We start from the raw sequence: 72,089 nt of genomic DNA, 5'->3' as shown, positions 1-72,089 counted from the left end.
ATTAAATTCCCTTTTTTAATTATATAAATAATTAACCTTCCTCAAGTTTAAAAATGATATTAAAAATGGTGGATTGAAGAATTAATTATTGTTATGAAATGATATCTGTTTCGGCTCAACTGAAAGCATCTGTATGCATTTATAGACTTTATAGATACTAGAACACACCCGCGAAATCGCGGGGAAATAGAGCGTATGTAAACTGTAAAAAATATTATGACTGGAGAATTCCAGGGAAGGTATCAAAAATCAAAGGTACTTGGGGAATGGGCACATTTATTTTTTTTTTTGCCCTCCCCCTTTTTTCCAAATACCAATTTTTATTCTTTTTGTTTTTCTGTATACTATGATCATACATATATATAAACTATAATTACTATATAAAACGGTCACCAATATATTAAAAGTCACACCAGTAAACTATTTGAATTTATAGTAAATTATAGCAAATTTTTCATAGTATATAGTTAATTTTGTAGTATACCGTGAGAAATATTTCAGTGACCGCCGTGAATAGAAAGTTAAACTATTGGAATTGATAATATATATCAATAGCAAATACACTTTATCTATAGTATATGTATGATTACCATATAATAGAATACAGAAAAACGCAAAAAATAATTGTTCTGTCCCAAGTACTAAGTCTTATGCAAATTATGTTCAATTTCAAAACAGGCTTAAAGAGCAGCGGGAGTCTTATATATATCTCAAAAAGTCAGTCCGATGACGGAAACAATATATTGACGCCTATATTTTCGTTTTCTTCCCAAAATAACCCAAACTGAAATACTTTAAAGTCATAAGAAACCTCAAATTAAAAACAAAATATGCATATGTTTTTTAAAACTAAATGGATAGTTTTCATTATACAACTTATGTACATATACTTTTTTCTGAGGAAAATTCTTTAATTTGTTCACATTTAGAAGAAGTTTACTTATTTTTAATTGCTTGCTTCCAGGAAGCAATTCGCCGACATATTTTCCGTATGCATAGTGACCCGAGCGTAACCCTCCTCGTAAAAATCCGGTATCGCAATACGCATGGATCTGTCATTGAAATAAACAAATATCTGATTATACATGTTAAACACGTGCTCAATACCCATGCTTTTTGTGATTTGTTTACTATAAGGTGACAATCGGTAAAACTCGGCTTCAAAACACGGCTTTTAATGAGCAGCCATATTTTTTAAATCATAACAAACAGAGAGAAAAAAAAATTGACGATTATATGATATATTTGCGAAAATAATGATAAAATCGTGCACAGAGGACTAAGTTTATGATATATACATGCATTGGTTCAAGAATTGGATAAACATTATTTTTCACCACTCACTCGTTTCATATGACTTTAAGCAAGGATGATAAATGCTAGAGCACACCCGCGAAATCGCGGGCATCCAGAGTGTGGTTGAAAGTTTGTAAAGTGTTGTAGGATGAATTTTTGTAAAAAAAATAATGACTGGAAATTTCAGGAAAAGTAATAAAAGTTAGAGGTACTTGGGGAAAGGACAATTGTTTTTCAAACCCGTCTCTTTTCCCCCAAAAATTTCCATTTTTTTTTTTCTATTTATCTCAATATGAACATACATTTAGTAAATTATCAACATACCTTACTAAAAAAAATTCTAGCCCGGCTCCTAATTTTTTTTCCTCCAAAACTCCTATAATTTTTTTTTATATTGATTTCAATAATGTTAGCGTTTATCTGTATATTATGAACATACATTACTATTAATAAAGAGTATTTGCTTTTAACTATCAACTCTCAATTTTCTAATCGATCGGTCATTGACATATTATATAGACCCTCTCTAATTTATAAACTCAGTGACCGTCGTGGATAGTAAACTTGAAAATGATAGCAGAAAGCAAATACACGTTATTCATAGTCTTTGGTATGTACAAAGTAAAGAAAAAACGCAAACCGGATGTCGTCTGACTTAAAATTTCGTCCAATGACGGAAAAATATCCGGACGCAGTTTTTTTCGTTTTTCTCCCAAAATAACCCAAACTGAATAGTCAAAATATAGGGCTGTCCGGCATATTTTCAACATTTATATGTCCTGAACTTCTAAGAGCTTAAACTTATACTTAAATTCTATACTACCCCTACCTCCACTGTTGGACCTCCTAAGAATTAAATTGTCAGCGCTACCATTTTTTTCTATACTGGTAACATTCTCATGTTATGTCTCTATGAGATGAAACACAGAGATCATATCTGGGAACCAGTACGTTAACAAATTAACATATCTATGAATATTATATATCTCCCCAAAAGAGGCGTGGCTTGTGAAACAGGTGTATTTACCAAGTACAACCTTTACCAGGAGTATTTATCCTCATGTTTTGTGCAACGACATAATACATTTAAATTTTCGGAACTAACGTCGAGTACACGAAAACCAGTCCTGAAGAAACTTTGTTTATTTATAAAAAAAATATTAATACTTGTGTTTGTCCTCCTGGCTAGTGACTTCTGTAACCTCTCTCCTTCTTTTATATATATTGTAAATAGTTATTGTTGTTATCTCTGTACTGATGTAATGCATTGGCTTTGTGAGAATAAAGATATATACCATATGTTATTGAAAAGCATGAACATGCATGGTATCCAATTTCATTTGACGACAACTTGGTGTAAGTGTAAATATAGTCGAATTGGTCCATTATAAATTGTTTTTGCTTTAAACGTTCCTATATATAAATATATATATTTAAGAAATGACTGTAATATTTTTTCTGTTTATTCAAAATAACATAAAACATTTGGTGCACACTGAATAACGCGCATAGCGGGTTATTTAACAGTGTGCACCACCTTTTGCATGTTATTTCGAATAGACAGAAAAAATGTTACAGTCATTTCTTATAATTTAATTCCAAATTCCATTTTAAACCGTAGAAAAACATGAAAAAACGTTGATGACGTCAGGGTCACATGACTAATTTATGTCTATGGGCTGATAACAAAATAATGTCAGCCAATCAGAAGACGCGTTACATCCAAAATTAAATTATATATATATATATAAAATACATGTATTTTCATAAAAAAAGACACGAAGAGCCAAATTTGAAAAAAGAAATTATCCAACAGGAAGATCTTCTTCTTATTGTAATATCGAACGACGTTAATGTTTACTTAATGTTGAATTTATCACATTTGGAATGTTTTGAAAGTTTTTCGGACATTATAATCAATATTTTTGTGTACTGACGTAAACTTATTTTTTATTTTTTATTTCACCTTTGTACAATAAAAATGTTTATCATTCCAAATCTTGATAGCTTTCCTTTAAATGTCACGCCAAAGGACATTCCATTGAAACGTAATACTTAAACATTTATTGAAAGTTGAACTTCAAACTCCAATTTGAACTTTTTAAAGATATCCTTATCAACTGGCAATATCACAAATCTTCCTGAAGTTTAAAAATAATATAAAATGGTGGATTGAAGAATTAATTTAACCATAGGATTTTTAACCTTTAGAATCGAAATCATTATTTTAGTTTATTTTAGATTTGAAATTGAAAAAGACAATAAACCTTCTCGTTCTGTCAATCATCATTACAGTAGCAAATGGGAATCTAGCATCGTCATGAAGGTACAAGAGAAATATACAACATAAGCTAATTTTTAACCTTTGGAATCGAAATCATTATTTTAGATTTGAAAATGAAAAAGACAATAAACCTGCTCGTTCTGTCAATCATCATTACAGTAGCCAATGGGAATCTAGCATCGTCTTGTAGGTACAAGAAAAATATACAACATAAGCTAATTGCTCATTGTGAAAATCAAGGATTTACATCTGTGCCAAGGAAACTCAGGCGAGATATCTACGAGTTAATTCTTTCAAATAACTCAATACACATGCTGACAAACAATTCATTCATAAATTATTCGAAAATGGAAAGGCTTATTTTAACTGGAAATAATATATCTGTAATTCACGAGGATGCTTTTGTCGGTCTAGATTCGTTAAAAGTTTTGAAGGTAAATGATAATTTGATTAACATCACAATCATTCCAAAGGATGGGTTCAGACATCTTAGTAATTTAATTGTTCTGGATATCAGTCGAAATAAAAAGCCATTGGATTTAAACATTCCGTTTATTTATCCCGATGTCACATTTTCTACACTAACCCGATTACAAAATCTGTCAATGGATCTATTCATGTTTCCAGTATTTCGATCACGTTTCACTGCACTTCAAGATCTTAAAGTATTGAACTTTGCTACTTGTCATTTGTATAATAGAAGTGGATTTAAGCTTTTGAACTCAACATTTGAAAACTTTTCGCCAGACCTGAAAGAACTTTACATCAGCGATTGTCGCAATTTCTTTCTAATGGAAAATGGACTGTTGGAATATTTTCCAAACTTGAAAATTTTAGATCTGTCAAAATCGTATGTTCATTTGTATCAAGCTTTGCGCATTCTTCATCCATTTCAGAATAAGACCATGTCCGTTATAAACTTTCACCACATAAGTGATAATTCAATCAATGAAAATGATTTTCCGTACTCTGTTATTATAACAGAAGAATTAATGAAATATTTAAGAACTATTTGCATTGAAGCATTGGATTTATCCAAAGCTGGGATAGTGGATTACCAGCAAAAATCCTTGTTTTCGTTCAACCGTCCAGAATGTTTTAAAACATTCATATTATCAGCTAATAGATTACCTTCAACGACAGCAGATCACTACATGCAAGTAATTACATTTTTCAAAAGCGCAATTAACATGAAGGTGTACGATTTTTCCTACCTTACTGTGGATTATTTCCATCCAGTGTATTTGAACGTATACCATCCGGGAGTTTTAAATCATTTTCCAGAAATAACGGAAACACATAAAATTCCTCCGCATATTACGTTTTCGATTCCATCGTCAATAGAATTTCTTAGATTTACGCACATACAAATAGCTTTTACATCAGCGTCTTTCACATGTGCCAACACATCGCTTAAATACCTTGATGTGTCATATGGTGTTTACCAAAATTATCCTGATTTTCCAGACGACTGCGGAAAGCAACTAGAATATTTGGACATATCTGGAATTCCAGTAACAATCATAACATTTCCATCAGTATTCATGCCAAAACTTTCAATACTGAAACTGACGAATGCACGCATAGACCAAGTTATACTAAAAGGGAAACAATGGATGTTTTTCAGAGCTCCAGATTTGAGAAAAATAGACATATCTTTCAATAATCTTTGGACTTTAGAGGACACGACATTTTTAGATCAGCCGAATATAACGCATTTAAATATGTCAAACAACCTTTTCAGGACCATTCCTTCCTTTGTTACCGAGCTACAAAAGTTGGAATCTTTAGATCTATCCAATAATTTAATCATTTCTATTGATGAAACCATCAGGTGTAGTCTTGATAAAGTTGTGAATTCAAATCACAAACTCACCCTAAATTTGAATAACAACGCTCTGGTCTGTTCATGTGACACTTTAGACTTTCTTTTGTGGTTCGCAAAAACAAAAGTAACATTTAAGAACGGGGACACTTATAACTGTACTATGTCAAATGGTAAGCAAGCCTTATTAAGTGAGGTAATACAAAACACGGAGAAGTATTTCTCGGACTGCAAAGCTACTATATGGCTCCACGTTGGAATAATATTGGTTGCTAGTGCCTTTGGTATATTCATACCTCTTTCTCTGCTTTATAACTATAGATGGAAAATAATCCTTTACACGTATAGAAAAGTCCGGCATGTCGTTGAGAAAAATTTACATGAAAACTATATGTACGACGCATATGTTTCTTATGAAGACAGAAGCGTAGCGTGGATACAGAAGTTTCTTCTTCCGAAAATTGAAGAAGAATGGGGACTTAAAGTGTGTTTACATGATCGAGATCTTCTTCCTGGAGATCTTACTGCAGATGCAAAGGCAGAATCAATTCAGCAAAGTAGACATGTTGTATTCATCATTACTGAACATTTTACCGAAGGAAAATGGGGAAGATTCGAAATAGAAAGAGCAAAGTACGAAAAGTATACAACAAACTTTAGAAAAATAATTGTTATTTTACAGAATATTCAAATCAAAGATATTCCAGACGAAATAATTAATATTTCAAATGATGTGTGCTTTATTGAATTACCATTGGACGAAAACGAAGCTGGTGACTATACTGATTATCAAAGCCAATGGCTTAGACTTAAGACTCTTCTTTATTTAAATTAGATATATGACAAATATCAAATATCTACATTAATATCCATACTGCCTTTCAAAGTGAAGAACACAATGATAATATGTATGAAAACAGTTCTGTACATGATTTAAAGTTCCAAATGTGGTAGTTTGGGTTTTTATGAAGATGTTGGAATTTTTCTGTATTTTTTTAATGGCATATCTTAAACACCAGTATTTTCATGTGCTCGTCTTTGATGATTTCAAGGTCTAGAAATTTTATTGAATGATTATTGCATTCCTAAGTAAACTGTAGCAGGTAGTGTTGTTAAATAAATTGTATTTTCAAACGGGAAATCCAATTTCAATGAGTGGTAGGGATGAGCTGGTCACCATGGTCACTATTTGAAGCTTCATTATATGTACATATGTCATGATAAAATCTGGAAATTTATATGGAGGACAAGTTTTCAACTCGCCTGTTTATATACAAGTGTCTGAAACTAATTAGATGTCAGCGTCTTTTGATGTTTGTAAATGTTTCCAATAGTCACGGTGGGTATGGTTGTCCTGCGAGAGAACGTACTGTGCTGGTGATTCGGTCCTGACGGGTGCTGGTGATCAATGAAAAAATGTAAACAAAGACGAAAATGATGATTTTTGACGTTTTCACTCATAAAAAATGGAAGAAAACAGTTGAGATTTTTCAATTTCGTTTCTTATGGGTTCATATATAAACCATTAAAAAAATGACCCTCTAAACTGTTTCAGTAAGCGTAACACAAAAATGCTCATTTTCAGAAAATCTCGAACTGAAAATATAAAACAAAAATGCTCATAGAGTCCGCTTTCTATACCGCAATCCACACGACAAAACAATTTTGTGAAAAAACATTGCAATTTATTAAAATTTAGCATTTTCTCAATTTATTCATGTCCTGATACTGTGCTGGTGGGTCCTGTCATTGTGCTGGTGGGTCCTGATACGGTGCTGGTGATTTTGGATAAGAAGTTGGTCATATTTGAAACAAATGTTACAAAATCAATAAAATTAGCCAGATAATTGTTGCCAACAGGATCTATGACTCCTATTTTAGCTCTTGTGCATCCATTTGGCTGTTTAATATGTGTTTTCAAATGATCTGAACTTGTATTACATAATAACATAAAAGGGCAACATATAAAAGGGCAACATCTTTCGTCCAATATCAGATAACAATATATAGTATCTAAAATAAGTTAAAAATTCCACAATACTATATAATTCATTTTATGTGTCAATTTGTTCGAAAAAAGTCGAAAAGAAGAGACTTTTTTTAATGTCATGATTATATGTCGCTTTCTAGATCTATGCTTAGCATTTATTTCAGATGACATGGACTCCTCACCCTGATGACTCTGCTGCCTTTCACAACTTTATCCGTATACATATATTAATAGATAAACAAAAGGCTGCATGCAACACTTATTTTTGTATTTAAAATGATTCGTTGTAACGAGAATATTTGTGGTGAATGGAAACTGTGAGGGTCACAATCTTAAATTGCTTATAAATGTTGCTGGAACCAGTTTCGTTATCTGATCTGAACTTTCTGAAATGTGCAAGGTAGATAGACATTTTGATTTTTTTTACTCGGTAATGAACCATTGTGTTGATCCCATGCTAAACATAACAAAAATCTCTGTACAAAGGTCTTTGAATTTTTTACAAAAATAGTGATTTTATTTTCACTAAATTCTCTTTTTCTGCTAAATACAATAATGAACTATAAATAATAATGCTTTGCAAGAAGTTTCCCCTTGATATATGTACAAAATTATATCTCTATTATTCATTGCCTGTGCTGTTTTGATACTATTGCAGTTTGCACATTTCGGAATTGACAGGCCACAGGAGGGGTCATAAACCGTACACAAAAAGAAAAAATATTGATATAAGTACTTAATTTGCATCTTTGAACCCCCACCCCGGCTTGTTTTTTTAGGAGCCTGGGGTGTCTAAAAATGGTCGATTACAGACAGCCGAGTACGCATTTTACTTTCCAGGCGTGTTATTGTTGATTGTTAAAGTCCTGAAAACGGATAGATGGAAACAAAAATGTTTGATATATCTGGCTTTAGATTCATTTTTTTTAAAATATAAATTAAGGCTACATTTTAATATAATAATTCTATGAATTCACAATATAAAAAAATGCAGAAAAAAAATGAATGAAGTGAAATATCTTAGTAAGGAGTCATTACTACAGAGATGGTGTGTTTGACACACAAAACTTAAAAGCTTAGTGATATTACCAATATTAAAATAAAAGTGTATTTTAGTTGGGTATTTTTTCCATTTACTCATTTTCAATTATAACCAAGGCACATTTTATTTTTATTCATGAAAAATATTTATATATAGAAAAGAAGGACACATTGTTCACTTCCTCCCCCGTAATTCTTTATCAAAAATATTTATTTTGAAATAAAAAAGCTAAGAAATCTATATTTTATTAGTGTTCTCTAGGTTATCTCGTCTTAATTCTCTGACATATTCAGCCTGCCCTTTCATAAAATAGTGATTTTTTTTTTAGTGTTCTATCGAACTTTCGAAAATAAAAAACCTGATAACCGTTTAGACAAAAAAAAAATTGTTGGAAAAATCTTACAGCAAGTGATTCTTAATAGCTATAAGATACATTTTTCTTTTACAATACAACTTTTAAATCTTACGGGAAACTATTCCAAGCTTTCACTGTAACCTCGCTCTAACTTATCCCCATCCCTCCCCCACCACCCCCTCCCAAACCACACCAAACAAACAAACCCGCAATACTATTGTCATTCTTATAGTCAGCACTCAATTGTTCACAAACAAATGTGTTTTAAGCTGCTAAAGACATGATTCAAACGCTCAGAAAGTCCTGTGTTCTATATTTTTGCTCTCCATTTTTATGCAAAACCTTTCACATTTTTATTTTATGGGTTATTGTTGAAGGTTGTACGATGACGTATGGTTGTTAACACATACTTCCTTTGGTTTCTTATGGAAATTTTTCCATTGCCAACAAACATACCACATCATCTACTTTATATAAGTATTGTATAAATCACAACGTATTTTGGTGATCTTGCAAAATGATCGTAATCCCGAAAATCGTAAACATATTTTCTTATCTTAAAAGGGGGCAAGAAGGGTTCCATTAACAGGCCAATAAATAAGATTACAGTTAGTTTAAAAAAAAAATTAAAAAATAGGGGTATTTTTTTCTCTCATAATAACAGTAAACACATTCACAACAATGTCAATTTCAAGAAAGCAGACAACAGCTAATAAGTCAATAACAGTACAGTCTGAACTGTACAGCATCAATGATCTTGAATATATGCCACTTTTAACTAGCACAGAACCAGGACATAGGAGCACAGAACCAGGACCGTTTTTCTTTTCACCAGCACAGCGTCAGGACAATTCCGTTTAACGAACTTGCACGACTTTTGCAATATAATATTGTTGTAATATACTTTGCATGGTACTTACGACACATCAGAGAAAAATTAAGCAACAAAACAGTCGTTTTATTGCCGTTCTGATACAATGTAAACAAACCCACCAGCACAGAATCAGGACCCACCAGCACCCGTCAGGACCAAATCACCAGCACAGTACGTTCTCTCGCAGGACAACCATACCCACCGTGATAGTGGTCAAATCAATTATCTCTTAATCAATTTTCCCATGTATTCTTTGCTGTTTGTGCTTTTAATCCTATCATTTTGATATTTTCACCTTATTAACATTAAAAATATGTAACAATGAAACGCTACATTACTACAAATGTATCCTAAAAATAAATTCTGATGCGTTTAGAAGAAATGGCAATGTAAATTTCATCTGACAAATACATGTATACTATAGGTGTATTTTATTTTCATAGATACATTTATATGCTTTTATGACAGATAAACATGTTTGATAAATAAAAATATGATATGAAAAGGGTGTGGTACATGCTAGATCCAAATTCTCCTGGAAATAGTATTGTACATCATATATCATTATATAAACCGTAGTCCAAATAATTATGATATCTTGGAAGGCTATTTTAAATTTTGCTTTCACGCCTTTGGTCAATGAAAGGCGCCAAAGAAAAAAATACAATAGCCTTTCAAGAGGTCATAATTATTAGGACTAATATACACGGGCAAACCTACAAAAATGTAGTTTTTAATCAGGAATATGTTAGGGCTAAGCTTTTAGATACCCTTCTCTTGGTTACGGCTGCATATATATACACATTGACCTATATAGTCCGGCGGCTACAAAAGAGGGACGAAAGATACCAAAGGGACAGTCAAACTCATAATCTAAAACAAACTGACAACGCCATGGCTAAAAATGAAAAAAAGACAAACAAACAACAGCACACACGACACAACATAGAAAACTAAAGAATAAACAACACGAACCCCACCAAAAAACTAGGGGTGATCTCAGGTGCTCCGGAAGGGTAAGCAGATCCTGCTCCACATGCGGTACCCGTCGTGTTACTTATGTGATAACAAATCCGGTAAATAGTCTAATTCGGTAGGTCGCATTCAGGAAAGGGAAGGGGATTGTAGTTACGACGTAAGGAACATATCCGATATCATTTGTGATACGGTTATTCCATAACGGTCAACCAACTCGTGATGGCGTCCGTAAAATTTACGAAGGGATGATTTCAACTTCACCATTTGGAACTCTTGGTTTAATAGCTTCCTTGTGAGCAGCAACCCTCTATCAAGAAAATCATGATAGGAAATGCAAGCACGGGAATATCGTATCAATTGGGAGATATATACCCCGTATGCAGGTGCTGCTGGAATGTTGCTACTTAGAAATGGAAAGTTCACAATTGGAAAGCTGAAATCATCTCTTTTGTCGTAAAGTTTTGTTTTCAACCGACCCTCATTGTCAATTTCTAGATGTAAGTCAAGGATATTTCAGACGAATTGTGCACAATCTGCTACAAGCATGAAATTTGGCATAAACCTATTACTCTTGTATTTCAGATAGGGAGGCATTTGAAAAAAATGTCTCACTTCCGGTAAAATTCAAAATGGCGGACATCATACTTAAATTAGCCCAATATCGAAGGCTGGCATGTGAATAGGTGTTATTATCATGCTACTATCATAATTTTTGGTCCAAACCTTTTATTTTTACTACTTTTGGATATATTATATAGATTAGGGGTCTTATCAACCCCTACTTTCGGAAAAATCCAATATGGCGGACATTGTACTAAAATAAGCTTATATTTTTAGGGAGGGTAATTGAAATGTGTTTTAACGTATTGCTACTATCATAACATTGTACAGGAACCTTTCTTTTGTGCTTTCATGGATACAATTTATAAGACACATGTCTTTAAAACCCTTACTTCCGGTAACACCAAAATGGCGGACATAGAAATATCAATTTATTATTTAAATATTCAACTTTTTTCAAATTGTTCTTTGTGCTGGTCATTCAACTTATTGCTTTAAGTTATCCCCGAAACCACTAATTATAACCTGTTGTAAATGTTTAAATACAAAGGAGTAGGTCCGGTAAGGACCGATTTTGGCCTCAAATTTCAGGTTCATCTAACGAAAGATTTTGACCACTTTTTAAACACTTAAGTGTCTATTTCATTTGAATCAATTAGTTTATGTGAAAGATTTTAACTGATTTAGTCATAAAAAACGATCCGATTCGAGCTCAAATATGAAAAATCTACCAAATATGCCAAAAAATGTCACTTTTCAGATGGTTTTTGTTAAAAATGACAGTGGCCACATCCGTGTTCATCCTAAACCTTTATATATGTTATGTATTATTATAAAATACAACTTACATTTCAAAATTAAGGATGAACATGAATGCGGCCACTTTCGTTTTACACGAAAACCATCTAAAATTTAACTAAAATGATAGAATTGTGAAGATTTCAGTCATTTAGCATGACTTAATGGTGCTAGTTCCCAATACATGTGCATTGTGTTGTCAAAAACAGCCCATATTTATGTAGCAGAAGCATTCTACTGTCCAATAAATAACTGAAAGTTTACATTTTGACAATTTTGTTAAACTGCTATATTTTGGGGCCAAAATGGGGTCTTACTGGACCTACTCCTTTGACATTTCCGGTAAAAAATATGGCGTAAATTTCAAAGATGAGTCCTTAATCCATTTCTTTGATATATAGTTTTGGATAGATTGTTTAAAACAAAATAAAATCACTATAATACTTCAACATTTATAAAATGACTACTATTTGTCCCAAAATACATGTTTATTCACGGTCACCCCAACATGCCCACAAAGCGGTGCACGAGAGATCCGATTTTCCACATTAACCTCGACCACGGCATCCTTTATTACATCCACAATGTACAAGCTTCTGACAAAATTTTGACAAAGTTTTTTAAAAAGGGATCCTCTTTGTCCCTTCGCCATCCATTAGCGCGTAGACTGGGTAGCATAAGAGCCAATCCCAAGCTCGTCCCCCGCCTTAGTTTATTGCACGTTTTACATGCTGGAAAAGACTATACCAAGTTGAGGGAATAGCCTCAATTAGCCCTCCACATTTTGCAAATAGTTAGTTTCTTGCTTCGATAACCATGTTAGATCCATCTGATAAGTTTTTGCGATCCTACAGTAAAACCCCGGTGATTTAGGCTGATCAATCATCATTCTATATGTTAAAGTCACATTTTCAAATGCCATCAATGTCTCCCACGCAGTCTTTTTTTTTCCTTTTCAAGCAAACAGAGAATCGTATCACCACCGGTAAAGGCATGGATCACAATAAGTGTGTGAGATCACTCATTGCCTAGTGCATTTGAAAAGCCATATAGATATTAATCCACAGTTAATTGCCCTCTTAAACCCAATCCATTGTTCGTCTACCCCCATGTCACAGAATAGAGAAACAGTAATGACAGCATCATCAGTAACGACTGTTCGAGTCATGACTCAGTTAAGTCTATGCTTCACAGCATCAGACACATGCATCATGATTCTTGTGTCAGCTTCTTAATGTGAAAATGATGCTAAACTTGAAATACATCACGTTGTGGATAACACTGAACATAAATAAAAATTAATAAAATACCTTGAAACTTGAAAGAGTGGATGAAGTCTTGGATGAGTATGATAGTTGTAGCAACAAATGCTCAGGATGTTCAGTGCTATCCACCACATGATGATGTTTCAAGTTTATCACCATGTTAACATGAAGAGACTGACAATAGAATCAAGTAAGATGTCTCTGATGCAGGGAAACACAGACTTAACTGAGTCATGACTCGAACAGTCTTTGCTGATGTCATTGCTGTTTCGCTATACTGTGACATAGGGACAGACGAACTTTGGTTTGCATTCGCAAGTGGGAAAAGCTTTAGATATATATCTATCCATGACCTTACAAATGCACTAGGCATTGAGAGATTACACGTTTGCCGGAAAAGGAACTGCGTTGGTCATATGGATGGCGTTTGGAGATGTGACTTTAGCGTTTAAAATTATGATTGATCAGCTAACAACATCAGCTATGGATTTGGTAATGTCAGTGATAAAACGGTACGTGGTTTTGTTGTAAGATCGAAAAAACTTATCAGATGGGATTAACAAAGCAAGAAAACATGTGTTTTTTGGAAGAGAAAAGACTTATTGAGGCTATTCCCACGACTCGGTCTAGTCCAGACGCTTATGAATGGCGAAGGAAAAAATACGATCCATGGTAACCCTTTTGGACAACTTTTCATCTTATCAGGAGCTTGTACATTATGGATGTAAGAAACAATATCAGAGTCTTTGTAAATCTGGACAATCAGCTCTCCGATTGTGAATAAACATGTATTTGCGGCCTAACGAGTATGCTGATTGGGTATTATGTCCTTACCTTATTAAAATACCTTGAAACTGTAACACGAGTGGATGAAGTCTTGGATGCGTATGGTAGTTGTAGCAACAAATGCTCAGGATACTTTATCTCATCCACCACATGATGTATTTCAAGTTTAGCACTAAGTTCACATTAAGATGCAGACACTAGAATCATGGTGCATGTTTCTGATGCAGTGAAACACGAACTTAAACGAGTCATGATTCGAACAGTCGTTACTGATGATGCTGTCATTACTTTTTTGCTATTCCGTGACATAGGGGTAGACGAACTATGGATAGTGTTTGGGAGGGCAAAGAACTTTGGATTAATATCTATCAATGGCCTTTCAAATGCATTAGGCAATGAGTGATCACACACACTTATTGTGACCCATGCCTTTACCGGTTGTGGTACGGTTCTCTCTTTGCTTGTAAAAGGGCAAAAACGAAGGCTAATTGAGGCTATTCCCTCAAATGAGTCTAGTCATTCCAGCATGTAAAACGTACAACATACTAAGGCGGACGTTTCAGGGGACGAGCCTGGAATTGGCTCTTATGGTACCAAGTCGATGCGCTAATAGATGGCGAAGGGACAAAGAGGATTCCTTTTAAAAAAACTCTGAGGCCTCATCATTTTGTCAGAAGCTTGTACATTGTGGATGAAAGAAAGGATGCCGCGGTCGTTGTTAATGTGGAAAATCGGGTCTCCCGTGCACTGCCGTGTGTGCATGTGGGGTGACCCTGAATAAACATGTATTTTTGGCCAAATAGTAGTAATTTTAAAAATGTTTTAGTACCTAAGTGATTTTATATTGTTTTAATCGGTCTATCCAAAACTCTATATGGAAGATATGGATTGAGGACTCATCTTTGAAATTTACGCCATATTGTTTTTTTTTATTACCAGAAGTGTTAAGTTTTTATTTGACCCTTTACAACAGAATATAATTAGTGGTTTTAGAGATAATCTAAAGCCAAAAATGTAACGACCAGCACATTTAGAAAAAAATTGAATTTTAAAATAAGAAACTAATATTTCTATGTCCGTCATTTTGGATATTACCGGTAGTAAGGGTTTTAGAGACATATGTCTTATACATTGTATCCATAAGAAGCACCAAAGAAAGGTTCCTGCACAATGTTATGATAGTAGCAATACGTTAAAACACATTTCAATTACCCTCCCTAAAAAATAAGCTTATTTTAGTACAATGTCCGCCATGTTGGATTTTACAGGAAGTAGGATTTTTAAAGACCACTTATCTATATAATATATCTAACAGTAGTAAAAATCAAAGGTTTGGACCAAAAATTATGATAGTAGCATGATAATAACACCTATTCACATGCTAGCCTTCCATATTGGGCTGATTTAAGTATGATGTCCGCCATTTAGAATTTTACCGGAAGTGAGACATTTTTTTCAAATGCCTCCCTATCTGAAATACAAGAGTAATAGTTGAGGAAGGTTTATGCCAAATTTCATGCTTGTAGCAGGATGTGCACAATTTTTTACCAAGCCGCCGTACTAATAATGGTTTACTTTTTTTAAATTGTTATTTGGATGGAAGGTTGTCTCATTGGCACTCGCACCACATCTTCCTATATCTATGTATTCCTAACTAAATTCCAGGATTATTTTGGGCATATTTAGACAGAAACATAAATTCCAGAAATAAAAGCTGATGTCTTCCATATGTTTTGGTTCTAACCGTTACACTCAAATTTCCAGACATATTGACAACATCATGAAAAAAAATTCCAGTATTTCTAAGTAGTGTAATGATTGTTAATTCTGGAATTTCGGAAGATTTTGACAATGGCGAAAAACTATTTCCACAGATGTTTTTTTGACAACTGATGTCTTCCATAGGGTGGATGGTTTATTTTTGGAATATCACTGTAAAAAAATGTCTTTTATATCTTCGTATGTTTACATTAGAATAAAAAACAGAATTATATATAAAATGTCTTTTTTATGCTTCAATTGTACTACGAATGTGGCAGAAAGAGGTAATTTTATATCTTTCTTGAATAATGGTTTCTCTATAATAATACAATCACTAATATGTCAATAACCAATCACTAATCCATCAGTAATCGGTCTTAAATCGATCAGTAATCTAATTGATCACTAATCGATCAAACTCTTGATAGAGTTCGATCGTTTACTGATCGATGACTTCAACTCATCAATCGAGTACTGATCAAATATGATCGATTAGTGTTTGATTACCAATCTGATCGATTAGTTAAGTCTGGTTCTGTGAATGTTGCGATTGTAAGTAATTGTTAAGGTTAAAACTAACGGTGCCATTGGGATGAACATAAAACTTTTAAATAAACATACTATAATAATGAGTTATAAACTGTTTCAAATAACAGAATCTCCACAGACTTTTATTATGTGAAAATAAGGATTTTATCCTGTAAAAAAGCTGCTTCATAAAGAGCTTTTTTTGTGGTTTTAGCATGAATATTTGCATTACAGCATTGGATTTGTCCAAAACTAGAAATCGTGGATTACTAGCAAAAACCTTTTTTCTCATACCTGAAATTTGTTTTACATAATGAGCCAATATTTGGACTTCAAGTAGGAAGTTGTATGACTTTTTCATTATTAATTGCATTGGTATACCATGAACAGCAAATAAAGAAAATCAAGGTTAGTTCTCTTTATAAATACCTTGTTATCACATAATTTTCCAAACCAATCTTATTTCAAAACTTCAGTAACAGTTCAATGCTTTGAAATGTTTGTATTACACGATAAGAAACACTATATATATAGCCACATTCAAAATCTATGATTACAAAATGAAACCCCAAAAAAATTAATGACATTGACTTCAAGGAAAGAACAAGCCCTATGTCTCAGAACATTTTTTACATGCCATAACAGGGTGCATATTTTGTTATTGAAATTTTTTATCAGACTTGTCATCCATATGTTAAACAGTGATTGTATAGTAGGAGAAATATGAAATACATTTACATTACATTTATATTTTATGACTTATAGCGATATAAGAGTAGACGTACATATTTGACACATAATATTAAGCGTTACTGTACTTTGAACATGGTCAGACCAAAATTTCTAACGCTAGAAGTTTTTTCAATGGAATGCTATATGTTTCTGAAGGACTAACATTAACGGTTTAATTGTACTGCACAAAATTTGATAATTAAGTTATTTTCAGTGATGCTCGAGGTAAAAGTATTTTAAAACCCAAAAGCTAATACAAACGTTGGGGTACTGATAAACCCCCCAAAAAGGACAAACACTGTAACAATGGAAATTGTATGTGCCCAACACATACAAAGAATCGGAACTATGAATGAAGAAGATACGTTATGGATTCAAAAAGAAGTATACATAGCAGGGATGAAAATTTCGAGAGTGGAATAAAAGTATCTTACTCTTTTGAATAAACCAATGTTTTAGAAGTCAACCGATGTAATGCTCATATGTCGGTAATCAATCTAAGATATTAAAACCAGGCGAAAATAATTAAGGGGATCGCTAGATTTTTCAAAGGATTACGAAATTTTTCTTCTATAGAATAATCGTCTCTTGTTATGAATGCATCAGACAATATGCAAATCTAGGCTCTGTCAAAACATAACGATAAAGAATAGATTCATTTGGTTGGCCCTGTGGAGACACACACATATCGCGGGCAATCGTATAGATGAAATGTGTTTTGTCGATTTCAGTCCTATTGTTTTATAAGCCTTGTATCTTTTATGTGTCTTTACAATTAATGGATCAATGTCACTGCTGGTAAATGTTTCGTCTCCGAGGATATCACCAGCCCAGTAGCCAACTCTTGTGTTGACTAGAGATGTCATTGATATGATATTTGCTTTGGAATTTTTTTGTATTAAATATTGAATTATTGGAAACACTAAGATTTATCTACCCAATGATTTGGCCGTATTCGACACAAATATGAGGAATCTGGATAACCCTGCCGACCTTAGAAGTTTGTTTTTTTTTTTCGTTATAAGCACACACTTTCAATATAATAATATAATGTGAACTTGCACTTATGAATTCAAAGCCTGCTAGTATGAGTGCACAATAAGTCGGGCATTTAAAACAAAACAATTTTGGTCTAGCTGTCATGTTAGTGACCATTAAACATTTTAAGGACCTAAAACAAGAAATTTGTGTCTGGAATTTCCATTGTTATGCAGAAAAAGTATAATCAAGGAGGAGTTATTACAGTAGTTGATCTTTAAATTTAGGATGAGGAATTGAGGTGGCAAGTGAAAACAATGTTTTCATTGTCATTGCAATATTGTAATGATAGTAATATATTTGGAGATTATAATGTTTATTGTTCATTGCTGGGTTTATATACCCAATCACAAAGCTTGGGGAACATCTTTTATTGTACGAAGAAAAATGTTACCATAGTAAGTATTTTATATTCTTTATAAAGCACAAAGGTGTCAGTATTCACCTCAGAAACTTACAAAACCTTTGAATAGACTTATTAAGAAGGGATATAATTACGATACTGTTGTCAAGTCATTAAAGATTGCATATTTTGGCGTTAATATTGAGTCACTGATAAGGTCTTTGCATCGGAACTAAACACATTATTTCTTAAAAACAGTTGTTGGCATGACACGGGTTATGTTCTTCTCATATATGTTATGATGGTATGATACTAAACCCCTAACGGGAAGGATTGTGCCTGATGTTCATATGATGAAATCATAATCTTTCAGTCAGTTTAATTGAAGTCTGGAGCTGGTTACATCTTCTGACATCAGACTCGGATTTCTCTTGAACTGAATTTTAATGTGCGTATTGTTATGCGTTTACTTTACTACATTGGTTAGAGGTATAGGGGGAGGGTTGAGATCTCACAAACATGTTTAACCCCGCCGCATTTTTGCGCCTGTCCCAAGTCAGGAGCCTCTGGCCTTTGTTAGTCTTGTATTATTTTAATTTTAGTTTCTTGTGTACAATTTGGAAATAAGTATGGCGTTCATTATCACTGGACTAGTATATATTTGTTTAGGGGCCAGCTGAAGGACGCCTCCGGGTGCGGGAATTTCTCGCTACATTGGAGACCTGTTGGTGACCCTTTGCTGTTGTTTTTTATTTGGTCGGGTTGTTGTCTCTTTGACACATTCCCCATTTCCATTCTCAATTTTAGTGTGTATAAACTCATCATAGATACCAGGATTGAAACGTTGTATTTGCACCAGTAGCGCTTCACGTATACAAAAGACTCATCAGTGACGCTCGAATAAAAAAACCTTAAAAATGCCAAATAAAGTATGAAGTTGAAGAGCATTAAGAACCAAAAATTTCCTAAACGCTTTGCCAAATACAGCTACGGTAATCAATTCCTGAGGTAGAAAAGCCTTAGTATTTCAAAAGTTTTGTAAACAGTTAATTTATAAATATGACCATATCAATGATAATACATGGCAACACAGAAGTACTGGCTGGTGATACCCTCGTTAAAGGGATATTTTTAGATCAGCTAGTCGAACCTGCTATCGTTTTATATGGACTTCCGTGAAGTTTGATATTCAAAATCCTTTGAATATCGATTGAGACTATTTTTACCGAAGTAGAAAATAATCTGACTGACCGATAAAAAACACATACTTTTCTATTGCCCCTTTGAATATCTTCTCTCCCCTTATCACTACATTAAAATGTTACGTATTGACCCTACTTGAATAAATAAAAAAAAACCAGAAAATGTATAGAAGCCTGATATAGAAGATGGATTTATTTCCATTTATTCATCTTTTATTATAACAGGTAAAACATGCATCTTTGGTGTCCTTTTGAAGCTTAGATATACCAAAAGGCAATAAATTTAACCTGCGGTTTTCTTGGTTTTAAGTTTTTAAATTCATACAGTGTTTTGAATAATTGTTGAAAAATCAATCATGGATCTATTATAAACTTTATGACGATAAAAATTAACACCAGACACAAGTTGGTTCCTTTTTCCTTTTTCCTTTTTCGATATTCAAATTTTGAAAATTTTACAAGTCCAAATTGAATTTTTTTTTTCCTTCAAAATTTTTTTTCCTCAAAATTTTTTTTTCCTCAAAATTTTTTTTCCTCAAATTTTTTTTTTCCTCAAATTTTTTTTCCTCAAAATTTTTTTTCCTCAATTTTTTTTTCCTCAAAATTTTTTTTTCCTCAAAATTTTTTTTCCTCAAATTTTTTTTTCAATTTTTTTTTTCCTCAAAATATTTTTCCTCAAAAAGTTTTTCTTCAAATTTTTTTGTCATTTCCTTATTCGTTTTCTTTTACCTTTTTCGATTATCATCCTTATTTGATTTCCATTTCCTTATTCGATTTTCATTTCCTTATTCGATTTTCATTTCCTTATTCGATTTTCTTTTCCTTATTCGGTTTCTTCTTCCTTTTTCAATATTCATTTCCTTTTTCGGTTTCTACTTCCTTATTCGGTTTCTATTTCCTTATTGGATTTTCATTTCCTTATTCGATTTCCATTTCCTTATTCAATTTTCATTTCCTTATTCGGTTTCTTTTTCCTTTTTCAATATTCATTTCCTTATTCAGTTTCTATTTCCTTATTGGATTTTCATTTCCTTATTCGATTTCCATTTCCTTATTCGAATTTCATTTCCTAATTCGGTTTCTTTTTCCTTTTTCAATATTCATTTCCTTTTTCGGTTTCTAGTTCCTTATTCAGTTTCTGTTTCCTTATTGGATTTTCATTTCCTTATTCAATTTGCATTTCCTTATTCGGTTTCTTTTTCCTTATTCAGTTTCTTTTTCCTTTTTCAATATTCATTTTCTTTTTCTGTTTCGGTTTCCTTATTCGGTTTCTATTTCCTTATTCGGTTTCTATTTCCTTATTTGGTTTCTATTTTATTATTGGATTTTCTTTTCCTTATTCGATTTTCATTTCCTTATACGATTTTCATTTCCTTATTCGGTTTCTTTTTCCTTTTCCAATATTCATTTCCTTTTTCGGTTTCTAGTTCCTTATTCGGTTTCTATTTCCTTATTGGATTTTCATTTCCTTATTCAATTTCCATTTCCTTATTCGGTTTCTTTTTCCTTATTCAGTTTCTTTTTCCTTATTCGGTTTCTTTTTCTTTTTTCAATATTCATTTCCTTTTTCGGTTTCTAGTTCCTTATTCGGTTTCTATTTCTTTTTCGATTTTCATTTCAATATTCAAATTTTGAAAAATATTACAAGTCCAAACTGAATTTTTTTTTTCCTTCAAAATTTTTTTTCCTCAAAATTTTTTTTTCCTCAAAATTTTTTTTCCTCAAATTTTTTTTTTCCTCAAAATTTTTTTTCCTCAAAATTTTCTTTCCTCAATTTTTTTTTCCTCAAAATTTTTTTTTCCTCAAAATTTTTTTTCCTCAAATTTTTTTTTCAATTTTTTTTTTCCTCAAAATATTTTTCCTCAAAAAGTTTTTCTTCAAATTTTTTTGTCATTTCCTTATTCGTTTTCTTTTACCTTTTTCGATTATCATCCTTATTTGATTTCCATTTCCTTATTCGATTTTCATTTCCTTATTCGATTTTCATTTCCTTATTCGATTTTCTTTTCCTTATTCGGTTTCTTCTTCCTTTTTCAATATTCATTTCCTTTTTCGGTTTCTACTTCCTTATTCGGTTTCTATTTCCTTATTGGATTTTCATTTCCTTATTCGATTTCCATTTCCTTATTCAATTTTCATTTCCTTATTCGGTTTCTTTTTCCTTTTTCAATATTCATTTCCTTATTTGGTTTCTATTTCCTTATTCAGTTTCTATTTCCTTATTGGATTTTCATTTCCTTATTCGATTTCCATTTCCTTATTCGAATTTCATTTCCTAATTCGGTTTCTTTTTCCTTTTTCCATATTCATTTCCTTTTTCGGTTTCTAGTTCCTTATTCAGTTTCTGTTTCCTTATTGGATTTTCATTTCCTTATTCAATTTGCATATCCTTATTCGGTTTCTTTTTCCTTATTCAGTTTCTTTTTCCTTTTTCAATATTCATTTCCTTTTTCGGTTTCTGTTTCCTTATTCGGTTTCTATTTCCTTATTCGGTTTCTATTTCTTATTTGGTTTCTATTTTATTATTGGATTTTCGTTTCCTTATTCGATTTTCATTTCCTTATACGATTTTCATTTCCTTATTCGGTTTCTTTTTCCTTTTCCAATATTCATTTCCTTTTTCGGTTTCTATTTCCTTTTTCGATTATCATTTCATTATTCAGTTTCCAGTTCCTTTTTCGATATTCAAATTTTGAAAAATTTTACAAGTCCAAACTGATTTTTTTTTCTCCTTCAAATTTTTTTTCCTCAAATTTTTTTTTTCCTCAAATTTTTTTTTTCCTCAATTTTTTTTCCCTCAAAATATTTTTTTCCTCAAAAAGTTTTTTTCGTTTCCTTTTTCGATTATTTATAGTATAACTAATCGCCGTATTTGTATATCATAAATAAGACAACGCGTGACCGAACGTCGCATGGATTAAACGAGTGCGCAGCACGAGTTTAATCCATAGCGGCGTTCGGTCACAAGTTGTCTTATTTTTGATATTCAAATACGGTGATTAGTTATACTTTTTATTACATTGGCTAATGGCTTTTTTTTTAAGAAATTAATGTTAGAAATGTAAGGAACTATATTTTTTTCCTACGCATTCACAATTTGTTTTGATCCGACGTTATCGACGTCTTGACAACGCCTATTATCGGTCGTCCCACTGTCTATATCACTCTATTCAGCTCTTAATATTATACAAATATAGCCTTTGTATGAGGTCGATACAAGGATATATTGACCTGAAAGAAGTATATTGACTGAGAACGAAGTCCGAGGTCGATATACTTCTTTGGGTCGATATATCCTGTATTGACCTCATACAAAGGCTATATTTGCTATATTATTAATTTCCGACCATATTTGTGTCAAAATCGTCATTTGATTTTGTTGGAATTTTATAGATATCATATTGTCTCCTTAACAATACAAAATATTAGTTGTTATTTCAATTGCTTTTTTGTTTGTTTGTTTGTCATCTTAAGTATTTGAAGATTTTTTCCGTCAAATAATCGATCACAGATATGATCTGTTTCAAAACGTTAAGATCGTTTAACAATATCCTGAAATTCAATACATGACGTCACAAAGTTTATCGGTTTTTATATTTTCTAAAAATAACCGTGCAATATGCTTTTTGCCGTACAATATGCTTTTTGCTATCCGCCGTTTTCTCTCTACCTTCGAAAATATAGTTTAACATGTGACTATCCCTCAACGAATCAAATTTGTTAAAATATACAAATTAATAATATTATTCCGTATCATGTCTTTGTGACGTCAAATACGTTGACCCGGCCTTAATAACTTTGACCCTGACATATCAGCGACGTCATAATGTTTAAACGACGTTAATAACTTTGACCCGAACTTATCAAGTAATCTTTTGTGTGCTGGTGAAACAAAGAAAACACTTCCGAAACACGCAAATATAGCCCGATAAATCGATTATCAGATTATCTGCATATTGATATTGTAAAATATCAGCTGCTTGACATTATATGAAGGCTTGTTGATCTCGTTCGCTACGCTCACTCGACAAAAAGCTTCATATTATGTCTCGCAGCTGATATTTTACGATATGAACATGCAGATAACCTGATAATCGGTACTTATTGTATGACGTCAGAGAGTGAAATAACCACGTTTATTTCACATGTGAAATTATCGGTTTTTATTTAACTGGGAAATCAATGTAATTCATTGCAACCAATGTAATAACATTTCTTATTCGGTTTCTTTTTCCTTATTCGATTTTCATTTCCTTATTCGGTAACTTTTTACTTATTCGGTTTCTATTTCCTTATTTGGTGTCTATTTCCTTATTCAATTTTCATTTCCTTAATTCGGTTTCTATTTCCTAATTCAAGTTTCATTTCCTTATTCGGTAACTTTTTCCTTATTCGATTTTCATTCCTTGTTCGGTTTCTATTTCCTTATTGGGTTTTTATTTCATTGTTATAATATTAGATTTCCATTTCCTTATTGGGTTTCTATTTCTTTATTCAGTTTGTATTTTCTTATTCAATTTTCATTTCCTTATTACTCTTTATCGTTAAAAAAGGGTTCACCAATTCAGAAAAAAATGAGATCTTTCTAGTATACAATGAAAAACGAACTGGAAAGTCTATATGAGACTTCAAAATGTTGTAACAGTGGCGGATCCAGAAGGGGGTTCCGGGGGCTGGAACCTCCCTTTTTCGGCCGATCAATGCATTTGAATAGGGACATATAGTTGGAACCCACTCCCTTTTTAAAATGGCTGGATCTGCCCCTGTATAAGATGTGCATTTATAAGCTGTTTCGTAAGAACAAATGTCCCTACGTAACAATACATGATAGATTATGAAATGCCAGCGTATTCCCGATTTTGATATTACATGCCCCGTTTTTTACTCCTTTTACAGAAGCGACAAATGACAACCTAAGTAGCCAGGTCAATAATTTTCTATATATAGATCGGAATTCCTTCTAGTTATTTAAAAGACTCTGATTAATATCGGTTAGGGAAATTTTTTCCGGAACTTTATATAAATAAAAAAGAATAGGATATAGATAGCAATTATCGTTACTAAGTGATGAAAACATCGGGTTATTCAATGAAATATGACTTATAGTGGAGGGGGCATTAAGTTTTTCCAGCTTTGTCTGTGTGTATGTCCGTACGTCAAGAAATTAGTTTTTGTTCTTTTATCTTGAGTTTGCCTCAACTTGACAAAATGTTAAGAAACTTATACACAATCCGTATTACAACAAAATGCATATCACATTTGAATTTTGGTGGCGTCATTTATACCATTCTAGGGTTATGCGCCTTAACAAATTAAAAAAAAAAATACTGATTTTTGTGTTCCGTTTTCTTTCATAAGTTTGCCCGACATCAAAATCAAGACATATACACAATACATTTGCAGTAAAGAAACATCGTCTTTATTGCTGTTCTCTTGACAAATACATTGAGATCTTTTACACAGAGAAATCATTCTCGTTTCAATGAAAGTTGAAAGACAGTCCCTAGCACCGGTTTGAGCAGAATTGTTTGCTAAAGTCAATATCGTCACAGTTGTATGTGGCATAGAAGACACACATATGCGAGACAATATGAACAATTTAATATGAACAGCTGGCAAAGCTACTTGGCAAAATCTGTCATGGATTGCCCGACTATTTCACTTATACATTAGTATAAAACGAGACACATTTAAAGTGAAATACAGGGTAAGTTACTAGAGGTTGTATGTATATATATTATAATCCCTCAAAAATGAAGTTTTAGGTGGTATGTACATATGATTAACTAAGAGTGTTCCGTCCTGCCTGTCGGTTTGTCCATAGATCTGGGAAGTACTAGAACACTACATTATGTAGGTGGTCTTTTTAACGGGCACAGAAAAAAATCCATGATACTTGTCATTTTTACCGCGCTGAAGTACGTCCATTATTCATTATTCAAAATTCAATAATGAATAATGAACTAGTTCACTATTCACTATTCAATGTTAAGTAATGAATGATGAAATAGTTTAGGTTTCATTATTCAAGTTGGAGCGGTGAATAGTGAAATAAAAATAACTGACACTGTAGCTAAATTCCGTATTTTTAAATTCGTCATTTAAGGGTTATCAAACGATCAATCAAATTATTATAAAAAACACTCTGTAAATCTTTAATTTCATTTATTTATTTAGTTTCGGAGGATATAAACTTATGGCTTTTTCTTAACTATTTTTAAAAGAAATTCCATGTATGGACAACCTGAATACCAAAACATATATATATATATATATCAAAATTAAAATACTCTACGTTGTCTTTTTTTATTTTCTCTGGACCTTTGCTATTCTTCATCCTCTGATTAAAGATATATAACAAGTTGATTGTGCAGCAATGACCATTAGAGGGGTCACGGAGGACCTAAATGACAAAACACGCGTGAAAATTAAGGAATAGCCAATTTTGAATAATGAAATGGATATTTTGAATAATTGAATGGACTGCTGTTATCCTTCAGCCCCGAATAATAGATAAACCTTATAACTCATTCGTAAGCTTATTTAGAGAGGAGCAAAAGGTATATAGTCAATATGTTCCGCAACGCATATAAGAGGAGTACCGACGGACTTAATATCGAAATACGCGTGAACATTGAGAAATAGCTTATTTTGTATAATGGAACGGACTGCTGCAACCCGTCAGCTCCTAATTACGATAAAAATTATACACCAATAAAAAGCTTATTGATAGAGAAATACACTGATAATAAACAATATGTGCGGCAATAACCATTAGAGGGGTTACGGAGGACCTAAATGCCAAAACACACGTGAAAATTAGGAAATAGTCAATTTTGAATAATGAAATGGATATTTTGAATAATTGAATGGACTGCTGTGACCCTTCAGCCCGTATTTACAGATAAACTTTATACCTCATTCGAAAGCGTATTAACAGAGGAACAAAAGGTATATAATCAATATATTTCGCAACGTTCATAACAAACGACATTGTGTGTACTCGATTATGCTTTCAAACAACCGTTGCAAGTAGTAACTGTTGCAACGAACGGTTTGTGATTAAGATTTATTTCCCTTGAAATTGCACAGACATAAACAAGCTAAAAATAAAATATTTTCATATTTTTTTCAAATAATCGCCTGTTATACAGATACAACAGTTTAAATTGAATAAGTTGGCAATTTTTTGGGGTAGGCTTTCAAAACCATGATAGAATAAGAGCTATTTTAACATATAAAATCGGCCTTATTGAAAATGTATATTATGATAAACATAAATACAAAACCTTTTTTAATACAAATGTGTAACAAGGACTGTGAAGGTCTTTTAAATTCACAATTCTAATACAACAATTGGATGTTTTAATAGCCAGTCAAGGTCGTTAAAAACTTCTAGTTGTTGTATTACAACCGTGAAACAAGGACTGTGAAGGTCTATTAAATTAACCAATTGTGAGTTTCATCTTAAACATAGTACAACATATGCGTACTGCATACGCGAAAGCTGAAACTAAACAAATACATATTTAAGATGTATTAAGTCCGATGCCTCGTGTTAAGAGAAAGTCATGCTCTTTGTACGTTAAGAACCCTTACAACAACTCTTTGAGGGGTTCGTAGGTTACCTGATGCAAGGCAAAATTCATGTCCCTATCCAATATACCCTCATCTTCCTGTGGCAGTCAAAATTTCCCTGATCATCATCCCGGATGGCCTCAATTTATTACGAGACCTACCTATTGTATTTATTGTTAAATTGTTCTCGTCCTGAATATTCATGAAATATTTGCCACTGAACGTTGAGAAACCAACAATCAATCAATCAATATATTTTCAGCATTTTCAAAATAAATCGTAATACACACGTATGCGATATTTTACCAATAAAAGTGGAAGGAAAGCTTCAATTAAAAGATCGTTTATAAGATATTTAAAGAATACAATGTCAGTACAATTTAATTAATAATTATTCTAGTCTTTTTAATTCTATGATGATTAATTATTTAGTCTAGGATGCATAATTTCGTTTATTATTTGTTTTTGGCTTTGAACTAGCTGTTAATAACTGGAAAAACTCTCAGATATGTACCAGGCCACGTACACTCTGTGTTTTAGCAAGGTGTATTTCTATTTGTATCTCATGATCTGAGTTAAGTCAGGCTTAAGTCTTTTTCAACTGATTTTTATAGTTCGCTCTTATGTTGTACTGTTACACCACTGTCAAAGTTACATGTTTAACGCCGCCACATTATGTATGTATATGTGCCTATCCCAAGTCAGGAAACTGTAAATTAATTCAGTGGTTCTCGTTTGTTGCTGTGGTACATATTTGTTTTTCGTTCATATTTTGTACATAAATTAGGCCGTCAGTTTTCTTGTTTGAAATTTGTTAGCACTTGACATTTCGGAGACTTTTAAAGCGGACTATGCGGGATGGGCTTTGTTCAATGTTGAAGGCCGTACGGTGATCTATTATAGTTGTTTATTTCTGTGTCATTTGGTCTCATGTGGAGAACACATGCACTTGCCTTAGACAAGTGCCTGTGGTGGAGAGTTGTCTCATTGGCAATTATGTCATATCTTCCTTTTTATATTGGCGTTTTTCATCGACGACAGAATAGGCAAATATGTCTTTTTTATCAATAAATTGTCAGTTACTTTTATTTGGAATCCATTTCAAGAAAAAAAGTCTCAAGTTGTTGATAAAATAAAAACATGAGAAGAGTGTCCTTTTCTCACTGAGTCAATGCAAAATCTCAGATTTCCAATCATCAAAACAAAATCTTTTGACGAAACGACTGAAATTTATTGTTCAATATTTAATGTCTAATTTCAAAATCATGCAAGAAATAATTATACAATGAAATTAACACAAATTTGACACGTTAACGAATATAGATAAGAAACAAAAGAATAATACCAATACCAATCACAAACGCAAATCTATATTTAGAATATCAAAGTCATGTCAACTCAGTTCGTTTAAGGTCTGTTTGATTCATTCTCTTATGTACCACTAAATAATTTCATAGGGAATCCTAAACAAAGTGTTCTAGAAACGTTGAAATCGTTATCAAATAAAACGGGAAGCTAGTTTTTTGGCTGATATGCATTTCAATTCTTTTGATGTTATCATGATGAATGAAATGACCTCATTCATTATATGATTTCTCCAAAACAGCACCAACCGTACCAGATACGTAGCAAATCGGGAAACCTCTAGTAGAAGAGTACCGACGGACTTAAATATCGAGAAATGGCTTATTTTGAATAATTGAACAGACTGCCTTAACCCATCTGCTCATATTATACACCAAATTAAAGCCTATTAGCAGCCGATCAAATGGAAACTGAATAAGGAAATAGAAACCGAATAAGGAAATGAAAATCGAATAAGGAAAAAGAAACCAAATAAGGAATGATAATCGAAAATGGAAAAAGAAAACGAATAAGGAAACGAAAAAAAATTTTGAAGAAAAACTTTTCGAGGAAAAATATTTTGAGGAAAATAAAAATTTGAGGAAAAAAAAATTGAGGAAAAAAAAATTTGAGGAAAAAAAAATTTCAGGAAAAAAAAAATTTGAGGGAAAAAAATTTTGAGGAAAAAAAATTTTTGAGGAAAAAAAAATTTTGAGGAAAAAATTTTGAGCAAAAAAAATTTTGAAGGAAAAAAAAAATTCAGTTTGGACTTTTATTTTATTTTTTTTCAAAATTTGAATATCGTAAAAGGAAATGGAAACCGAATAAGGAAATGAAAATCGAAAAAGGAAATAGAAACCGAATAAGGAACTAGAAACCGAAAAAGGAAATGAATATTGAAAAAGGAAAAAGAAACCGAATTAGGAAATGAAAATCGAATAAGGAAATGGAAATCGAATAAGGAAACGAAAATCCATTTAGGAAATAGAAACTGAATAAGGAAATAGAAACCGAAAAAGGAAAGGAATATTGAAAAAGGAAAAAGAAACCGAATAAGGAAATGAAAATCGAATAAGGAAATTGAAATCGAATAAGGAAATGAAAATCCAATAAGGAAATAGAAGCTGAATAAGGAAATAGAAACCGAATAAGGAAATGAATATTGAAAAAGGAAAAAGAAACTGAATAAGGAAATAGAAACCGAATTAGGAAATAGAAACCGAATAAGGAAACAGAAACCGAAAAAGGAAAAAGGAACCGAATAAGGAAAAAGAAACCGAATAAGGAAATGGAAATTGAATAAGGAAATGAAAATCCAATAAGGAAATAGAAACCGAATAAGGAAATAGAAACCGAAAAAGGAAATGAATATTGAAAAAGGAGGAAGAAACCGAATAGGGAAAAGAAAATTGAATAAGGAAATGGAAATCGAATAAGGATGATAATCGAAAAAGGAAAAAGAAAACGAATAAGGAAATGAAAAAAAACTTTTTGAGGAAAAATATTTTGAGGAAAAAAAAATTTGAGGAAAAAAAAAAATGAGAAAAAAAAAAATTTCAGGAAAAACATTTTTGAGGAAAAAAAAATTTTTAAAGAAAAAAAAAATTTGAGGAAAACAAATTTTGAGGGAAAAAAAATTTTTGAGGAAAAAAAAATTTGAAGGAAAAAAAAAATTCAGTTTGGACTTGTAATATTTTTTAAAATTTGAATATCGAAAAAGGAAATGGAAACCGAATAAGGAAATGAAAATCAAAAAAGAAATAGAAACCGAATAAGGAACTAGAAACCGAAATAGGAAATGAATATTGAAAAAAGAAAAAGAAACTGAATAAGGAAAAAGAAACTGAATAAGGAAAAAGAAACCGAATAAGGAAATGGAAATTGAATAAGGAAATGAAAATCCAATAAGGAAATAGAAACTGAATAAGGAACTAGAAACCGAAAAAGGAAATGAATATTGGAAAAGGAAAAAGAAACCGAATAAGGAAATGAAAATCGTATAAGGAAATGAAAATCGAATAAGGAAACGAAAATCCAATAATAAAATAGAAACCAAATAAGGAAATAGAAACCGAATAAGGAAATAGAAACCGAATAAGGAAATGAATATTGAAAAGGAAAAAGAAACCGAATAAGGAAATGAAAATTGAATAAGGAAATGGAAATCGAATAAGGAAATGAAAATTCAATAAGGAAATAGAAACCGAATTAGGAAATAGAAACCGAAAAAGGAAATGAATATTGAAAAAGGAAGAAGAAACCGAATAAGGAAAAGAAAATCGAATAAGGAAATGAAAATCGAATAAGGAAATGGAAATCGAATAAGGATGATTATCGAAAAAGGAAAAAGAAAACGAATAAGGAAATGAAAAAATACTTCTTGAGTAAAAATATTTTGAGGAAAAAAAAATTTGAGCAAAAAAAAATGAGGAAAAAAAATTTTGATGAAAAAAAATTTTTGAGGAAAAAAAAAATTTGAGGAAAAAAAATTTTGAGGAAAAAAAAATTTTGAGGAAAAAAAAATTTGAAGGAAAAAAAAAATTCAGTTTGGACTTGTAATATTTTTCAAAATTTGAATATCGAAAAAGGAAATGGAAACCGAATAAGGAAATGAAAATCGAAAAAGGAAATAGAAACCGAAATTGAAAAAAGAAAAAGAAACCGAATAAGGAAAAAGAATCTGAATAAGGAAAAAGAAACCGAATAAGGAAATGGAAATTGAATAAGGAAATGAAAATACAATAAGGAAATAGAAACCGAATAAGGAACTAGAAACCGAAAAAGGAAATGAATATTGAAAAAGGAAAAAGAAACGGAATTAGGAAATGATAATCGAATAAGGAAATGGAAATCAAATAAGGAAACGAAAATCCAATTAGGAAATAGAAACCGAATAAGGAAATAGAAACCGAAAAAGGAAATGAATATTGAAAAAGGAAAAAGAAATCGAATAAGGAAATGAAAATCGAATGAGGAAATGGAAATCGAATAAGGAAATGAAAATCCAATAAGGAAATAGAAACTGAATAAGGAAATAGAAACCAAATAAGGAAATGAATATTGAAAAAGGAAAAATAAACCAAATAAGGAAATGAAAATTGAATAAGGAAATGGAAATCGAATAAGGAAATGAAAATCCAATAAGGAAATAGAAACCGAATAAGGAAGTAGAAACCGAAACAGGAAATGAATATTGAAAAAGGAAGAAGAAACCGAATAAGGAAAAGAAAATCGAATAAGGAAATGAAAATCGAATAAGGAAATGGAAATCAAATAAGGATGATAATCGAAAAAGGTAAAAGAAAACGAATAAGGAAATGACAAAAAAATTTGAAGAAAAACTTTTTGAGGAAAAATAATTTGAGGAAAAAAAAAATTTGAGGAAAAAAAAATTTTGAGGAAAAAATAAATTTGAGGAAAAAAAATTTGAGGAAAAAAAATTTTTGAGGAAAAAAAATTTTGAAGGAAAAAAAAAATTCAGTTTGGACTTGTAATATTTTTCAAAATTTGAATATCGAAAAAGGAAAAAGGAAAAAGGAACCAACTTGTGTCTGGTAAAATTAACTTGGTTGTTTAATGCTTATCTATAATCTTGTTACAAACAAAACAGCATTATATTTAAATGTGGTTATATGTCAGAACACAATACATAATGAAATGTGCTAAATTATTTTCTTTTTCACACTTCATCATTTATCACCAGCCCAGTAGTCAGAACTTCTGTGCTGACATGAATTAACATTGATATGGTCATATTTATAATTAACTGTGTACAAAACTTTTGAATTTTTGAAATACAAAGGCTTTTCTACCTCGGGAATAGATTACCTTAGCTGTATTTGGCAAAACTTTTAGGAATGTTGGTCCTTAATGCTCGTCAACTTCATACTTTATTTGGCCTTTTTAACTTTTTGGATTCGAGCGTCATTGATGAGTCTTTTGTAGACGAAACTCGCGTCTGGCGTAAATACAAAATTTTATCCTGGTATCTATCATGAGGTTATTCATTATAATAGGGTTATCTAAGAGAAAAAACGAAAACAACACGTTATAATGTCATGCGTCCAAAGCGCTTTTCTGGATTAATCTTCATCAGGAACGCGCAAAGCTGAATATTTGAAAGCCAAAGATGTAAAAAAAAATAACCTAAGTAAGGAAGTAAATTTAGAAGTAATGTATATTTGAATGATTTTAACTAGACTTATTCCTCTTTAACAATAGTTATGTTTTTTGTGTATATCATTTGTTCTGGCCGTTTTTGACTCCGGTCCTTGAATTCGAAAATCAAGTAGTAGTGTACATCTACATTCTTCAGATGTTAATAAGGCACCAGTGTGGTAAATATCAATATTTATTTAAAATTTTGTTTCGGATTTTTATATTATGGTTTCAAACGTTTTGCATTTAGAATTATGTTATCTTACTATTGAACGTTTACCACGAGCAGCTAGACAGGTGTCAGACTGGAGCAGAAATCTGTAATTCTTCTGGAAACCCATTTTGTCTCTGGTTTTATTGGGTTAAATGCTCCTTTATTATCCCCTTGATTTCTAAAGAAAGCACAGAACGGTTAACAAGCCATTTAAAATTTTGGTCGATAGTATTTCTGAGGTGGGAGGATGATTGGTGTTCCAATTTGAGTAAAAAATAAATGTTTTTTTTTATTTGTTTCTCAATCAACAAATATTGACACCAATAAAAATAAATGTTCCCAAATATATTTCTTGCGTACTTTTTTTTTAACCCATTAAACATGTTTTAACCATTTCACAATCATGTGTATGCCATTAATTTCATTAATTGACTGGTAAAACTCCATTTATCAAAACACATTGGGGGGACAGGGATCTATAAAATCTAGTATAAACCCGCCACATGTTTTGTACTTGTCTGGAACTTCAGCGGTTTTACCTATAAACCAGGTTTACTCCACCATTTTCATTTTAGAAAAATGCTTGTACCAAGTCAGGAAAATGACAGTTGTTTTCCGTTCGTACCGTTTCTTTGATATAATCTAAAGTTTGATTTTGTCAGGTGTCATGAATCTCTCCTTTTTAAATTTACCTTAAAGTTCGGTATTTTTGTTAATACTGTTTTTGTCCGTTATGGAATATCTGTTTCACTGACGACAACGGACATGTTTCATTGGTCGTAACTACAATCTCGCCCCCTTTTCCCCTAATGTGACCTACCAAATTAGACTTATCACCAAATTTGTCCAAACATGAGCAACACGACGGGTGCTACATTTGGAACGGGAACATTATACTTATCCGGATCACCTGAAATCATCATTAGTTATCGCTGGGGCTCGTGTTGCTCAGTTTTTTGTATTCTATGTTGTGTTTTGTGTACTTTTTGTTTGTTTGTTTGTCTTTTAGTCATAGCGTTGTCAGGGTTTTTTTTTTTTACTTATGAGTTTGAATGTCCCTTTGGTATCTGTCATTGTCATGAGTCAATAATGTACTGTATTTTTTTGCAACTCGCTGTTGGCTAAACAGTTTTAATATATTTTTCTTTGTGTTCATTCACATCTTTCTATAGTCGAGCGATCTAAAGCTTGTCATTTTGTATATTTCTATTACACCTTTTCAACAACTATTTACACCTACAGTTGACTACGACTACGACTACGACAGGTAAGATGTTAGTGGTCGTCTCAAAGTAGTAATGGTTGTATATAATTGTTATCAGTAACTGAATTGAAAGGGGAAAATGTTTACCTTCTTGCTTTTACCACAACAATATTTTTCTTGTTTAGGTTATAAACCGTTTACCGGTTTTAATTCTTTAATTTTATTTTTGGAGTGAGTGTGAATAAGGGTCCAGATGGGGTTTACAGAATAGACCAATACTTCAGAATTATGGGCAAAAAAAAGAAGAGAAAAATAGACCGAAAAAAATAAAGAATAGAGAATACTGATGTGCTAAATGATAATAAAGAATAAAGAATAATGGGAAAGATAAAAGAAGAATAGAGAAAAATGCTTAAAACTAGATATGGACAATCCCCCCCCCCCCCCTTCCCGTTTCTGCTCTGTCATATGCATGAGTATACATGTAGTTCCACATATTTCAAATTTGACAAACAGTGATGTTGGCATACAACTTGAAATTGTAACGCTGTCTGTAAGACACAAATGATGCCACCGCCTGACAATAGGAAATTATAAATTTAACACTATGTATGTTGATCTTTGTTTTATTACTACAAAACAGTAGGAGGAGTTAGCCGGACAAACCATGATCTCTTTATGCAGCTTATGTCATTTTCAGAATATTTGAAAAATAAATCAAAATCCTGTGGCCATGCACACCTCCATTATGTGTTTGAACATCCTACAAAATATTAAAGCAGTATCTCCAAAACTATAGGAGGAGATAGCCGGACAAACAATGATCTCTTTATGCAGCACGTACCAAAAAATTACTAAGTCTAACTATCTGTCATTTTCAGAATATTTGAAAGAAATCAAAATCGTGTTGCCATGCACACCTCCATTATGTGTATGAACATCCCACAAAATATCAAAGCTGTACCTCCAAAACTGTAGGATTCTATAGCCGGACTAACAATTTATCCTAATCTGGACGGACGGACGAACGGATGGACGGACAGACGGACGGACAAAGGTAAATTAAAATGCCCCTCCTCGATATTTTGTCGCGGGGGCATAACAAGAAAATACAGAGATGATGGACCCATCCAGACCCTGATGAATGAATAAAAGGGAAATCTTTAATATTTTATTCTATATTTTTAAAAGATGAGAATCTAGTTACTTTAAGGTAGCAAAATGAAAAAAACGTTGTAAATATGTAGACAGACAAATATTTTATATCTATTGTTAAGGGCGCCACATGTCTATACAAAGTTCGTTAATTTTTGTCTCGGATGCCTTCACAATGACCTTATATACTTAGTAGATTTTTTTTTATTCACTCATGCTACATGGTCAACGGTTATATTTTTTCAATTCAAATAACATACTTTGACAATAATGAGAAAAAGCAGGCACACCCAATGCGACACATAAAACTGTCATTGAGAGTTACCACGTGATCTTCGCAGTCAGTACCAAGCAGTGAGATCTGAACGGCTTCGACAATCAAAGAGATAAAATACAAGGCCGCAGCATAATATTGTAAACTAAAAGTTTTAACGAGAAAAGAATATACCATTGACCAACATATTCCAGGGTTTGAAAAGGGACAAAACTTATGCAGCGGGATTTTTACTTAATATAAACGGATCAAAAACCTCTCTCTATGTTTGGTCAGAAGTCAAATAAAAAAAGACCACTGGGACACATAGTAAAACTAATTAAGAGAAGAAAACCGAAGCGTAGATCAACAAAAGAGGAAATAAAGAAAAAAACATCGGGGGACCAAAGAAAAGGGCAATTTTCTCATAGAAGACCAAAGTAATATGAGGAAACACTGAATCCGTAAAATTGGGGTCAACGCAAGTGCTTCCACAGGGTAAGCAGTTCTAGTTTCTTACAACATACTAGACGTGTTTCCTGTGGTAAGTTAGCCCGGGAACGAAGAAAAGGTCTGATTCATTCGGGAACTTATAACAGTCAATTATATTCAATGTGCACAACACGTATAGTGAGATCTGCTGAGACGAAACCTCTACAATGTCCACAAGTGTGTTTTGGACACGTCGCGGACAGACAGATAGCCCCGTTGCAATGACATATCCGAAACTTTGTTACTATAGGGAGAATAAAATGTAGAGTCATAAAATAACATTCAAAAAACGAGTTAACTGCTATTGGCAAGCGAAGCAGTCTTCAATGAAAAACTCGTACAACTAGATATGAATAATCATATTACAGAAGAAGCAATAGATTCGGATGTGAATAGATTGCCAATATATTTTTTTTTTAAATTTGTGGTATTGAGAGAGAAATGGTTTATAAATACTTTTTTACATATGATAAGTATTAACTGAAAGAAAGGGGAAAAAACACAGAAAATCCAGAATAGCTATTTGCACATAATCCAATACTTTTAAATGATATGGTTTAAATCGAATATGTAGTACTACGTTTATGCTACATGAATGTTTTACCTAAATGAATTTTATCTTTGATTCGACCCCTCTATTTCTCCTGTAAACTGTAGATGTCAATAGACGGTGTCAAATACAGTTGTTGAAAAAGTCTACTATTGAAGAAGGTTTGCCTCTAGATAAAATTGAGAATGGAAATGGGGAATGTGTCAAAGAGACAACAACCCTACCATAGAAAAAACAACAGCAGAAGGTCACCAACAGGTCTTCAATGTAGCGAGACATTCCCGCACCCGGAGGCGTCCTTCAGCTGGCCCCTAATCAAATATATACTAGTTCAGTGATAATGAACGCCATACTAATTTCCAAATTGTACACAAGAAACTAAAATTAAAAAGATACGTCTTTATGCTTGTATGTTGTTTCGATGCAATCTGAAAGATATATGTCCCCCATTATAATATTTGACACCAGTAAAACGGATATTTATGTGGCAACAATATATAAATTTTTAAGAAAAAAATATATATTGGTTCTTGATGATTTTGTTATTTTAAGACTTTATGAAGGTTTTCACCGATCTTAATGTTATTTCTTTACAAATGAACACCTGTTTGAAAGAATGCATTCAATAATATTTCAGAAAAGATAAAGGCTATTTTCGATTTTCAGTTAAAGTACAAAGTGCAAAATGTGTATGAAAAATTCGTTACAATCTTTCAAAAAGCCGATTTACCGTTCCTGGACTGTTTCAATAAATTTTGTTATATATTTTTTTTCTAAATATTTTTTAAAAGCATTAATTGGTATTATATGTAATTAAAAAAGTATTTATGAAGGTCTTAAACTAACGGCAACTTTGTAAGTTATGTTAATAAAAAAAGAGTGGGGTATAGTTTTCTAATCACGCAATAAGATATTTGATACTATTTCCCCTAGTACCTACAGTTAAGCGAGAAACACTTTAAAACAGCTTAAAACTATTAAGTTTGTTTCCGGATCCTATCAACTATTATGTTGTATTATTTATGTTATTATGTAAATGGTAAACAACGTAAAAACCTAGCGAGTTTTTCGGAGAAACGCCACGAAACCTACTTAACATGCTCACTTCAATTTCATAACAGGTTATCCTATTTTTGTCCACTGACAGCTATGCGACCTTTATAAAGTTCACAACGTTATTGTTTTTAAATAAATGTATAAAAGATTAGAATGAAAATAAAATGTGTGAAATATATGCAATCTTACATCAAAATATTTCAAAATGCTACATATTTGGGACGACAAGGGTTAAAATATAATTTTAAAGCAGGTTACTCTGGATCCGAATCATTGATATCTTTTATATACTTACCAAAGTCTTGCATGCCATCTTTTCTTACAGGTTACAGTGAAACATTAATCGGAAAGTTTCATGTCCTTTGCTTCTCTATTGAGTGCCTGCCTTGTGCTTGACAGAAACATTATCCCATACATAACTTAAAAGGTGAGAAGAAACCAATAGGGCAAATTATAAACTATGAATCGAACTAAATTGTACAATACCGTGGCCAAAAGAATAACAATAACCATAACATCAGTCCGCAAAATGCATCATACATGTAAAATAAAGGTGGAAGGTACAATCTGACACCGACAAAATCACGAAAAAAAAAGAAAAAGAATAAAATACAACCAGCAGTCTACAATAAATTACATAAAATCTTAAGACTAACCAAAACGAATCCAATTTTAAACCAGGGTGAGCTCAGATTCTCCGTAAGGATATCAAATCCTTCTTTACATGTCGCACCAGTCGTAATTTGCAATACACAATAAAAATCAAACGAAAATTCATTTAAGTATTGTATTTTTGGAATTTTGCTAAAACCTAGGAAACGATGGTTTAAAGATGGCTACGATAATAGAGGCATGATAATACCGAACTCTAAGGTAAATTCCTTTCGAGGCCCTAAAGGGCTTGTGTCGCTTACCTTGATCTATGCCCACCTTCAACAATGGATACTCTCTGACATTGTAGACAAAAATATAATTCATGACAAAATGTCCTTTTTTGCTAACATCACCAAAAAAAACTGTTGAAAAATCTTTAATTACGGGCAATTATTCTATAACGAGTCTTGTAACTGTTACAACTCATACAAATTTGACTGATTTGTATATCTTATCTTGATGATCATTTTTGCTATTAAAAGTGTCTTTCTATCTTTAATAGTTTTCAAGAAAATATACAAAAAAAATATTTTACTCTTATTTTCCATTTGTAGTCATGACGGACTTGTTAACTGGCAAGCGCGGTCATCAAACACACTTTTTAAACTAAATACCCCAATAATGATTATTACCAAGTTTGCTTAGATTCAGCTCAGTAGTTTAAAAGGGCACTAGCTACGAGACATATGGAAAAAAAATATGTTCAATCATTAATGAAAGTGAAATGGTGAAAAAATAATTCGTTTTTAGCAGCCAGTATGGCTCAATTTCGTAAAAATAAGCTTAGAAACATCGATGATGAATTATTCACTTGCAAGTGAATAATTCGAACTCAATGAATCCGTATTCATGTGACCTTCAATTAACCCCTTAACTAGAGATGGCTTACGCATGAATTGTGCGTGTTCAGTTATTAAAAGGAAAAAAATGTCAACATTGAAAGTGAAACAAAGTAAATCATTTGATTAACTGATTCGACCCACAAAAACTCATTCATATACAGGTAAAAACGATGATTAACATATATGTTTGACCTATAATATGAAATTAAACAGACCTAGAAAAATCAAATTGCACGAGTTTGCAATCTATTAATATCTATATTTATGTTTATATCGCTTATATGACCGCCAGCAGTCTTCGGAGGTCAAATCGATAGTTAATTAGATGGCGTCTAGACTAAAATACACACGAAACGATGATACATATTAGCGAGTCCATGTCTGGTAAATTGTTTATTTTGACTTTTTATAATATGGTTATATGTTTTAGAATGTTGTAAATCAAATATGAGAATTTGAGTAAAATCGGTGAACATGAATTAACAGCCAATGCCCCTTTGAGAGGAGAAGATTTTGTAAAATTTCACAGACAATAAGTGCCATATTTCTGACTTTGTAGTCATTTTACGACTCAAACCTTTGTCTCTTGCAGAACCGAATTTACGGCAGATATTAAATGGGGTTCATGTTACTCAGTTTTCAGTTACTGTGTTGTTTTATTTTTGAAATTTGTTAACGCTTGGAATATTCTTACTTCTTTATCTTAAAATAAACTTCGAGGGTTTGTACATCTTGATATGAACAAAAAAATAGTTTATAGTAGAAAATGTTATAAAACGTTTTCTGCTATGATAATGCCTTATTGTGAAATCAATATGAATGGATTCAGCTAAAGGACTCTCAAGATCAACAAAAAGATGAGAGCAGCCTGATTTTTATGAGTCAAAAACTTCTGCTGTAACACATCACGAGCCTCTTAATGTTGAGTCAGGGGCGGCTTTTTTCAGATTTTATATAAAAAAAACATGCCTGTTGTCAATAAAGATAAAGTCGGTTTTGTGAATCAAAATTTCGAGTTTTTGGTTTTGGGCGTTCCTGTTGGGGATAGCGTAGGAGATGTGATTCGGACTCATGCAGTTTTAGTAGTGTTATTTTCTAACAAAATTTATCCTTGTATTTATATTTTACCTAATTTGTTCTTCATCAGGAAAAGTTGTATATCATGTATATGTCGTTATGTTTACTAAACTGTACTATCAACTAAAACAAAAAAATGACGTCTTTGTTAGATTGACGTGTATATGTGTACGGATTTTTCAAGGCATGTGTTGTATATTTATGATGTATGCTTACACATTTCCGGCTGCTGGATCCCGATTATTGTTACGTTAAAGAATTAAGTCTGTTTTTGGTTGCTCATAGAATTTTGTCAATATCGTTTGTAACGTTCATTTTGATTGGATAACGTCACTTTTTTTACATGGCATCAATTGATGCTATGGGACGTACGCGCAAGCGCAGACGGCATATGACAGATTTTAATTACATGTTTTGACGTTGTTTTCTGTCAGTATCATTAGAATGGAATTTCGAAAAAACAATATTGTATGTTAAGCTCCGATGGCATCAATTGGGGATTTGATGGTCGCAAATACCTGTTTACTGTCTCCACTAACGCGTCGCCAGTAAACTTAATTTGCGACCATCAAATCCCCAATTGATGCCATCGGAGCTTAAAATACAATACAGTTATCTCCTAACTGCTATACAAGTTGAAGAGTGAGCTAGCTACAAAAATAGGTTTAACCCATCATTTTGTTGGGAGGGAAATGCCTGTAGCAATAAAATTAACGGTACCAATTTTCTTGCACCAGATGCGCATTTCGACAATACATGTCTCTTCAGTGATGCTCGTGGCCAAAATATTTGAAATCCAAAGCTTATATAAAAGATGAAGAGCTATAATCCAAAAGGTCCAAAAAATATAGTCAAATCCGTGAAAGGAATCAGAGCTTTGCATGAGGGAGATACATTCCTTAATTTATAATAATTTCTAATATTTTGTAACAGCAAATTTTAATAACACAAAAAAAATCCGTATTTTTATGCCAGTACCGAAGTACTGGCTACTGGGCTGGTCATACCCTCGGGGAATAATAGTCCACCAGCAGAGGCATCGACCCAGTGGTAGCAATAAAATTAACGGTACCAATTTTCTTGTGCACCAGATGCGCATTTCGACAATACATGTCTCTTCAGTGATGCTCGTGGCCAAAATATTTGAAATCCAAAGCTTATATAAAAGATGAAGAGCTATAATCCAAAAGGTCCAAAAAGTATAGCCAAATCCGTGAAAGGAATCGGAGCTTTGCATGAGGGAGATACATTCCTTAATTTATAATACTTTCTAATATTTTGTAACAGCAAATTTTAATAACACAAAAAAAATCCGTATTTTTATGCCAGTACCGAAGTACTGGCTACTGGGCTGGTCATACCCTCGGGGACTAATAGTCCACCAGCAGAGGCATCGACCCAGTGGTAGTAATAGAATTAACGGTACCAATTTTCTTGCACCAGATGCGCATTTCGACAATTTTCCTTGTAGTTCGGTACTTTGTTATTTTCTACATATATAGATATCCAATGCCTGCCAATTTGACAATTTTACACTATGTAACACGAGAACCCGGATGTTGACAGCTACCATACGTGTAATTTCAATGGTATTGTTTGCACGAAAGCACCGGATTGTTAAACATAATGTTTACAATACTATCATTAGTATTATTGATCAATAATTTATAGTTTTCCTTGTGAATGATATGATCGAATTCATTCGCCTCGTATGTATACAATACACATTTTTCTTAACAAATTCTTGTATTCAAATTGAACCTCAAATTCGTTGTATATTATACACTATTGAATAGTCATAAAGGAATACACTAAAAGTGTCTTATTCAAATAAAGCAAATATAAGACGTTAAAAGATATTTCAAAAGGAAATAAATCTTCAATAGAAATCAGAGGCGGATTTAGGGAGGGGGGCAGGTCCCCCCTTTTTGGGAAAACATTTGGTTGCTTATATAGGGAATCACTGAAGCGTGTCTGGAGCGGGCCTCCTCTTAGGCAGTCAGTGGGCCCCCACTTATGAAAATTTCTAGATCCGCCAATGACAATTTCAGTATTGATAGTAAATTGCAATTTTTAAATTAAGAAATTGCTACTTTTATCCATTATCATAATACTTGTTAATGGGGTACAATTAATGTCTTGTACGTATAGTAGGAATAGAAAATATATGCCGGTTGCTCATTGTGAAAATCGAAGATTTATATCTCTGCCAATGAATCTCAGTTGAGACATTGACGAGTTATTACTTTCAAATAATTGAATACGCGTGCTATCAAACAATGCATTCGTCAATTATTTGAAAATAGAAAGCCTGATTTAAAGCAAAAAAAATATATCTTAAATTCAGGTGAATGCTTTTGCTGGATTTAAATCACTTGAAGTTTTGAAGATAAATTATAATTTCATTAACATAACAATACTTACAGGGAGTTTTCAGACATCTTAGTACTCTAATTGTACTGGATATAAGTAGAAATAAAAAGCATTTGCAAGAAAGCAGTCTGTTTGTTTATTCCGATGTTATTTGCACAATATTAGTGGATTTAGGCTATTAAATTCAAACTTTAAACATTTCCAAACATCCTTTTTTGGACCATTCCAATTTCTGTTACGAGATTTCAAAAGTCTTTGATTCTTTCTGGTAATTTAATTGCATGTACTTCTGTAGATCGTAAGATAAAGCTTTGGATGGACAAAATGATGCTTTCAAATCGAAGCATTCTCCTGGATATGAATAACAACGCTTTGATAAGTTCGTCTGATACACTTGACTTTTTTCTGTGGTTTGAACAAACAAAAGTAACATTATATAATGAAGACACTTATAACTGTATAATGTCAAAAGACAAGCAATCCGTATTAAGGGAGATAACACGAAATACAAAGAAAGACTTTTCAGACTGCAATGTGGCTTCAAGTTGGAATAGTATTGGTTGCAATCACTTGTATTTTAATACCTCTTATATTCATTTAAAACTATAGATGGATAATACTTCTTAACATTTATAGGAAAGTCAGACGGGAAAGATTTTACACGAAAACTTTATAAACATTTGTACGACGCAAATTTTTCATATGAAGAAAGAAGCGTTACATGGATAAAAAACGTTTCTTCTTCCAAAAGTAGAATAAGAATGGGGATTAAAGGTGTTCTTATATATACACGATCGAGTTCTTCTTCTTGGTGATTTTTGTTTGTTTTGTATGCGGGTGACCGTCTTCGACAGGTGTATTTTAAAATCTGTGTTGATTCTTTCGTGGAAGCATCTGTGCACCTTTGAATTGCAATTAGTTTTAGAATTGACTATCTCCATGTGTAGCTTCAAGTAAATTCATGCTAATAGTGGCTTGTAAATGACTAAATACATTTAATCATAGATACATTGTAAGCAAGAGCCGGGTGCTGTTGTATTTTTGTAGATAATGATTTATTTTAGCAGATATTTCGAAAATATTGCTAATATCATTAGCGCTTCCCTTACATTTGATTGATTTGTTGGTCATCAGAGCTAATATGAGACTGACATTTGCTGTGAAAAAGGACAGTATCATTTTTGTGATACTTTTTGTTAATCATAATTTTTTTTTTACAGGAAATCGTAAGCTTTACAATACGCATATGGCAGCATCCGTCAAAAGCATAAATATGCAAGTGCAACTATGGGGAAAAGGTGATCGGTAACGATTATATTGATTTTTTTGTATTAATTTTCTTACTGTTATTAGAATTTTGTCCTCTACTCAAAATGTATAAGACCTTCACATATGTGGTCGTTGAAATGAGGTAGAACTCGGCGATTTTATTTTATAAGAATAATGAGATGTGGTATATATGATTGTCGAAAAGACAGTATCCACCAGAGACCGCACGAAGTAGATGAAAATAAACTCATCATAGATACCAGGATTAAATTTTGTATTTACGCCAGATGCGCATTTCGTCTACAAAAGACTCATCAGTGACGCTCGAATCCCAAAATGTTAAAAAAAAAAAGGCCAAATAAAGTACGAAGTTGAAGAGCATTGAGGACCAAAATTCCCTAAAAGTTTTGCCAAATGCTGTATAGGTCACTGTACGACCTTTGGACAACATCAAAACCCATACAATACAGTGACTAATAAAATGCCCCAATGTTACAAAATGTAAATCAATATAAACGAGAAAACTAGCGGCAAAGTTAAAACAAGTATAACTATCAGTTTTTTTGGTAACTTATTAAAATATTCGGTAAAAATGAAGTTGATTAACACAATTCAATGTGGAAACCAATCAAACGGTATAGCATGATCATATAATGTTGCTACCGAATTGCATGGTGCTCTGAATTTTAGAAACTTAAAATGATGTGCCGCTTATACCGTACATGATCATTATGTGTAAAAATATATCAGTATGAAGATTACCAAGAAGTTGATGAACGACTAATCTGAAAGAACATCAAATGGTATGGCCTCTTCACATGAAATCTGCTAGAGAATTTTGGGAGGCTCTCCAGAAAAATGCCTGAAACATTTCAAACTAGCCCAATATGGGTTAGAATATATTAGTATGTATTCAATAAACAGATAATTGATCAGTGATAAATTAAAAAAAAACGCATCACACGGTATGGTATGTTCCGGCGTTTTACGTTTCCGCAAATTGGCATTACTTTTCCGGAAAAAAAACATGACGTTTCCGCAAAAAAAAGTTTACGTTTCCGCAAATAAATATCTTACTTTTCCGGAAAAAAAATTACTTTTCCGGAAAAAAATAAATTATTACTTTTCCGCAAACAATTAAGGAATACCTGTTGATCGAAAGCAAAGCCATAATAAAAAATAAATATTTATTAAGTTAAAGGTCATCAAAGCATGCACATAAAATTCATTATAAAAATGTATGCAAACGTATGTTCAGCACTAATCAGATGTATCTTGATGTATAATAGTTTATAAGTCAGTTCTGGCAGAATACTTGTACCCAACACGTCTTACAAAGTCCACAGTAGTATATTGTCCGTTTGCAAGTTTTGAATTTTGCTCTAAAAGGAAGTCCATCTTTTCCTTTTCGTATTTGCGAACAGGTGCTTTGACAGTAAGAGTTCTCATCTTAATGTAAGATGTTGTTTGCAGTTTTAGTAAAACGTCGACAAAAACAAAAATGTTAGGATGGCTAGCATAAAACTGTTCGTTCAGGTGTGCATGAAAAGACTCAGCACCATTTGTCGTTCTCTTTTCCTCGGGATCAGGAGGTGATGCCCAAATGGTTGGTGGAAATCTGGAATTGCCATCTATGTAAAATTCCAAGATATAATCGGCAAACTTCATACATTTGTCGTCAGATGGAGCATTAGCTATTAACCCAACAAAGCATTCTTCGATCATGTCAGTTGACAAGTAAGCCAAGCCAAAGAAATGAGTTAGCCATTTACCTAAATCCGAATCTTTGTCTTTGTAATCGGCACTTAGACCTAGCGACTGAATTTTTCTCCACCAACTTTGTCCTAAATGAAATCTACAACAACTGATTGTAGCAGCAGGAAATGTTTTCGTAATAGCAGTATGCATTGCACATTCAAAGTCAATGTGAACTACCTCGGGCTGGAGAGTTAATCTTCGGGTAGTGCACACATCAATAAGCAGATCCCACATTTTGATGTAACATTCCTCGGATTTAAGTGGAAGTAACGCAAATACAAGAGGAATGTAGTTACCATTTTTACATCCATGTATCGAATACAGTTGGTAGAAGAATTTCGGACAGGATTTAAATGTGCCATCTATGAAAATATCAGTCATTTCATTACATAGACATTCCAAGTTGGCGAAACATGAAAAAATAACGATTCCCGAATCCAAATCATTCACCAAATGGAAACTTTCAGTTTTGCTAGTGTTCAAATCCATTTGTCGTAATGTCTCTTGAATTTCTAATCTACTTTTTGGTAACTTTGGAAACTGTTTTCGCCTTTCTCTGTATAAGGACATAGCAACATTTTTCAAGTCTTGATGATTTAATAGATTTTCGTCCATTTTCTGAAGCTCACCTCTAATCACTTGTGACGGTCGCTGGGAAATGTCACCAGAGTTTTGTCGACCACGGACTCGAAGCTGACGTGTTTCTGCCTTGTGTTCATCTCTATCGTGGCTGTGGGTATTCTTGGTTTTCACAACAGCAGTACCTTCGGGATCAGTTGTTATAGATGCTGAGCAACCTTTAAGGGAACTACATCTGCAAAAAGAGAAAACAAATAAGAATATATCAATTCAGATTTATAATGCAATATACAATGACAATAGATTGATATGAGTGTCTGTTAACTGTCTTTCGTCCATATTTTCAATTAAGTTAGCAAACTTTAATGCAAGAATGCAGATAATAAATATGATTTTTCATTCCAAGGAACAAATTTATACAATTTTAACTTACATATATTGATATTTTAAAAGCGTGAATTATATGTTTGCTTTTGTAAACGTTTTCAAATAAGCATTTTAAGGGGAGGTAACTCTAAAGTATTTTCTATTTTTCAATGAATCTTTCTCATATTATGCTTTATTGCTAACCCGAATAATTCAGTCACTATATTTTCGGCTTATCTACGATTACTAAATTAACGTTTTGGCAAAGTATGAACAAATTCTACCATTTTTAATTGTATACACCCCTACAACATTAAATCAAATATTTACATTATTTTTTTCAGAGAAAAGTTAATATTTGTAGAAATGTACATACCTGTAAACTTTATCCCCATTCTTCAAAATATTTGACGATCTATAGGAAAATCCGTCGTAGATTATGCTTTTTTTTCCTCTGTTCGTTTCGGTATGTTCTAGGTCCATTTTTATGTGTGATCAAATGTTGAGTGTGATTACCTTTTTATGTCTACGGATAAGGTGAACACTTTTAAAACAAATAATTTTCATTGGGTTTCTCAATGAAGTTTAACTAATCTCTACCAGAGTCAACTAGTTATATCTAGTATATTGTAGATATAAGATAGATCAGAACCTTTTCTTTATTAAAAAAAAATAATAATAATTTATCTTATATATGATATTCAAATATTTAAATATTTATAATTTACAATTTACCAGGTAAATTTGCGGAAAAGTAATAAATACAAATTGCGGAAACGTATACTTTAAATTTGCGGAAACGTAGTATTGGGATTTTGAAAAATTAGCGGAAATGCAATACGCCCGTATGTTCACATTAAGGTTGATAACAAGTTTCAAAATATTCTAGTTTCTAATTCCTGGGAAAAATTAATGCGACGGAAATTCTTTGGACGCATGTGCATACGAACAGACAGGGATTAAAACAGTGTACCACTCCTTCGGAGCGAAGGTATAAAAGCAAACGAAAATTATTTGACAGACAGGAACTTGTGACCACTGAATTACAGCATCTTACAGGGGACAAGCATTAAACAAAATCCCTAAATGATAGGCCAAAATATGTTATTCAGGTAATAACATACATACATGTACTTAATGTGGGTCCATATCTTTTATGTACAGAAAAGGTTACTATTTGCCCTGTCCATTCCCTTTTTCATAATAAGATTCCTTCATTTTGTTTATAAGGTAATTAGTGGAGTGACAAATCAAGAAAAAAGTGCTTATTTTACGACTTTAATGGACCGGCATATCTTAAAAAATAAAGAGTAAGCATGGACTATTGTCAAATTGTTCTAAATATTTGGAAAAATAAGACAAAATATTAGTTTTTCGATATTACGGATGTGAATTTAAGCATGGATGCAATTTGGGTACTCCTCATTACAGAATCATGGGTGGTTTCAAGGTCTGATCAAGCGAATTTTTCTATTATTCAATATGGATTCAAAGTTAAATTGGTGGAATTATATAGTATTTAATGATACACCAGCGAAATTAACACAAAATGGAAACTTTCTTCTGGGTCATAACTAAACATAGGTGAAAAAAATCTACTATGTGGCTTCACGTTGGAATAGTATTGGTTGCATGTATCTTCAAATACCGCTTAACCTATAGCTGTACAATGTAACCTATGGGAGGGCAACCCGAGTATAAATCTCAATAACCGAAAATTATACCATAGCTATCCATGGTATAATTTTCACAATTATACCATGGTTTTGTTGTATAAGATATTCAAAAGAAGGAAAAATTAAGACCTGGCCGCGGCCGCCTGAATTTTTTGATAGAAACAACAAAGTCAGTGTGGGGCCACTAGGCTAAACTGCCCGCTTTGCACCAGCTGAAATAAATGATTGCTCTGGGTGGGAATCGAACCCACATACACCAACTCTGTTGTCCTATATTTTAAATGAACCAAGATTCGCTACCAGAACAAACAAATAAAGTTTAAAAATATGTTGATTTTCTGAAACTGACAGAAAACAACGTTAAAACATGTATTTAAAATCTGTCATATGCCGTCTGCGCTTGCGCGTTAGTCCCATAGCATCAATTGTCAATTGATGCCATGTAAATAAGTGAAATCCAATCAAAATGAACGTTACAAACGTTGTTGCATTAGAATTAGTATTTGAATGTTCAAAAATCAATTATAATCTTATACATGTACATGTAACTGTGCATTTACATAAGGTTGATTTCTTTTCGATTGGACTTTGAATTTAGTTCTAGTTTAATGGTAACATGAACGACTATCAGACAATTTCTGTTGTATTGCGCTTTAAGTTGACAAATTTGTGTGTATATAATTTGGTCATTTTAGAATTGAGCCATACTACTGTTTGTTTAAGGTACTCACAATGAATCTGCGATCATAAGAATAGGTTGAAAGATTTCCGAAAAAGGTGCCAGACCCTGTATACCTTCTTATGGAAATCAAATGCATCTTTTAATGCATGAATATCGTTGTTATTATGCAATTTCACGTGTCGAAATAATTGTGATGTGTACTAATTTTACTTTTTGGAATTATTTAGGTAGATCAGGCTCAATATATTGCAAGCGGTTCTGTTGTATTGTATTGTATTTTAGTGTATTGAACATATAGCGTGATTTGTTTATTTTTTACACAAAAAGTGAAAACGACAAAACTATATGCGATTACTGGACTCTTATATACAGTATGAAAAGCAATTATGGGCCACTTCTGAAAAACTGTATGCAATAAGTTAATTTTCGTACTACTAAATTTCATTTATAATTCAACAAACTTCAAGAGAAATAGTCTCAAATAAGACTCAATATTAAAAGAAACAAAAAAATGTCCCTTTTAACAAAACACGAACACAAGCATATTTTCTTTTATCACAGTGGTTTATTATATAAACTTAAAATAGGCTTTTCGTACTCGTATTCAAATAGTCTATTAAATTGTTGACAATATAAGTATTTTCATTTATCATAAATATATAAAGTTGGTATAATGTCGTTTAATGCATTTTATAAACAATTTTTTTCCGTTTTTTTCGTATTTCGGATCTTCAATAAAAATAGAAATAAAATAAGAAGATCTGAAATATTTGATAATCTTACAGACAATTGAACAAGTATGTAAACAAACTACAGTTCAACGCACTGTCTTCAACCATTAATAAAACCAATGCCGTAGTCGGCTATAAACTTACCGAGAAGTTCATTTTTCATGTCAATAGTTGTGCATATATTACATTTTCTGCCACCAATTTCACACTCCCGATTTCAAAGAAATGGGAATTCATTCTAAGGGATCTTAAACATGTTCTCATTCAAAAATTATTGATACTAGGTATACAGATTTGTTCCAAATTCATGCTTTATTTTGATAAAGTACGTATTCTTTTTATAGTTTTTTAGTGGAACCAAGGTCAAGCTATTTTTTAATTGTATAGTTCACAGTCAAACACCGAACCAGCCATGCTAATAGACTATATTAACCTGATAACGTCAAATTAACCTGATAACGATTTGTTAAGTTTTATAGCTTTGTTTAGAAATTTACGGTTCTTCTTACCACAACAATGGATAAATGCACTGCAAACATGAATGTCGATTACAGTGGAGATCATTTCTAACCTCTCATTAGAATTGTCAGAATAATCTGTCATAGAACTGTTCTAAACTGTCCCAGATCAGTTCTACCTAGAATAGTTCTACCAAATGAACAGTGCTGTGGTGAGAATTTTTTAATATATATTAAATATTCTTTTGACTTATTTATATTTAAGACAAAGAGTTCTTAAAACTGTTCTATGGATAGAACTGACTAAATCAGTTCTAGCCGTAGAACTGACCAAATCAGTTCTAATCATAGAACTGTTCTAGTCGTAGTATTGTTTTTTCTAGCCGTAGAACTGTTCTAGTCGTAGAACTGTCTAAAATGTTCTAGGGTATAACTGTCAGGATCAGTTCTAGGTAGAACTGTATAAATCAGTTCTGGGTAGAACTGTCTAAATCAGTTCTAGGTAGAACTGACTAAATCAGTTCTAGGTTAGAACTGTTCTAGCTAGAACTGTCTAAAAGGTGTCAGGATGACAGTTCTACATACTGTCCAATAACAGTTCTCCTGACAGATTCTAACAGATTTGATGAGAGGTTAGAAGTGATCTCCACTGTATGTCTTCGGAGCAATTTTCAAAATGATGTGTAAAGACTGGTTGAACTTACCTGACTGCACACTTAAGTAAGTATCGCTCTATAAAGTTCAGCGTAACAAGCTGGTGATAGTTAGATCACATGTTTTAAAACAAACACCAATCGTTGACTCGGGTATAGAAATATCAAAATTATTCGATTTATCCCGTTCTGCATAAGAATATTCACTAAAGAGGTGCGTGAGTCCCGCAGTGCTGGATGTATATATACGCATCTTCGTCCTATTGATTTTGGGAAATGTTACCTTTAATCGCCTTGTGTACGACCATTGCCAAACCATCTACACGCCAAAGAACATTTTTAGTAACTTTGAAGGAACCGTCAGATATTTCTTGCAAGACAAACATAATGTGCTGTTACTCCACTGTCCCAAGTTAGGGGAGGGTGAGTGCTCGAACCTACGACACCCCGCACACGAAACCGCTAAGGCGGATTTTTAGAAGAGAACTTCCGTGTGTACATGTACCTCTGATCTTGTGAATATAGGTTACTTAAAAATTTGACCTTTACCTTGATCAAATTTGCTAGCTCCATAAATTTACTATACTTGCAAATGTTAATAGGACCTGAACTTGATCTGAGACCTTTAATACCAAACATTTATCAAAATCGGTTTTATAATGTACCAAGTGTGATGTAGGTGAGTAGGCATATTTGTTGGTGTTACATACATTGCTTTGCATTTCAGTCATGGGTACTAAATTACAATTTGCCTTTAAGCATTTTGTTGAGAAGACGATCTTATGAGCCATAAAAAAAATGAAAATAACAAGGTTTGGTTCTCGACCTTTTTGAACGCGCACGGAAGCGCTCAGTATGGCATTACTTGTTCAAACGGGTCAGATGTCAGAGGAAAATGTCAAAAATTAGTAAAAAGAAAAAAGAAATAAAAAGACAAAGACAAAATGGGGGATAGAAAAGACCTAAAATGGACATTTCCACACTGAACTTTCGACAGATGAGATACAACAGACCCCTTGAAAACTGGAGCGGGCATTCTTAGATCTACTCTGAAACTACAAAATGTAACATGTTTCAACTTATAACAAAACTGGGGTAACAAACTATGAATAATGGTAGGTCCGGTTGGTTGAAAAATATAGATGCCAGAAGATATCAAATTTACATATAACCAATTCATCTTTGTTTCCATTGCACATCTAGTGGAAAGACAAAAAAAATTGCAAATATATATATTCCAGAGTAGGTTTATAAAAATTAATGATTTAGATCATTTTCAATATATAATAAGGGGTCCAAGTGGTGTCATATACTATAAGTTATATGGTTCGATACTGACCCCCTACGGATCCATAGAGGGTTAGTAAAATCCAAAAGGGGTGAGGCCGGAGGCCGAATTCCTTATAGATTTTATTCACCCTCTATGGTCCGTAGGGGGTCAGTAGTTAACCATATAACGAATATATCGCACGCTGGACTTTTTCTGCTGCGTTTTGTTGAAAAATAAACAATGAAACACAACAACATAAATAGATGACGTCACCGTTAACAGTAGACGTGACGTCGTGAACCCCTAATGAAATTTACTAAGGGAGCTACCATTTGATTTTTATGGGGGGGCTGGGATGAAAATTTTTGTCCTGCATTTTTTTTTAGTTGTAATCTCTGTCCTGCCTTTTTATTTTTCACTCTATTCGGTCCTGCTTTTTTTTTTTTAGTTTATCCTGACTTTTTTGACATAAATTGTCATCCTGACTTTTTTTTTTTGCAAGTGTCTCATCCTGCCTTTTTTTTTTACTCAAAACTCCTGTCCTGCCTATTTTTTTCAAATTTCATCCTAGCCCCCCCCCCCCCCCCCATAAAAATCAAATGGTAACTCCCTAACCCCCTACGGATCCATAGGGGTCATCACCTGACGGCGCTAAACCAATCACAACATGCTAATTTACCCGCGGCGCGATAATGGTCAAAGGTACATTTTTGTCAAAAATCGTAAGTTTGAACCTCCGTAATCCGCAAAATATATCAGAAATGAATGAATATACATAAAAAGAGATCTGCACATGTTTTATGTATATACACATCATTGTTCAAAGTTTGGAAGCTAAAAGGTTATAATAAACTGCGTTATGAGTCTGTTAAACGAAAATTGGTAACTGCGTTGCTGTTGATATCTAAAACGCACAAATTAATAAACGGTTTAACCTAGGTAAAATAACTTTACTTTAAAAGGATGGGAAGGGTATTTGTTTTTTTCTCATCATCAACTTTCTTTACTCGGCTGCCAACTCTATAAGATATAGCTATATCAGACGTATTAATAAAACGCTCGTGACTTGAAAAAGTTTATATACATGTGCATGATTTCATTCAATCTCCATAACGTTTTTCTAGTCAGTAAAACATTTTAATTTGGATATATTATATATGGAACGCCGGAACTGTCTTGTAGTGTAAATATTTAATGTGTTTTGTCGTTTTGCCTTTACGTCCTGTCATTTCTTCTTTATGTTATGTAGAGGAGCCTTTATGTCCTGTCACTGCATCTCTGAGGTATGTTAAATGAATTAATTGTTTGGTCAAACAGTTGTATGATATGTCATTGCTAAACTTTGTTGTGTGCAATAGGCATTACATTATGCTGTAACTACAATATATCCTGTGATTACCTCCAAACTTTATGATCAACTACTCTTACGTTCTTTCATATTTTCGCTATATTGTGTTTTTTCTTCCTTTAAGTAAGCCTGGTAATAATTGCGTCCTGTCACACATGTGATTATTATGCCAAATGTTCTAAACGTTTTGTTTTGATACATCTTTGTTCTATGAAAACCTCATGATGTTATAGTCTAACGGTTTTATGTTGTGTTTATACATATGTATCTCCAGTGAAAAACATAATACATCATGGTATAGTTCATATACGTTTTGCCGAACAATTGATACTCTCTGTTAGCATTCATTGCGTCATGTGCAAATGCCTTTTACATTATGCTCAAACACCTAATACATTATGTGCATACACTTACAAAGTTACGTTCAAACAACTTATACGTTTTGTGCAAATATCGTTTACGTTATGTGCAAACATCTATTACGTTATGTGCCAATGCCTATTAAATTGGTTAACAATAACCGGTCTCGTTACGTGCGTACGTCGAGTTAGGTACGTATGTCATTTTATTGGAAATCTCTATTAGAGCATTTGCATTAATCAAGTATTTGCTGGCGTATCCGTATCGACGTATCGTATAACACGTATATGAGGAAAAGGTAAATTAGGTCAAGTGAGTCCCGATGAAAATATTATATAATGCATTAAATTTTAATTGAGATCGGGGTAAAATCATTATTGTAAACAAATCTGTTCGATACGTATAGGTCGATCCGTGCACGTATCCTGATACGTGAATAATGCAAATAATCTAATAGAGCATTTGCATTAATCAAGTATTTGCTGGCGTATCCGTATCGACGTATCGTATAACACGTATATGAGGAAAGGATAAATTAAGTCAAGTTGGTCCCGATGAAAATATTATATAATGCATTTTATTTTAATTGAGATCGGAGTAAAATCATTATTGTAAACAAATCTGGTCGATACGTATACGTCGATCCGTGCACGTATCCAGATACGTGAACAATGCAAATGCTCTATTACATTTTGTGCAAACACCTATAACGTTTTGTGCAAACGCCTATTACGTTATGTATAACACCTTTTTCATTATGTGCAAACACCTATTAAGTTATGTGAAAGTACCTATTACATTATGTGCAAACACCTATTACGTTATGTGCGAAGGACTTTTACATTATGTCCAAACATCTATTACGTTATGTGCAAACAGCTATAACGTTATGTGCAAACACCTATTACGTTCTGGTAAACGCTTTTTTGACACAGATTAAAACAAAAACGCATTAGTGATATAATAAACTTTGAAAATTAAGGAAAAATACTAGTTTCAGCTTTCTAAAAAGCTGTGGACTGCATCGCTGTAACCATATTTAAGATAATATGTGTGCATCGGGTTGTTGATTTAGTATATGAAATGTTGTATTTTTAGATATTTTTTGATTAAAAAAATGCTATATAAATGTCTCGTATTTAGGGGGAAATTATGCTGTTCAACTTTATGAGTGTGAAAAACAAATGGAAGTTTTTAACGACCTTGACTGGCTATACAGCACTTGCACGGTCGGTTATGAGTGTGCGTTATACACGGTATACCGCCATCTTGGATTGTACAATCACAGTTAAAATATCGGTCTAGTTATTTGCCTAAATCTGCAAATTTGGAGACAGATTTGCAATTTAAAGGTTAGACTGTTTAATAATACAAAGAAAATTTGGTAATTTATTGTATAATTCAAAATATTTAAACAAAATATCATTTGTTTTGCTTTTAGAATCATTTTGTTTTCAAATGGGCCATTTAAGGGAAGATAACTCTTTTAGTAAAAAAATTATACTGGACTGATAGGGAATTTTTTTCTTTTTACTTGTAGCAAGAAAACAAGTTCGGTGACACCATTTTTTCTTTTTATTTTCTTAAAATATATTACAAAACCTATCTTTTCACAATTTATTTCAAAATTCTATCTCATAAAATTTTTTTTATGCACACAAATGTGTTTTTTTCCATGAACAATCTAACCAAATTTTGGCAATTTTCAACAACTCATAGGTTGAAAAATAGCACGGTGATCCATACTTTTTATTATATATTTGAAAAGAGCATAGTAAAATCTTTATTTTGGCTAAGTATAAGAAAATTCTGTCTCAAAAAATATTTACTTATGATCTACCTTAAGTTTTGTTTACTTTACTTGTTGTAAATTAAAACATTTACAAATATACAGACACGACTCTAGTTTCCAAGAAGTGCACCGAAGGGCACAATACAATATAAATAAGAAGATGTGGTATGAATGCCAATGTGACAACTCTTCACAAGAGACCACATGACGCAGCAATCAAAAACGATATGTCAATGTACGGCCTTCACCAATAAGCAAAGTCCGTACCGCACAGTCAGCTTGTAAAAGGCCCCGAAATGACAAATGTAAAATAATTCAAACCAAAAAACTGGCGGCCTAATTTATGTATCAAAAAATTAGCCGAAAACAAATAAGTAACACGACGACAAACGACAAAAACTGATTACGGGCTACTGACTTGGGACAGGTACACACAGCATTTGTGGCGGGGTGTAACATTTTAATGGGAGCCGAACCCTCTCCTTAACATGGGACAGTGGTGTAACAGTACAACATAGGAACAAACTATAAAAATTAGTCGAAAAAGGCTTAAGGCGAAGTGTACGTAATTGCACGCCTCTAGCGGAATACGGGATTAAAAACGTTCGTCGTTAGTTACGCAAGTTATCTCCCTTACTCCAAGAAAGGATACACGAAAGAGAAACTACTTTCTGCGGTCTATAATGAATCCAATAAGCACGCCTGTGCTGTCTTAAACCTCATAGAAATTATCTAAATTAAAATAACTCCAATTAGAAATCACAGCATTCTGTACGTTGTTCTGTCTGCAGCCTGACTTAAAAACACTGGTTTTTTTGTTTGTTTTAGACGCGTAGGAGAAGGCATTTCGTGTTTATGATATCAACAGAAAGAAAAAACGCCTCACAACAAAATTATAAACAAATAAACAAATAAACATGTAACAATTTTTCTTCTATTGATATCAAATTAATTAAAATGAAACCTGACCCAACAATATTGTTTTAAAAAGCCGTAGTCTTGAACGAAAAACACAGTACTCAACGTAAAGTTTTATAATAGGTCACAAATAATTAATGAAAGACGTGTGAATTTAATTGTTTAATTAAAAAGACGTTGAAATGTTCGTATTTTGTGCAATTGAAAATTTAAGGACATGATTTATATTCATATAAGAAATCAGACGATACCAAGAGAATAATTTGACCACTAGTGCAAAACTTACCAGTCGGAAGAACAAAGACGGAAAACAAACAAAAAATAAACAAATTATGCCCCAAAAATTACTCAGTAACTTAAAATTTGTCTCACTCTAACATTTATCTTAAAATAAGTAAAAATTATGTCATTCAACTCCCAGTTTTCAACTTTTTCTACATGTGCAGAAAATAAACAGGTGTCTTCTATTCCGTCCGCAATTTATGGGAAAACTAAATCTAAATTTAGAACCATATGTGAAATTGAAAGTACACATGTAAGATAAAATATAACATGTCATTTCTTCTTTCACAAATTCCAATTTCGAAGAGATATATAGCGAAATCTGTTTTATTTTAGTGTGCCTGTGTGCATCATTCAAAATAAGAGAATGTAATTTTGAAGTATCAAGTCTCAATTCAAGATTATGAATGAATAGAATTTATAATATAGGGGTGGGTAGGACCTTTACCGGAACTCCGAGATCGGGTGTTTTTAAGCTCGGGATTTCGGGATTGACCCTTTCGGGATCCGGGAATTCTATTTCCGAATTTCGGGTAGTCGGAATTTAATTTTTTTTTATTTGGGGACCTCGCCGGATTTCGTGTTTTTAAGCCAGGGGATTTCGGGATCTGGATCCCTCCTTCCCTCCTCCGTCTATTATGGTTAAAGAAAAGAGGTCAGGAAAGTTTTGTGATACTTGTAACTGCAATTTAATATTTAGTGGAATGAGAGGTGAAATGTGTTCAGACTTCTTTTTTAAATTTAACCAATTATTTGTTTTTACCCCCAGTAAGCATTTCTAGCGAGAAACGTGTACCAGTTTAATGCTTTAAATGCAATGACGTCTCCCACGATCCATGTAGCAGCTAAGGAATCCTGCAAAATGATTTAGATTTTATTTTCGTTTATTTTCCATTACAGTCGTGTATATTATTCTGAATATCATTCATAAGACGGGCCGGTGTCCTGGGGGGGGGGGGGGGGAGTGTCAGGTGGCCCACCCCTTTCATTTGTAACTTTTTAAATGCTAACAGGTTTTCGGAAAAAGAGGTAGGGCCATGTTCCCTTGAATTGTTTTTCATTTGATTAGCTAAGTAAATCTTGTTTTTAAATAGCCCGATAAATGTTAATGAAGATACGTCACATCATCTATTTTCATACCTTGAACAGGTAATAAGCAAGGTCAAGACTATAATTGTTTGTTTTTTGTTTATCAAAACCAATACTCATTGTTTGTTAACGCCTTCGAGGTGCATTAACATATGAACTATCAACTAATAAATATTCAAAATTAGTTTTGTATTAAAAAAGCGTGTTAATGTTGATAGATGATTCGTAGCGTACATGTAAATAGCTTTGTTAAAGTTAAAACTAACAAAATATTAACAAGAATGTGTTCATAGTACACCGATGTCCCACTCGCACTATCATTTTCTATGTTCAGTGAACCGTGAAATTGAAGTAAAAGCTGTTTTTTTGGCATTCACATTAGAAAGATCATATAATAGGGATCATGTGTACTAATTTTAAAATTGGTTGGACTTCAACTTCATCAAAAACTGCCTTGACCAAACACTAAGCTGAAACGGGACAGACAGACGAAAGAAGGAACGGACGGACGGACAAACGCACGAACGAACGGACGCACAGAAAAATTTAATGCCAAGTACCGGTGTACGGATGGTTGTAAAATCTTAAAATGTCAGTACAAGTATCTGCACAGTTGGTGGAATAGTGATACAATTACTGTCTGCAATTGTTACATATCATTAAACATTCCTGTTTAAGAGTACGAAAAAAACGGTGTTTTGAAATTTTTCCGCTATGGCCATTTTTGTTATGTGTATAACAAATTTTGGGCTTGATTACTTTACAATCAATTCTCGTGTAATTGGTTATGTACAAGCACCTTCTTCAGTGTGACTCTTTGAATTAAACAAACATCCGAAAAGAATGTGATAGAAACAACAATTCCATATTTCGAATGTTGTGCAAATACAAAACATATAGACAAAACATAATTCTGCCCTGTCTTTTTCGTACTTGCAAACTATTTGATAGTAAGAAAGCTATTTGGATTAAAGCTTGTGAAATTTGTATTTACGTTATTGGTAAAATGTATGATTTGGTGTATATAGGAAATTTGAACTGTTCTGCATTACTGCTACTATACTTGGCAACAGAAACGTATGCAACTTCATTCTTTTTTAATCGACCCAATTTACATAGTAATGGACGACTTAGTCCATTTTATGAATGCAAATAAAATATGTAAATGATATTCTGTGCATTGTAGTACCTTTGAAGCTTTGTGAAAAGAAATTTCCATTTAATGTATCGAAATGTGTAACAGGTTAATTATGTAAATCCCCACTGGAAGGTATCTGATAGACTGAGTGAGCATAAATTTATACCCGACAACAAACAAGTTATAGGTACATTTTTCAGTTTAATTACTGACAAACGATTTACGTCCGACTACACTGTTATGAATTTGTTTCTATGAACATTGTCGGAAATATAAAATGTATTTGTACTCGCTGCGAAACAGTAGAAAATTCGGCAAGCCTCGCTTTTCGTCCTGTTGTTGATATGAATTTATCTGTTTGTTCAACATTTCAACGAATATCGTCATATACATGAGAAACATCTACTTATTTTCCGAACGGAGAGTCATAGATTCAATTCATATTATTGCGGGATACGGTATTAACGGTTATCTTCGATGCGTTTAGTTATGAACGCGAATGTTTGATACATTTAGTTAAATACACAATTAGGCCAAATGTTTACAAAATGGATTTGCTGAACATCTGAGAAATCTTATTTTGAAAAACATAATTTCATACAAATATATTCTATGGGATATCATTCTAAAATATACATTGGTTTGACAGTTTCCGTTATTATATAAATATTGCCATTTTAAGAAATATCGGTCCCCTTTTTCTCAGCTGCTGTTAAAGCGTGAAAAATGTAATAATAGCTAGCTAGGCTTTTTATTCATATGATTCAATCCAAAATTCCAAATTATCCTCAAAATGCGGAATCCCTCTTAAATTGGTGCAATCTGGTTCGCCGTGAAATCGACGTAACATATTTAAGCATTTTTTTTTTAATTCACCTATATAACGAAAACAAAACTGGGACAGACTTTGACACGACAAATAAGGCTTACAATCGACTGTTATTTTCCTGCTATTGATTTTAAATAAAGAATGTTCACTTGTCATGTGTTTGAAATTTTGTTAGAAATTTCGGAACCCTCTTATTCATTCGTTTAAGCATAACATAAAAGCATTTGCCAGCTTAATCCCAGTTTTAAAAAGTCTTTACATGTACAATATGTCATTGATACTTTTTTAGTTCTCAAAATGAATTAAAGTAAAGTAAGGATTATAATAAGACAATATAAAACCCTTGTTATGTTTCATTACCGTTTGAGAACAGCTTTATGTTAAAGATTTGAACAAGGAATAGAACAATTGTTCCCGCTAAAATATCATTATATAATTAAAAGTCTTGAAAATAAACACACGGATTTCGACCTATATTAATGTTTTGCTCTATTTGATTTCTCAGTCATTACCAGTGGCGGAACCAGAATTTTTTAAAAGGGTGGAACTACATTTGTTGGTTTTTTAAGCAGTTTGATTAGGTAGCACTCCACAGTTAGAAAATAAAATTAAAAATGAGCCACAAAATGTTTTATCATCTCCTATTCCTGGATATCTAAAACATTAACCTAACTGTTTGTGTTGTACATGTGCATATGTATGTAATCAGTATATTCCATAGATTTTATTTTCAAAAGTTAAAAGAGTGAAAATTAATTCCTTTTATGTGTATCCATGGCAACATTCTGCATTTATTTACCATAAAATATTGCAAAAAGGGGGGTGGACATGTCACATATCCCCCCAAAATTTTGATCAAACTAAAATTTCAATGCCTTTCAGTGATACCTTTTTAGAAACTGTTTTCATAAATCTTCCTAATGATCAAATAAAAAATGGGTGTCTTTCGCCTCATTTTTTCGTAAAATCCAATCACAAAGTTCGTGCGATAAAAAGTTGGAAAAAAACATTGCAATAATTGCCGGACTAATGTATGGTAGGGACATGCAAATACGGACTGTCATACAGAAAACAGCCTATATTACATACATTACATAATCTTGATGTTCATATAAACCCAATACAAAGGCTATTTTAATACTCAGCTATCCAAAAATGAATTTTCTTGCACACTGGCTTTCATATTTGAAAAATCCACAGGGGCCAAAATGCGAAACTACACACCGAACTGTGGAGTGCTACCTTAGGAGAGGGTCTTGGTACTTAATTTTGCCAAAACTCCCTGTTAATTTAAAAAAAACGACAAGATAAGAGGTGGAGGGAAAAGATCTTCGTCCTCGGTCAATATAATCTGAACAGGTCCATATATAACTTGTTGACCTCGTCAAACGACTATAATTCATAAATATTATTTGCCGCCTTCCAAAACCGTATGTAATAAATGTGTATGCAAGATATTGCTACCTATAAAATGACCCGGTTGATAGAGTTGAAAAAGAACATCATTTATTTTCCGTTCACATTCTCCGTAAAGAAATGTAGCATTTTTTTTGCTTCGAATAACGGTACAGAGCTATTAGTTTCTCAGTCGATATACACGCCATCTTGAAATAAATACTTGTCACATATAAATTCTGATTGGTTGCTTCATGATGTGGCACCTATTGGCTCAAATGCGATAAAGAATAACAGACTTTTCTTTATGAGTATAATTCATCAAATCCCGAAAAAATTAACTATGTGTATTTCATTTGTGGTCAAATGTTATAAACTCATGATCGTTTTATTATGCATATATTACACACTAAAGATGAAAATTGAAATATCAATAAGGCAGCAACCATTTGATTTTCTGGGGGGGGCTATGGTTTTTTTTTCTGGACAAATTTTTTTTTTCGCCTGCGGCGAAAAACAATCTATTTTTTTCGCGACAAGTCGAAAACAATTTTTTTCTTTCAATTTTAGCATTACATATAGTGGCAGCTGAGGGTGAAACAAACAATTTTTTTTTCTCAGAATCAAAAACAAATTATTTTTTTCTCCAAAAACTGGAAACAAACTTTTTTTTCCAAAAAAAACCATAGCCCCCCCCAGAAAATCAAATGGTTGCTGCCTAATTGATACGTGTTTATTTGCTGTGTTAATCTGCAATATGCACGATTGGTTTTGCGAAAAAATATTCCTATCCAATGTTTACAAAAATGCATTATATGAATTTTATAACTTTTGCCAATCTAGCTCCAGAATCGTTTCTGTATATTTGAGCAACATACTTTCCCCTAAAAACTCAATATTTATATAGCATTTTTATATCAATAAATATCTAAAAATACCACATTTCAAATACTAAGTCAACAACCCGATGAACACATATTACTATAGATGATAGTTCAGGCAACGATATTACAACTGTTCAGCTATTACATTTAATATACAAGTACGTATTGTAACGTTTGTGGGTCATCGTAAATTCCCCTTTTTCTATTTTTAGATACTATATATAACTATAGTTGTCCGGTCACTTTTTCGCGGGGATCGTTTATCTCGTGTTTGAACTCAATGTCCAGACTTGGATATTTAAACCTCGTCAGGGCAGTATTTCTTTAGATTGGGGAAAACTTTCGTACTGGTAAGTTGTTTTTTAAATTTCAATTTATTTTGTATTTCGATGTTTGACTTAAATATTTATTTCTTTACATTTGATATATTCTTTTCGGTCTCGTAGTCAAACAGTTCTAAAATGTTAAATTTACGTTTCCGTTCCAGAATAAATAGAGAGAATTGTACACTAGCTTGATATTTTATGATTTCGGGTTTATAAAGAGATGGGTTTCATTTTGATAGCGATATTTAGACAGAGGGTTAATCCGAGGGATATTTTGGAGTAACGGTCGTCAATCTACGGGATTGTTCGTGCCTAATTACTCTGAAATAGAATTTTGTATTATCGCATGTTTTGGTTTTGGATCTTGAACTGGTCAATTTTATTGAAAAACGTTTTTCAAACATTGCTCTGGTTGGATTGAAAACTAAACGGGAAATGCGATGGGTTTTTTTTACTGGATCGATTTTTGTTCCCTAGTCATAGAATAATGAGATTCATGTTCTAGTCTAACAAAGTCGGTGGGAACCAGTGGGTATAATTATTTTGTCTCGGAAGGTTGACGTCACAACTTGATTGATTGGATTTAGTTAAAAACGAATAGTGTACAGCTCTCAATATTTTAAGTAAACGGACACCTCAAAATTCTAGTATTTTATTTTATTCAATTAGATAGCACTAAGGCCAAACGCTTCTTTGAAATGGTTAACTTGTATGGGTATTTTTCACCGCATTGTTTGTCCAAAAAAAAAAGGGGAAGTTCGAGAGTGTATTGAAATTCTAAATTGATATTTTTGCCCTGGAGATACCGCGATATGATTTATGTATTTATGTTGTCTTTGTCTATTAAATATGAAACTGTTTTATGAATTTTGGTCATTTGTTATATGAGCAAATACATTGCTTGGCAAATCGTCATCACTGGTCATTTTTAGGTTTCTTATCCTGTCATTTATTGAATTTACTGTTTCGTTGTATTGTCAGTATGCTGTCAGAAGTCCTGGAGCGAAAGCACAGGCCGAACCCTCTCTACCAGTAACGTAAACGGCTGAGCTAGCGGGGTATAATGGCATGAGACAGATTATGAATGAGAATACGTTGACACACGAAAACCCATTTACGTTGCATTGGCGCCCACGTAGGGACGTATAAATTGCACATTTTCAACTGTTTAAAGACAACCGTGTCTTGTCCTTTAAATTGTCTTACTATGTTGTCAAATCGCGGACGATTTGTTTTTCTGGGTAGGGGGTATTGTAACGTTTGTGGGTCATCGTAAATTCCCCTTTTTCTATTTTTAGATACTATATATAACTATAGTTGTCCGGTCACTTTTTCGCGGGGATCGTTTATCTCGTGTTTGAACTCAATGTCCAGACTTGGATATTTAAACCTCGTCAGGGCAGTATTTCTTTAGATTGGGGAAAACTTTCGTACTGGTAAGTTGTTTTTTAAATTTCAATTTATTTTGTATTTCGATGTTTGACTTAAATATTTATTTCTTTACATTTGATATATTCTTTTCGGTCTCGTAGTCAAACAGTTCTAAAATGTTAAATTTACGTTTCCGTTCCAGAATAAATAGAGAGAATTGTACACTAGCTTGATATTTTATGATTTCGGGTTTATAAAGAGATGGGTTTCATTTTGATAGCGATATTTAGACAGAGGGTTAATCCGAGGGATATTTTGGAGTAACGGTCGTCAATCTACGGGATTGTTCGTGCCTAATTACTCTGAAATAGAATTTTGTATTATCGCATGTTTTGGTTTTGGATCTTGAACTGGTCAATTTTATTGAAAAACGTTTTTCAAACATTGCTCTGGTTGGATTGAAAACTAAACGGGAAATGCGATGGGTTTTTTTTACTGGATCGATTTTTGTTCCCTAGTCATAGAATAATGAGATTCATGTTCTAGTCTAACAAAGTCGGTGGGAACCAGTGGGTATAATTATTTTGTCTCGGAAGGTTGACGTCACAACTTGATTGATTGGATTTAGTTAAAAACGAATAGTGTACAGCTCTCAATATTTTAAGTAAACGGACACCTCAAAATTCTAGTATTTTATTTTATTCAATTAGATAGCACTAAGGCCAAACGCTTCTTTGAAATGGTTAACTTGTATGGGTATTTTTCACCGCATTGTTTGTCCAAAAAAAAGGGGAAGTTCGAGAGTGTATTGAAATTCTAAATTGATATTTTTGCCCTGGAGATACCGCGATATGATTTATGTATTTATGTTGTCTTTGTCTATTAAATATGAAACTGTTTTATGAATTTTGGTCATTTGTTATATGAGCAAATACATTGCTTGGCAAATCGTCATCACTGGTCATTTTTAGGTTTCTTATACCTGTCATTTATTGAATTTACTGTTTCGTTGTATTGTCAGTATGCTGTCAGAAGTCCTGGAGCGAAAGCACAGGCCGAACCCTCTCTACCAGTAACGTAAACGGCTGAGCTAGCGGGGTATAATGGCATGAGACAGATTATGAATGAGAATACGTTGACACACGAAAACCCATTTACGTTGCAGTATTTCCGCCCAAGGCGACGTCACTGACAATAAGACGTCGACAATAGACATGTACAATAGTTGGAACGTTATGTTCCCGTGATAATCTCAACATACTGGGGCCGCGAAAAAGTAAAAATTATCACAATTTTCTAAAAATCTCAATTGTCCATTAAAAATAATATCACTTTGAAATTGTCTCTCGCGTTGTGTTTTTCTTTGTAATACTGAGCAAAAAATCATATAAAAACGGAAATTACATTTAGCGATTAAATTCAATTAAAGTCTCTCATGAAATAAAATAAAATTCAACTTTGCACTAAAACGTGTAATTGTTAATGTTCATCGCTAACATCACTGGTGAATCCACTTCTGTATCGTCTCGCGGGCTTTTAGACTAGCTTTTCGTTTCGGTCTGTCCTCCATATGTTCCTGTTCACCAATTGGAATGTTAGAATTGTTTGTCATCGTTTGTGTTACTTCAAACGGATATAATTTTGCGATCGGTCTTGTAGTTTCTCCTGTGCTGGTCCTTATTCGTGCTGATCTTACAAGTCCATCATTACCTCTGGCTAGTTCGGTTACGATCCCAATTTTCCACTTTATTCTCTGACATTCGTTGTGAATTTGTACGATGTCTCCTGTATTTATTAATTGTTCATTTTTTCCGATTGTCCTATGAAATTCACGTAAAGACGTAAGGTATTCGGATTTCCATCTTTTCCAGAAATGTTGAATCAATTGCGTTTGTCTGTATACACTTTTATTAAGATCTTTATGTCCCATGTAAGTCGGGTCTAGGATATTCTCAATTTCTGATTGCGGGTACGGTAATGTTGAAATGCGCCTTCTGTATAGTAGATGAGACGGAGTTAAAGCTTCAGAGTCTTTGATATCGGACGATGGATATGTTAGCGGTCTGTCATTTAAGATAGTTTCTATTTCCGTAACAACTGTTTGAAGAGTTTCCATGTTTACTTGGGATCGTCCAAGCACTTTCTTCAAACTTGTCTTCGTCAGAGCAATCAAGCGCTCCCAGAATCCACCATACCAAGGTGCACGTTTCGGTATAAATCTCCACTCTACACCGTGTGTTGATAAAGTATCTTTTACTATATCCGATTCACATAATCTTTTTATTTCTGCAGATCCTGCAATGAATGTAGTTGCATTGTCAGATACTAGAATTTTAGGCAAAGATTTACGGCTAACAAAGCGTCGAAATGCCTGAATAAACGAATGTTCGCTCAAGTTTGGAACTACTTCGAGGTGAACTGCTCTTGTCAATGCGCATGTAAATAAACATATATACGCTTTCCTTAAAGTTCCTTCTAAGTTCTTTATGTATAAAGCACCTGTATAATCGACTCCTGTGACGGTAAATGGCGAAGCTTCCTGTACTCTTATTTTCGGTAGGGGTGGCGGATCCGGTTTGTTGTAAGGTTTTTCCATAACTTTGCGGCAAGTTACACATTTGTTTAATAACTTCTTAACAAATTGTCGAAGTGTCGGTACCCAATACGATTGTCGTACATAAGTATGCGTAGCATTTAGTCATGAATAGAGTGAACGTTCGTGTGCGTCTATCACTATCAGTTTGGTAAGTGGATGATTTGCAGGTATAAGATATGGAAATTTAGTATTCTCTGAAATCGGTGTATTGTGAATCCTTCCGTTGCATCTCACAAGGCCATCGTCATCTATAAAGAGTCCTAATTGTCTTATTCTTGGATATTTCACTGTGTTTTTATTTCGTGTGTCCTGGAAGTTGAAGTCCAATCGACTTCAAACTTTATACACATGTTCCCTATGATATGATCTTTCTAATTTTAATGCCAAATTAGAGTTTTTATCCCAATTTCACGGTCCACTGAACATGGAAAATGATAGTGCGAGTGGGGCATTCGTGTACTGAGGACACATTCTTGTTATTTCGTGTGTCCTGTAAACTTTTTATTTCGGCGGAATATGAAGATTTTTGGCAATCTTATATCCATGAACGCACCGCGGTATTAATATCATTTGTCGTCAAGACTCCACCTTTTTCTCAGATGTTTGGTAAATCGGCAATTAGATATGAACCGATGAACGTAAGCGGTTACTCGAATCAATTTCCTGAAAGTCCCATATTTCGAAATGTCTATGATGTTACCAATACCATAGTAATCAGTATGAACGTCATTGTTTAGAAATTCCTCGTCGTCGTTTTCTCCTGTAATTGTCAATACTGCTTTACTTGTTGGAGTTATTTCTGGCCATTTTGTCCGATTCGTTAACCAATTTGGTCCTTTTTTCCAAATGACACTATTGATATATTGATCGGAGTCAATTCCTCGTGTTAAGAGATCTGCTGGATTGTATTCTGTAGGACAATATCTCCATTCATGTTGATTTGTAGATTCCGTTATTTCTCGCACTCGATTCGCAATAAATCGTTTTAACGGTTTCGACGATTTTAACCAGTGTAATACTATGCAGCTATCCGATCAGAAAAACACGTTTTTACATTCAAAAGTCGATTTTACATGTGACGCTAGTCTAGTTCCAATAACTGCGGCCATAAGTTCTAGTTGCGGTAATGTTAGGTTTTTCAGTGGCGCTACTCTGCTTTTCGCCATCACTAACGTGGTTTCGGTTCCATTGTTCAGATATGCAGTCGCTCCATACGCTTTTGGACTCGCATCGCAAAATACGTGTAGGTCAAATTGTTCCGAAGTAGAATTACTGGAGAAATAATATCTCGGAAATACGATTTGTGTCGCTTTCTCTAAGTCGCTTGCTATATTAATCCAAGTAGCCTTAAAGTTTTCCGGAACTGGTTCATCCCAATCAAGTTTACTTTTCCATAGCTCCTGTATGAGCATCTTTGCTCGTATTGTTACGGGGCTGAGTATTCCAAGTGGATCGTATATTTTTGAAGAATGTTTCAAAATCTCCCTTTTTGTTACAATGTCTCGTAGTTGAATCTCACATTTCTGGTACATCAGATCATCGGATTTGCTATTCCATAACATACCAAGTACATTTGTGTTGATGTCCTTATCTAGTACATTTTCCGTCTTAGCTAGCATGCGTATATTTTCACTGTTCGATGTCCATGATCGTAGGTTGAATCCGGCTTCCTTCATCATTGTTCTCGCTTCCTTATAATACGTATAAGCTTCATCCTCGTTCTGTAAACTTGTCAGAATGTTGTCCACGTACAAGTCTCTTTCCATCAATGTAGCTGTTGTACTATTGTAACGTTGTAAATGTTTCAGTATCGTGGCGTTAAGCATAAACGGCGAACAAGTCGCTCCGAAAAGGACGGATTTGAACCTGTAAGTCTGTAGATTACTTGTTGGGTCGGATGGGTTACTGAGCCACAAGAAACGTGTAGCGTCTCGGTCATCTTCGTTTAATCCAACATGTAAAAAGGCCTTTTCAATATCCGTTGTTATGGCGACAGGGTTGGCTCTAAATCTCATCAGGATTTTTGTCAGGTTGTTTAGTTTCGGCGGTATGTCCAAGAGGCAGTCATTCAAACTAGGCGAATTAGGCGACTGGCGGCAACTGCAGTCATACACGATTCGGATAGGCGTAGTGCTTGATTCCTTCTGTACTGGATGATGAGGAATATAGTGTATTTTTTCTTGAGTTTCAGCTGTTTCATCCACTCTCTCTATGAATCCCCTTCGTTCCTGTTCTTGTATAATGTTCCCGTACTTCTTTAACATATCAGGGTTTTGGGTAAGTCTTTTAATGACGTTTTCTGTCCTTCTCTTCGTGACTGCTAAATTTGTAGGCAATTCATCATGATCTTGTTTCCATGGTAACCTAGCGAAATACTTATTTTCTCTGAACTCAATTGATCTGGCCTGATATGCCTTACTATTTATACCTATTGATTCTAAATTCCAAAATCTCTCTAAATTGTATTCTTCATCTTTGTGTGATATTAGAGAATTCTCGATATCTGACTTTACTAACGTCATACATAAAGTATACGTAAGAAATCACAATTAAGACTGTATTTGAGATTGAATTGTCTCCCTTTTTCCAAAAAAAAAATACCATATCAAAATGCATTCAGCTATAATTTCGCCATTATCTTCATATTTTTCTTAATCTAATTAGGATATTTGAATTAAGACAACATTGTTGTACATAGGGAAAACGTTTATTTTCAGTTAGGGAATCATGAATACATTGGACAATTAAAACAATCTTGATACTGTACGTGTAAGTCTTTTTGTTTATAAGAAACAAACCGATCAAAAACCAGATACAGCGCTAGCCCAATGCCATTAATGGACTGTTTTATGCTTTATGGTCTGGTGTGGTCTTTTTGGAATCTTTTCGTCTTTCATTTGTTTTTCATACTTCGTCATCCCGGGCTTTAATATCTCAGATCGTTAATCTATGTCATAGCTTAGACTATTTCTTACGAGTTATTTAGTGTGAATTGTTGCAACTGTCTTTTAAATTGATTTTTACCGACTGCTGTTGCATCACTTTCTAAACTTAGGAGAGCATTTTGAGTCGGTAAACATGTTTGTCCACCGCCATAAATTATGCTCGGTCATATGCTATTCAGTGCTTGACTTTGTTGCTGTTTATAATATTTGTGTTTGGTTCGCACATGTTTGCTTTCTCGTTTTAATTCCCTTGCCTTTCCCTTTCCAAAATAGCGATTTTGTCAGTGCATAATTAATCGATCTTTAAGCGTACATGCACGTCTTCAACTTGAAAAAGCAGTTTCGATTTTTTAGTATTTATAGTGATTCTGGGAACTTAAAATTATTGACCATTAAACCTTAAGAAAAATAATCGTAATTAATGGAAGCAAAGGAATGTATAAAGAGCTGATATCCAGTTTAGGATTCAATAACTGAAGACACTGCTATATATGTACTTTGTTTAAAATGCCAAGGGTTAATTAACAAGTCAAAGCATATTATCATTAAACTATTATAATTGAAATAAAAAATCTCAAAATACAAATATCATCTCACTTTCTTGACCGTCAATTCACGATTTTCAAACCAAAATAGGTTGTATCTCTAATTTAAAGTTGTGTTTGACGTATAGTTATCATAACTAGTATTTTGAAGGGGTTTTTTTCTCCGGAAAAAACCTTCAGATATACCTTATAGTCAAGTCAGAATCAACATATGTGTGAAATTATAAAAAATCAAAAGATAAATGTTTATGGTTCAGATACAAAACTTCACGCCAACATATAAATATGTCGTATATCTTGTATCAAGATAGTTCTTGTTTGTTTATTGTCGTCAGTACATAATTAATGCAATCTGAAATTGAGCCCTTGGTCTGGACTAAAGCTAAAAATGAAGGCCATACGGTAACCAATAGTTGCTTAAAATCAACATTAGTTCCCCTGATAGTTAGCCATCTGATTGTTAATACTGTTAGATATCGACGATTCATCTTTTGTGGTTGAACAAAGGATTTTTTTTAAAGTTTTATTTTTTTGGCTTCATATAATACTTCATCAAATTGTCTGTACGAAATAAAATGCCCCTCCGCACCAAATATTTAAACACATAAAAAGATGGTTCGTTCCTTCTATGATGTTAACATTAGAAAGAAAAATAATGGAACATCTGAGTTGCTATCTCCTTGCCATATTCTACCAAACATCTCTTTAAACGAGTATCCACAGTAAGGTTGAACATATAAATAACGAAGATATATCTTGGGAAGAATTTCTTTATACGAAATATCGAATGAAACAAGTGTGGACACAGACTAGCGTGGACAGTATCCAGCATATAAGAGAATTACTCGGTCAAACTCATAAGACCCAAACAAATTCGAACTTGATCTGGATTTTATCATGTACATTTGCCAGCCAGACGATACCACCAGAAAGACAGATAAACAGACATATCAGACCACTAGAAAGACAGATATACAGACAAATAGGGCCACCACACCGACAAGACCAGACAGACGGACCGACAGGCATGATCCCCAGACAGTCACACAAACAAGACCACAAGACAGACACGCAAAAAAGACCACCAGACAGACACACAAACAAGACTACCAAACAGGCACAGACAGACAAGACAATCAGACAGACAGCAAGCCAGACAAGACAACCAGGCAGACAGACAGCCAGACCAGACCACCAGATAGACAGAAAAGACCACCAGACAGACAGACATACAAGACCATCAGACAGACAGACATACCAGATAAACAGACAGACAGACATACCAGATAAACAGACAGACAGACAAGAACACCAGATAAACAGACAGACAGACATAAAAAGATAACTAGACTAGACCACCATACAGACAGACACACAAGACCACCAGACAGATATACAGAGAAGACCACCAGACACACAAGACAAACAAGACCACCAGACAGACAGACAAAAAAGACTACAAGACAGACAGACAAACAAATATAATAAAGTCTCCTCCTACAGCTCCACTTCACAGGTCAGGGACTTATATATCTAGTTAACACTAGATGAAACGATCTATATCAATCAACAAAATATTTTATAGCTAATTAGGCACTAGTCCCACACAAATCAATTTAGAATAATTTCGATTAAACTTAACCAAACTTAAACTAAATCAGCATATCTTTGCGTCTTGGCTTTAAAAGTCATATATAAATATGTTACATAACGTTGCTATGAAATAAAGAGAAGAGCAAATATATTTGCGGGTTTCTACAATGTACATGAAATACTGTTGAGACCGAATTTCTACAGATAAGCCTTTTTCAAATGATTTTTACAGTTCGTTCTTTTGTTGTACTATAAAACCACTGTTCCAGTTTAGGGGAGGGTTTGGACTCCGCCACATTACGTACATATGTGCCTGTCCCAAGTCTAGAGCCTGTAATTCAGTGGTTGTCGTTTGGTGCCGGGTTACATATTTGTTTCTCGTTCACTTTTTTGTGTGCATTAATTAGGACGTTAGTTTTTTCGTTTGAATTGTAAAACGTTTTACATTTGTCATTTCGGGGCCTTCTATAGCTGACTATACGGCATGGGCTTTGCTCATTGATGAAGGCTCTACTGTGATCATTTTTATTAATTTCTGTGTCATTTGGTCTCCTGTGAAGAGTTGTCTCATTGGCAATCACACCTCATCTTTTTTTTATTATCATTTTAAACGAGAAACATTTATCAA

General features: G+C 33.0%; 2 protein-coding genes across 2 annotated transcripts in view; one reads left to right on the top strand and one right to left on the bottom strand.

Annotated features, from left to right (window-relative positions):
- Positions 1 to 6,271, top strand: part of LOC139524072 (toll-like receptor 2) — a 12,875-nt gene extending 6,604 nt beyond the window's left edge. Inside the window, exon 2 of the mRNA XM_071318632.1 lies at positions 3,538 to 6,271. Within this exon, the coding sequence (XP_071174733.1) occupies positions 3,694 to 6,240 (2,547 nt within the window). The 5' untranslated portion in view covers positions 3,538 to 3,693 and the 3' untranslated portion in view covers positions 6,241 to 6,271. The remainder of the gene's footprint in view (positions 1 to 3,537) is intronic.
- A 38,779-nt stretch (positions 6,272 to 45,050) lies between these two features.
- Positions 45,051 to 47,250, bottom strand: LOC139524069 (uncharacterized). The gene is made up of 2 exons (XM_071318627.1): positions 46,957 to 47,250; positions 45,051 to 46,449 (listed from the first exon to the last, which is right to left on the bottom strand). Exons 1-2 carry the CDS (start codon positions 47,061 to 47,063, stop codon positions 45,168 to 45,170), a joined length of 1,389 nt encoding a protein of 462 aa, XP_071174728.1. The 5' UTR covers positions 47,064 to 47,250; the 3' UTR covers positions 45,051 to 45,167.
- Between the last annotated feature and the right edge of the window lie 24,839 nt (positions 47,251 to 72,089).

The sequence above is a fragment of the Mytilus edulis genome, chromosome 5, assembly GCF_963676685.1.
Source record: "Mytilus edulis chromosome 5, xbMytEdul2.2, whole genome shotgun sequence".
Classification (NCBI taxonomy): Eukaryota; Metazoa; Mollusca; class Bivalvia; order Mytilida; family Mytilidae; genus Mytilus; species Mytilus edulis.
Note: the sequence above shows the minus strand (reverse complement) of the source record. Positions and strands in the feature narration are given on the sequence as shown.

What these genes read in the sequence shown, in the direction of transcription:
- LOC139524069 (XM_071318627.1), bottom strand. Translation starts at nt 47,063, where the DNA reads ATGGACCTAGAACATACCGAAACGAACAGAGGAAAAAAAAGCATAATC. An exon ending in AATGGGGATAAAGTTTACAG is followed by an intron (nt 46,450 to 46,956) that starts GTATGTACATTT and finishes CTCTTTTTGCAG; the next exon opens with ATGTAGTTCCCTTAAAGGTT.